This window comes from Sycon ciliatum, chromosome 10, assembly GCF_964019385.1.
Source record: "Sycon ciliatum chromosome 10, ocSycCili1.1, whole genome shotgun sequence".
NCBI classification, from domain to species: domain Eukaryota; kingdom Metazoa; phylum Porifera; class Calcarea; order Leucosolenida; family Sycettidae; genus Sycon; species Sycon ciliatum.
This window is the reverse complement of record NC_088652.1, coordinates 26,656,783-26,728,871: the sequence shown is the minus strand read 5'-3', so window position 1 is coordinate 26,728,871 and position 72,089 is coordinate 26,656,783. Positions and strand designations below refer to the sequence as shown.

General features: G+C 45.3%; 4 protein-coding genes across 4 annotated transcripts; all 4 read left to right on the top strand.

Annotated features, from left to right (window-relative positions):
• Positions 1-12,997: 12,997 nt before the first annotated feature.
• Positions 12,998-14,544, top strand: LOC135825838 (zinc finger protein 239-like). Its single transcript, XM_065338468.1, has one exon. The coding sequence runs from the start codon at positions 13,078-13,080 to the stop codon at positions 14,170-14,172; it is 1,095 nt and encodes a 364-aa protein (XP_065194540.1). The 5' UTR covers positions 12,998-13,077; the 3' UTR covers positions 14,173-14,544.
• Positions 14,545-24,667: 10,123 nt separating this feature from the next.
• LOC135826502 (zinc finger protein 16-like) lies at positions 24,668-26,266 on the top strand. Its single transcript, XM_065339109.1, has one exon. It carries the CDS (start codon positions 24,800-24,802, stop codon positions 26,207-26,209), a length of 1,410 nt encoding a protein of 469 aa, XP_065195181.1. The 5' UTR covers positions 24,668-24,799; the 3' UTR covers positions 26,210-26,266.
• Positions 26,267-42,359: 16,093 nt separating this feature from the next.
• On the top strand, positions 42,360-44,598 carry LOC135826776 (zinc finger protein 888-like). Its single transcript, XM_065339381.1, has 2 exons — positions 42,360-42,888; positions 43,375-44,598. The coding sequence occupies exons 1-2, from the start codon at positions 42,360-42,362 to the stop codon at positions 44,253-44,255; spliced, it is 1,410 nt and encodes a 469-aa protein (XP_065195453.1). The 3' UTR covers positions 44,256-44,598.
• A 15,306-nt stretch (positions 44,599-59,904) lies between these two features.
• LOC135826090 (zinc finger protein 664-like) lies at positions 59,905-61,355 on the top strand. The gene has a single exon (XM_065338727.1). It carries the CDS (start codon positions 60,086-60,088, stop codon positions 61,034-61,036), a length of 951 nt encoding a protein of 316 aa, XP_065194799.1. The 5' UTR covers positions 59,905-60,085; the 3' UTR covers positions 61,037-61,355.
• The last annotated feature ends 10,734 nt before the right edge of the window (positions 61,356-72,089 follow it).

Sequence of the window (72,089 nt, the reverse complement as noted above, 5' to 3'; positions counted from 1 at the left end):
TGCACTCCTATCATGATTTTATGTGGCATTTCCAACACCTCGTTCCGGATATATCAGATTCTTTCTTAAAAATTAGCTCTACAGAAATTGTCAACAGATATAACGTGTGGAGTTAGCAAGTGGACCATACCAATGCTTAGAACTGGGCAGAGTGTAATAGATCATGTACCGTATACCCTGCACTACCTCAAAGGTCAAAAAGAATGGTTCCACCAATTTTATATTATACATACGTTGTAACGCTGCGTGTCATGCACGTAGCTAATTGCAAATGCAATCATCAGACAACTAATGCTATTGTCGCGGGATAGCTTGTTCTTAGTGTGGGAGATACGCATGGGCATGTGTGAGTTATCAATGCAGGGCATGCATGGGAAGAGCGAGTGATAAGAAATATATCACTGGATGGGCATGCGAAGTAGGCGCGAACTATGCATGGAGCGTGCAGAGGCGGAGAAACCACCAGGCAGGGCAAGGGTAAGCCATGGGGGCACTGGGCAGGGGTGTGATGTGTGGCGGAGGAAGCCCACTGTGGTGTACACATTCAACAGCCGCGGGTATTCAGAGGATTTTGCGGTGATAATGGTAGCACGCGGTGGCTATGCCACGGCAGAGTAGGTGGAGAGGTAGAACTTGTTTTGGTGTCTGCACTTTGATACCAGCTCTGATCTCTTTTTGAGCAGAGTGTGAGGCGTCTTGAAGGTGATGATGCGCAACCTTTCTGCTAAACACAAGCAGCACCTTTTGGATATGTTGCTGTAGGACTTGGCCCGATCAATGACTGCCCGTTTGATTCTGTATTCCTCACCTTGGTCAACCAGCGCCCATGTGTGCTTGGATAGCTTGGTCTTGGTACGGTACTTTTCATGCCGCATGCTGGTTAGGTGGTTGCCATAGCTCACCTTGAAGTGCGTCTCGCCCAGGCCGATGTATTGCCTTTCCTCGCCGGTACTTGGGGTTGTGACGGAAGCCTGGTACACCGCTTCCCCCTCCAAGCATCCGCGCACAAAGGGCATGATGGCTTGGCTCGGCAGTTGCACCCTGCCGCAGATCTCTCTTCACCAGGCGTTAGTACCTTTTGGTTATGTCCCTTCATCAGGTAGGACATGTTGGGCATGCAGGAGTAGCTCAACTTCAATGTCTTTCTGTCTAAGATCTTGTGTAGTGGCGACGCGGCAGGGAAATCCGCTGGCAGATACTGCGCTATCATAGCACAGCCCTGTATGCTTGTTCCGCGTTGGTGAATGCCTCCTCGTCGCAGGAGATGTCGGACACCCGCCTATTAATCATTGCAGGTAGATTCCGGATTATAGTGGGCGGGTGATTCGACTTGGTGTGTATGTAGCTGGGTGCGTCATTCGGTTTGCGGTATGGGTAGTAGCGGCCGCTGGCTCCACTGTCCTCTGGTTGGTACTGATGGTTACTCGTAGGCCAACGTCTTCGTGATTGCCTTGCGGATGGAGTCTCAGTCGTGTCCTGTAGTAGTCCTGAGCACGGCCAGTCCCGGCGCTACCTCTTTTATCATTTATCACAAGAGCCGATAAAAACAATACACCTACTCTTAGTAGGCACTCTGTTGTAACATTCTAACAGCAAAGTGTCTTTGATTGCATAACCTCTTGTCAGGTGTTGCAGAGTCAGGATGAAGCTTGAGTGATCCCATGTCTCGCGCTAAGGTGAAGAGAAATATGGAAATAGAGAGACTGTTTTAAAAGTGTGTTTGTGTGTGTGTGGGGGGGGGGGGTGTGAGTATGTATGTGTTTGTTTCCGCGCGAGAGCTCTTGATGTCGAACGATCAAAATGTGTCAGTTAAATGTAAGGAATAAAGAGAACAAATTCTGCAGTCATCGCCACACTACAACGAATCATTGAATGTATATTTTCATTGTTCAGCATGGGTACTCTTCAGTCACGACTTTCCACTGATGAATGTGACAATAAAATTAATTCTGGTAAACTTTCATGACTTCGTTGTAGTGTGGCGATGACAGCAGAATTTGTTCTCTTTATTGCTATTATTAAATGTAAGGGCCTAGAAATAGACATAAACCTAAAATCGTGACAAATTATCAGAGTGTTCATGTACTTATTCGGTAAACACAGCTGCTACTGATTACAATACTTACCTTCTAACACGAGTTGTTCCTGCTCTTTGGATTATTGGTATTGAAATCGGATACTTTGCCCTGTATGGCAGGAGAACTGGGCTTGGAAGAATTACTCAGTGAATCATGGATGATTGTTGCAGGACTTCGGAGAGGAGTGTCGACTCTGATGCACTCTCACCACTGCCACCATTAGTGATATTGACCAGCAGAAGGTCAACTGCGTGTCCTCCACCGCCAAATATACCATATTATGGCACATGTTATGGAGCTCATCACCACGCCAACGCTGAAAGCGGCAATCCAGAGACGACCTCAGAAGGCTCTTTAGCGAATTATGGACTTCAGCATTCCTCATTCACCTCTTGGAACACACCAATATCTACCTCCTGTGTTCTTCAAGATCTTTCTTGGCTGGACATTGCAGCAGAAAAATTCAGAATCCCTCGTCAAGAGTTCCAGAGGAACAAAGATACACGCGCCAATGAACCTTCAACGGCAGCTGACGAAAACCCAAGCCTGCATCTCATGACATCATCAATGGACATTGACCAAAGATCGCACAACAACAGTCGCCAAGCTGTTAACTATCCCGTCTCCGTTCCAGATCACTACACAGGCCACGGGCACGTTGGGTATGACTCCGAGGATGGCGATTACTCAAGCAAATATACCGATGTTGATGATCACAATATCGGACATATTCCAATGGATCTTAGGGTATCTAGTTTATCTGAGGATCCCAAAGTCACAATTGTCGAACGCACAACATTCAGCATATTTCCGGTTCGAGTTCTGAGGAAGATATTCAACTTCAAGCTGACCATCTTCAACCCGAAACTTCTCTTTGCAAAGGAAATCGGGCCTTCGCTTGATCGCCAGCATGATATGCTTGATCGCGCACTTTCACATCCAGTAGAAAAGCCGTATAAATGTAAGTTTTGCGATAAAACATTTCCAACTCACTACTGTCTAACATATCATAAACATGCGCTCCGAGAAAAAAAAATTTTTTTTAAGTCTAAAGAGTGCGATAAAGTCTTCAATAGGCGATCTCAGCTTTTCCGTCATGTTCGAGTTCACTCAGGAGACAAACCCTTCACGTGCAAGTTCTGCGCTAAATCATTCAGTGATAAATCCAATCATACTACTCATGAACGGTACCATACCGGGGAGAAGCGGTTTACCTGTGATCACTGTGATCAAGGTTTTCAACACAGTTCCCAACTTAGAATTCATTTACGCATCCATACTGGGGAGAGACCATACAAGTGCAAAGAATGTGACAAGGCCTTCAGACAACCTTCACATCTCACAAATCATCAACGCGTCCATACAGGAGAGAAACCTTTCAAATGTAACGTTTGTGATGATGCGTTCAGAACTGTATCAAATCTCGCAGGTCATCAACGCATCCATACTGGAGAGAAACCGTTCAAGTGTAAAATATGTGAAAAGTCTTTCTCTCGGAAATCTTACCTAACAGTACATGCAGGAATCCACCTCTGAGAGGAACAATAAAAGTCTGTCAATGGTAAAAAAAACACTTGTAAGACTATCAAAATGTTAACATAAACAAAAGGCTTCTTTACCAAATTATGGAAAATGTTCATTATACATGTACTTGTAGGCCCTTTTTGAAATGCAAGTAGCCAAATCTGAACACCACGCAAAGGCCACTGCTTACATGCTGACTTCCATATTTGTAGCATCACAATCATTTTCATTATCATTGTTTTAGAGTTGATATATTGTACAGTATCTAGCCATATTAATCAATGCACTTCGTACATGTATTTCAATATCTGCTATTACTAATAAGATACTCTGTTGCGCTTAACATGTGGCTCATGTTTTATAAAATCTGTACTTTTTCGCGCATCTTTACTCATCTGCACGCATGCCGGGTATAGATATTTTCCTGAGAAAGCACGCTGTGCTGTTTTGAAGTAGGCACATGATGCTAAATATGTGAGATAGTTAATTCCTGTATGTAGATGTCTACCTCTGGTCCCATTTGTATAGACCCGTTCAAGTCCCCGTCAAAACATTTAAAATCCAACCTGATACAATCAATCATGCTCATCCATACTCTACCACTAATCACTCTACCACTACAAGTCATCCAAGCAGCGACTGCTCAACATTTGCCTCAGACTTAGAAACTCTCACTTCCTGTGAATCCACCAAATCTTGTGGGATGCAAGGAACGTACATGACGTTTAGGGTTTAAATGTGGTGTTTTTACATCGTTCGGCACTCAGGATATTCATGATACAAGTACACGACGACGAAGGTTGACCCTTCGTTCAGTGGCTTCTCAACTTTGGTTACGTAGTCTTGTTACCTTTTTGCGTTTCCTTCTGTGGTGGTATTTCACCTGTACCATGATATTATGTGGTATTTCTAACACATCAGGATATGCATTCCGCTTATATCAGATTCTTTCTTAAAATTTAGCTCCACCGAAATTGTCAACAGTTATAACGTGTCGAGGTAGCAAGAGGACCACGCCAATGCTTAGAACTGGGCACAGTGTAATAGATCATGTAACATATAATCAGCACTGCCTATATTATCATAATACTCATAAAAAGGACACACTTCAGGCTCATTACCAACATCTTGAAAGTTTTTGTCCTCACAGGTATACCATCAAGCCTTCTCGTCAGATGAAATACAGGCAAGGGAAAGGAACAGGAACAGTGGATTAAATACAGTACGAAGGTGGTAAACCAGCGCAAAAAAGAAAATAGCTAAAGTAAACAGCGAAAATTGCAATAATGACACAAAGATGCAAGTGCGAGAAAACTCAATAAGCGTGACATGTAGTGCGACAACAAGAGACAACCACTGGACATACATGTAACTAACGAGGTTTTGACGGCCTACCTAACAGCCTAAGTATTTCGCCTGACGAGAAGTCTTGAAAGTATACTTGTGAAGACAAAAACTTTCAAGATGTTTGTAATGAGCATGAAGTGTGTCCTTTTTATGAGTATTATCGCATTTTTGTCTCAGAGGAAACTGTTTACCTATATTATCACTTATCACAGGAGAAGATAATAAACCATGCATCTATTCATAGCAGACACTTTGTTGTAATATTCGAACAGCAAAGTGTCTTTGATTGCATCACCTCTTGTCAGGTGTTGCAGAGTCAGCATGAAGCTTGGGTGATCCCATGTCTCGCGCTAAGGTGAAGAGAAATATGGAAATAGATAGATTGTGCATATGTGTTTGCGTTTGTGTTGGGGTGTGAGTGTGTATGTGTGTGTTTCCGCGCGTGAGCTCATGATGTGAAACTATCATACTGTGTCAGTCAAATGTAGCTCAAACTAGGAGTCAAAGGTATCCTGGAAGAAGTAGCATCTTCCGCGGTATTAGTGAGAGGTTTGTTGCAGAACTTGACATTTTACTGACCCGTCACTGCCATCCGAAGCACAGGAGGAGCACGTCGCTCTTTCCACTCGGCAAACCCGAAAGCATCACCCCTGTTCAACACATAGTATTTCACGGAATCTACCCCTCATCCATTTAGCTTGATTGGGCTGAGGAATATTGTCCCTGAAGAGCAGCACTATAATTATAGTACTCTCCAGTCACAAACATCACCAGGGATACAAACTTACAGGGACGCACCATTTACAGCCCCACAAGCACACACGTCGTTAGGCCCCAGACAGCAGTTTAAGTCAGAGTCGCTCGTGGAGGTGCGCTAAACAGACGCTGAGATCCTGTAGCTATTCACAACGCCGACATCTCCAACAAACACATATCCTGTAAGTAGCGACTTCGGACCGATCAGGAATCAAAGGTTTCAGTTAAGTAATGGACTCAGCATCCACCGTTGTCTTCAGATCAGCATTTTAAGCTTCTTTCGGAAATAATAGTTGCTTCGTGTAGTATTGGCTTTGTTCACTTATTACAAATAAAATGTATAATTTAAAATAGCAATGCACAAAACTAATTGTGCACTCATAACCATGTACGAAACAATGAAAATGAAACAATTCCAGAACGTTTTCTCGTGACTATGTTCAGCATACAATGTAACTGATCATTACCCCAAAAGAACTTGTTTGCGCTCAGGTTGAGTAATGAGACAAATGCACATCCATTTCGTAGTAAGCAAACGTAACAGTTGAACTTTATGATTTAGCTCACTTCCTCAGACTATACTATTTTATAATGTGAATGCAGAGTGCGCCCTTTCCATCCAGTGGCCCTCCATCACTGCAGAAGAGAAAGACGCCTACATCCCACCGCTTTGGAGGCCTTTACAATTTTTCACATGGCCTGGTAACTGATATACGCACCAAGAACGAAACCTTGAAAACTAATAATAATACTAATAATAACATCGGTACAAAGACAACTAATTGCACAGTAAGCTTTTCATTATGTCGACATGTATGTGTAAAATGTTGTACGATTATCGCAAGGCACACAACGAAAGGGAAAGTGAGGGTTCGTTCAGAACTGTTTTCTTGTTACAATAATCAGTGAATCTACGTAACAATGGAATGGTGACTACTTGAAACTAATCTTATATGGACAGATAAAAGTCAAAGAAAGGGAAAAAGAGGGAAACAAAAAGGTGATAATCGTACAACGTTTTACACATACATGTCGACATAATATGAAATGCTTACGGTGCAATTAGCTGTCTTTGTAGCTATATTAAAACTCCTGTCTCCGAAACGCTTGTTCACTAATAATACTACAGAAAATGTATTGACTACGGATGCACCTGCGAATTAGGACATGTGTCAAAAGGTATTGAACGTTTTCGTTCCCTTCTTCTCAAAATACTACAGGGAATGATGAAAATATGCTAAGAGACTACAGCTATAAAGAAAAGAATTTCCGAGATACATCACTCCAATAATTTGTAGAAATGACAAGGAAACAAAACAGATGTAGTCAATAGTCAAGAAAACAGCATGCATAATCCAATCAGTGACAAAAACGTAGTGACATGAAAAAGAGAGAAAATATCAAGAGATTATGGGATGTATTTCGCACCTTCATGACGGACAGTGCCAAACAACTGCAAAGACAACACATTCTCCTTCTGAACACAAAGCTCAGGTCCTAACTAACATATGTAAAAAAGCTTCCAACAACGCAAGGACATTTTCTCTCTTTTTCTTACCACTACGTTTTGTCGTTGTCCTTGAAATGAAAATGTAATTATTGATCAGTAGTTGTAACCCTCTTGCTGAACAGTTGCTTTCTGTTTCGTAATTTTTTTCATATCTCTATATCTGATATTTGGGTTGGCATAATTTCTCCCCGGTCAGATTGTTCCGACCGGAAAGGGTGGTGGAAGGTGTTTACATCTAGATCCGTTCAAGCAGCATGCATGCCAGACATATTTTACTAGTGGTATTTGTACATAGTGGACAAATCAATATATTCATTGGGTTGAAATCTTCGGAGGAAAATTGGTTCCTCCCCACAACAGAGCTCGCGCTTTCCGCCGACTGACTTGATACCTGGCTAAAGAGTGGTGATATTTTGCAGGCTAGCTTGATTCGAAGTTTCGGTTGACTTCTTGTGTGCTCTTGGTGGCAATCATGAGTCGATTAAATTCAAGTCAGTAGGCGTTTTGAGCAAGCCCCGGTGTGAGGAACAAAAACTTTCCATATGAAGTAATCGCCGAAGTTGCTAACAGTTATCCCCTGTTGGTATCTTCGTTACTTCTGTCTTCACCACAATGTGCTTCACCAACTATAGAAAGGAAATACATAAGCTGTAGTTTTGATTTTCATGTTTTTAGTGCGCACGCAACACACTCTTTTGTCTTTTCATTGCGTGAACAACTGTAACTTGATAAAAGAACAATGATATTCAATGCATATCAGTGCCGAAAGCTGAGGTTAATGTTGAAGATCATGACATTGTCACATCTCGTAAACCCTTCCTATAATATCTCCTTCGAGGCTAAAGAACCTCCATAAAACTGTGACTCAATTCGTATATATTTGTAGCAACAAAGACTCTCTGTTGCACTTTCTCAAGTCTGGTGCGTGCAATGCATATTTCACATTTTTCGATTCCAAATGATGTGTGAAGGTCAAGACGAAATTTGAGAGATAGTTCATGGTGGGGAATTCTATATGTGTGTGTAAGTGTGTGTGTGTCTGCGCGCGTTACATGAAAAGAATTATACACATTGTGTGAGGTAAAGGGACAGTGCTAGAAATAGATGTGAACTATGTTGACGTGTCGACTTGGCACACCGTACATCTACTTACTAAGGGGACACCAGCTGCTACTAATTACAAATATATTGGTTACGACAAGGGAGAGTTGCCTTTCTATTTGATTTGTTGATATTGAATTCGAATACCTTGCCGAATTTGGAAGAAGAATTAATTTGAAAAGGTGGTGAAAATTGGTCAAGTAAGTGAATCATGGACGATAGGGACTGCACTTCGGAGGGGTGTGTCGACTATGATGCACAAACACGATCGCCACCATTAGTGATATGGACAAGCAGAAGGGCAGTTCCACCGCCAGCTACATTACCTTACAATGCACTTTACACAGCTCTATACCCCGCAAACCACGATAGTGGTGAACAAATAGCGACCGCAGAGGTATCCGATAGTTCTATCGAGGGTTCCTCATTCAGATCTTGGAACACACAAACGTCTTCCTTCGGTGTACTTCATGATTCTCGGCTGAACAGCGTTGCTGACAACGTCAAAGACCCCCGACCAGAAATCCAGAGGGCGAAAGATACAAAGCCCAGTGAGGCTCCAACCACAGCTGTCTTAAACCCATGTTTGGATCCCATGACATTGGCAATGGACGACGATCACTGTACGCGAGACAACAGTAAAGCAACTGTAAACTATTCCGTTCCCGTTTCCGATCACTACACAGGCAGTGGGAACGTAACGTTAAACACGGAGTATAGCAATTTCTCAAGCAATGCAGGCAATGTTAACGTTAACGGAGGCCACAGTGTACATATTACCGGATATGTGCCAGTGTCTTCCCAAGTGACTAGCTTACCTGAGGATCCCAAGAATCACAATCGTGAAAGGATCAACAATCATCACACCTCTGAGCCGTTTTCTGAGGCAGTTTGTCAACTTCAAACTAACCATCGTCAACCAGAAACGTCACTCTGCGAGGAAACCGGGAAGTCACCTGATCGCCAGCATGATCCACTAGATCGTGGACATTCACATCCTGGAGAAAAAACGGATAAACGTAAGCATTGCGATAAATTCTTATCTACTCAGTCTTGCGTCACATCTCATGAATGTCCACATCCTGAAGAGAAATCGCTCGATTGTAACTTGTGTGATAAAACGTTCAATAGGCGATGTGATCTTACCCGTCATGGACGAGTTCACTCTGGAGAGAACCCGTTTCGGTGTAAATACTGCGCCAAGCCGTTCTGTGACAAATCCGATCGAAATGTTCATGAACGTATACATACCGGGGAGAAGCCGTTCAGGTGTGGTTACTGTGATGAAATGTTTCCCCGTAATACCCAACTTAGAGTTCATGTACGTAGCCATACTGGAGAGAGACCATATAAGTGTAAATCGTGCGAGAAGTCATTCACTACGAAATCAAAGCTCACCGTGCATCGACGCATCCATACTGGACAGAGACCACACAAGTGTAACTTGTGTGACAAGTCATTCACGACGAAATCAAACCTCACAGTGCATCAACGTATCCATACTGGTGAGAAACCATACAAGTGTAAAGTATGTGGCAAAGACTTCCGAGCAATGTCAACTCTCACAAATCATCAACGAACCCACACTTCTGAGAGAACCTGATCAAGTGTCAGCTATCGTGACAAGTCTTTCAATGTGAAAAACAACATGGAAGACCATGCAAATACATACACTGTAAAACAGAAAGATTGTTTTCAAGATTGTTGAAAGTGCTACTCATAGGCCCGTTTCGAACCGCAAGTAGAATAAAATCAATGTCGCTTAAAGCCCGATCCGTTATCCATGCAAAGGTCTCTACTTACATGCTAACTTCAACATTATGTTCCGTCCAAACCATTATCATTGCCATTATACTCCGAGTGATATCCACTATTTCATTTCTTGTTTTCCATTGCACTTCTTACAGAAAAGGAACGTGTTTCCATATTTACCTTAACACTCAATTGTGCATAACGTTATAGTACTTTTTTGTTGAATAAAATTATTAATTAGTCATGCTATATAACCGAAACCTACTGATGGAGCACGCATGCCTGGTACGGATCTTTTCGCTGGATTTCGCTGGAAGAGGTCCACTACTGTTTTCATGTTCGCACATGATGCTAAAATCTTATTCATGTATGAACTCTTGGTCCCATGTGTCATCCTGTATAGTAACGATCTACTTCTTATCAAAACTATTCGAATACTATCTCACTGTCCATTTGTTTGCTGAAAATGTGTAAACGGGAAATTTGACTGTCACCACCAGAACTCAAACTAGTGACCCATTCATATGGCCAGCGATGCTCCCTCTTGATAGCTGAGAACGTTAAACATATCTTACTCCACTGCATCAGAGTGAGGTTGATAGGTTGACCACTAGAGTCACAGTTAGGATGCACCGCCGGAGCTGGATGTGCCAAATGCCAAATGCAATAGAGAAGATGGTATTTGTGATGCTTATCATAGCGGGACAAAGCCAGGTTGTCGCAACTCAGGGTTTCTCGCTCTAGAATGAGTTTCATGATCATTAGTTTCCAAATTATGGTTACCTATAATGGGCATTCTCACTCTCTTAGTATTGACTCCCATTGATTTTCGCTATACCTAAGCAGTCAAATATTCCTGCATATTTCACTCCTTAGGGCTATATTGACTGCTTATATTTGACTGCTTAGGGGTTTCGCAGTTGAACGGTGCCTAGTGCAGCATTGTCGTTGCATGAGTAGGTGGTGGTGCAGCGGTTGTGCAGTCATAAAACCGGGATTCATGAGGTTATCGCTCTGGAATTTGAAATACGGACTGTTTGTCGTGATAAATCTAATAATGACTGAGCACGAGGTCAATATAGGAAATAAAAGCCTTGTGAAAGACCGAGGCATATAACAATCTTGTGGCAAGAAACTAGAATTTTTCCATTGCTATATTTGGAATAAGTTTGAGCTATTACGACACAAGAAATACAGGATATGATATGTTTTCCACGAGGAGCTGACCTTCCTTTCTGTATGATTGGGTGCATTTCATTCCCTGCGAGGACACTATTATTGACTATATTTGGACTCATAGCTGTGCGATAGGAATAATTTTCGTTACTCTAACTGCAATGTAAGGTAAAAGAGAATCTCTTCAACAGTCCTAAAAATTTAATCGGTGCGACACATTCCTGACCCGGCTTTTCCAAGACCATTGCTCACAGATCTAGGGCTGCACAACGCGCAGATCCTACTTCAGTGACTGGATCGTCTACACAGAGTCATAGTGCCTACTCCTCCACACCTTTCCGTGCACTGAAGTGTCACTGAAGCCGGGACAGAACAAGAACGCATCCATACTAGAGATATGCCTATATTGGAGATATGCCTTTTCAGTGTGCGGAATGTTCGAAATCTTTGGCCAAGCACTCCAACCTAATAGTCCAAGAAAGAATCCATCCTCTTAGAGAAACTCATCAGGTAACAGCGCTGGTGACAAATCCATCAAAGCGAAAACAGAATTTGAAGACCATGCAAATACTAACAGCCAAAGGTTTTTCCAGATGTTTTATTTAGGTCTCCATGCAAATTTCACTGCTTACATGCTGACGTCAACACATGTAACATCAATAACATTATCATAATCATTGTATTCCAGTTGATATCTACAGTTTCGTTCCTTGTTATTCATTGCACTTCTTACACAGTAGGAGTGTGTTTACAAATTAACTATGCAAAAAAAACAATTAATTAATTGCGATACGCTGGGCTGTTTGGGATTTCACACGTGATGCAAATATTTTAGTTCCTTTGTTACTCTATGTAACTTTGATCCCATTATTAATTTTAACATTGTATAGTCTCGTTCTAGTCCTTGTGAATCTTGTCACATTATACCAGGCTCTTCAAAGACCCTACATAATTATTATTATTATTATTATCATTATATTCACATGAGGTGAAAACGCTTCGATACAACGATGTCCCATTCAATATCTAACGCCAAGGTGTCTCACATTGACACCATCCCACGTCAGGAGTTGAAGAGTCAGCATGAAGTGTAAGTCTCAGCTTTCGTGATACCAACACAAGCTCTAAGGTGAAGAGAACATAACAAGGATAACGTGTATGTGTGTGTGTGTGTGTGTGTGTGTGTGTGTGTGTGTGTGTGTGTGTGTGTGTGTGTGTGTGTGTGTGTGTGTGTGTGTGTGTGTGTGTGAGTGTGTGTGTGTGTGTGTGTCAGCCTGTGTATGTAAACCTGTATGCGTGTAGGTGCTTATGAGTATGCTCAGGATATGATAAGATTGCCATGTGTCAGTTGATTATAGAGTTCATAAATAGATGTTTGACGTGACGAATTAGCAGAATGTTCCTCGGGAAACACAAATGCTACTGATTATAAAACCTACATCCTAGGGCGAGTTCTTGCTATTTGAATTATTGGCACTGACGTCGGACACGTGTTGTGCTTGGAAGGAAAATTACAGTTTTGAGACTTTGTGTTGTACGTGAATCATGGATAATTGTGAATGGAATTCGGCGAGTAGCGTGGACTCTGATGTACTCTCATCACTGCCACCACTAGTCATATGGACCAGCAGAAGGTCTACTGCGTGTCCTCCACCGCCAAATATAGCAGCATCCTACGGCTCATCTTATGGAGCACATAACCACCCAAATGCTGAAAGCGGCAATCAAGCGACCTCTGAATTCTTCTACGGATATAATCCTCCTCTGCGTTCCTCATTCAGCTCTTGCAACACTCCAATATCTACCTCCGATGCCCTTCAAGATCATCGTTTCATGGAGGATGTGGCAGACAAGTTCAGGGAGCAACTACCAGAGTTCCAGAGTAACAACAAAACAAACGCTACTATTGTTTCGACAACAGCTATCGTAAACCCAAGCTCAAATCCCATGACACCGGCAGTGGACACTGACAAAAGATCGCAAGACAACGGTAACCAAACTGTTAACCATCCCGTCTCCGTTTCATATCACTACACAGGCCATGGGCACGTAGCGTATGACTCGGAAGGTGGCAATTACTCAAGCAAGTCTGCCGATGTGGACGTTCACATTATCGGACGTATTCCAGTATCTCTTCTTTCGTCCAGCTTATCTGAAGATCCCAAACATCACGATCGTAAAACGTTCAACAATATGCACACCTCTGAGTCGTTTTCGAAGGAAGTTTGTCAACTTCAAATTGACATTACTCAGCCTGAACCGTTGCTCAGCAAGGAAACAGATACGTCACTCGATCGCCAGAGTGACACACTGGATCGTGCGCATTCACAACCTGGAGAAAAGCCGCTTAAATGTAAGCAATGCGATAAATCATTTTCTGCTCAATCTTGTTTAATAACATCTGATGAATGTACACATCCAGAAGAAAAATTGTTAAAGTGTAAAGTGTGCGATAAAACCTTCAATAGGCGAGCTAAGCTTACCAGTCATGGACGTGTTCACTCAGGAGAGAAACCCTTTACGTGCAAGCACTGCGATAAGTCATTCAGTGACAAATCCAATCGTACTGCTCACGAACGTATCCATACAGGGGAGAAACGGTTTCAGTGTCATTACTGTGGTCAAGGTTTTTCCGCCAGTTCCAGCCTTAGATCTCATTTACGTACACATACTGGAGAGAAGCCATTTCAGTGTAAATTATGTGGCAAGGCATTTAGACAATTACCACATCTCACAAGTCATCAACGCATCCATTCTGGAGAGAAACCATTTCAGTGTAAATTATGTGGCAAGGCATTCAGACAATTACCACATCTCACAAGTCATCAACGCATCCATTCTGGAGAGAAACCATTTTCGTGTAATGTATGTGGAAAGTCATTCAATCGGAAATCCAGCAAAACAGCTCATGCACGAATCCATTCCTAACAGCAAGGGATCATGTGTGAACGATCGGGACAAGTCTTTCATTGCCAAACCACACTTTTCAAGACCTTGAAAATACAAACACCCTCTAAACAAAAGCTTTTCCAAAATGATCTTAAATCTGACTTCTAATACCGGTTTTAACCGGGGTAAATTCAATGCCAATGACAGACAGATCTGAACTCTACTCCTTGGTAACTGCTTACGTACACGCTGATTTCACCCATACTAATAACTACCATCACAAACAATATCTTGTATCATTGTCTTCCCGTTGATATTGTACTGTTTCATTCCATGTTGTCCTTTGCACGTCTCACACAGACGGAACGCATTTTCCATTGTTGATAAACCTGTCCTATTGAATGTCGCAAACAAGTATAATACTTCTAGAGCACGTACGCATTGCTCTGCTGTTTTCAAGGCCGCGTATAAAGCTATAATTATATTCGGTCTTGCTCCCATGTATAATATTGTTTTGTCTTGTTCTAGTCTTTGTCAAAACTCCTCAAATCTTGTAATACTATCTCAAAGTTCATGTGCTTAGTGGAAATGGACGAAAGGTAAAATTGACTTTCACCACCAGGACTCGAACCCTGACACTGATAATAAGCAGCAATGCTCTAACACTAAGCTATGGCTTACAGGTCATCCAAGCGGCGACCATTCAACACTTTCTTCTGACTTTCACCCTCAAGCTTCCTGTGAATTCGCACTGGCTGGTGGGACGGAGTTCTCACTCCAACCCACACACTTCCCGCACTATGTAGCACGAGGGAAGCCCCAACATACAAAGTATTCATTCGTTCGAGGGGAAGGTGACAAGGGGAAAGGCCTGACGAACAAAATTGACTGTCACCACCATGACTCGCAACAGGGAGCCTCTCTAAAGACGTGAGACAAATCTTACTCCACAGCATGAAATCAGTGTGAGGTTCAGCAATCGACTATTTGAGTCACAGGAAGTGATGCGCCTTCGCAGCCATTTTGACGCATTTATCACAACTACCAGAGAGCCAGATACTCGACCCGGCAGATCTGTCTTACACACAACAAAGTGTACCGTGTAGTCAGTTGAAACTCGGAGTACAGGAAAAAGATCCTGTCAAAAACGATCGTCAGTGCCTAGAGCGTGTTCGCACTGTACACATATCGCAGTTTTTAGCACAAAACTTGAAATATCATGAAATTCCCACGAAACCTGGCAAGTCCGACATGATTATCCCACCTGCGAGGTATTACCACAAATTAAGTTCTTCAAATACCAGCACAGGTGCCCAAATCAGAGGTGACTACCTTTCCCAAGAGGTGTTTTAATACAGTACGTGAGAACAATATTTATTTGAAGAAATCCAATTTGTCATCACCCATAGAGTTCACAATCATTATACAGCATGCTTGAAGATATCGTCTATTTCTGTTGAATAAAACTTATAATCTCACTGGTACCCGAATTTCCACACAGTGGCACAAGTCCGTCATTAATATCTCACCTGTGAGGGGTAAGCAAACTTTGCGCAGCTAATTTTCCATCCCATGTACCCAAATAGGACGTGATCATCCTTCCTCACATTTTGTTACCACAGTAGTGAGAACTGTATTTATGTGAACAGATCCAGCTTGTCATCACTCATAGAGCTTGCACTCATTATTCAGCAAGCTTGAAGATATCGTCTGTTGCTAACTTTGGCCGTGCTCTTGACTGTTCAATTGGTCAACCTAGAAGACGGTCGAGTTCCGTTAACAATTGAGCATGATGCGGACTGGACGTCTGAGAGCAGTTTGGATTCAGATGAATTATCAGTGTTGCCACCATTAGTGATAATAATATAATAGTTACAGTTCGCATGTCACTCATGGAAGGATCCATGGGCTTAACGCATCTGTCAACGAAATCCAGGCAGAAGAGCCGACAAAAGGCATCTCATTATTGTTAGAACGTATCGCAGTAAGAACAACTACGCAAGCGCAGCACATTTTTCCACAAGCATCAGCCATTCTTTCTTGTCTAGAGCCAGTTCAAAACAGTCAGAAATATCAATATTGGCGTGCTTTAGATCACTTTTAATATTGTCAATCCATCTGAGATGGGGTCGGCCACGTGGGCGCTTGATGTCCCGGGTATTAATTGCCATCTCCAGTGCTTGGTAGGACGCTGAGTTACGTCCTTCGCGAACAACATGGCCCAGCCAGAGCAGCCGACGTCTGCGACAGGTAGTGCTGACTGGGCCTTGTCGCGTTGAGGCGTACACCTTGGCATTCGACATGTGGTGAGGGTACACCACACCAAGCAGGTACCGCAATTTTCTGCGGTGCCATGCGTCCAGCCGATTACTGAGTTGCTGTGTCAGGGCCCACAGTCCGCAGTTATACAACAGGATAGGCAAAATGAGGGCAGAGAACATACAAAGTCTGGAGCTCAGTTTATGACGCTTCCACGAAATGGAGCCGAACGCTCTATTCGCAGCACCTATTCTTGCCTGAATATCCTCTGCGGACCCCAACAAAGAGCCAAGCAGCTTGACAGATCGCCAAGAGGAGTCGGCTTTAGTTACTGTAATATATTGTGTTTTCTGAATATTTAACATTAGGTTATCTTCTTTGAATTTTTCACTTGATTTCTCCACAATCTCCTCGACTTCTCGCCTCTCCGTGTCATGGATTGTTGTGTCGTCTGCATATTGGGTGGTTGGTGCTGGTAAAGATAAGTGCGATAGTATAGGATCAAGGTGGCGCATGGCTCCCTCAGCATACACATTGTACATGGTGGGAGACAGCGGATCCCCCTGCACTACTCCGATATTTGTAGCAAACGCTTTGCCTAAATGAGAACTGAGTTTCACTCTCACCGTCGTGTCCGAGATCAGAGTGGCAACGACATCAGTGGCAGCTCCAGAGTCTGAAAATCGCGCCAATGCCTTCTCACGGACAATGGTATCAAATGCTCCGCTGAAGTCTAATAGTGCGGCAGAGTATTTCCAGTCACCGAGTAGTGCACGTTCGCACATGACACGCGTATAGAAAACTCCGTCAGCCGTGGAGCGTCCGGGTGTAAAGCCTGCCTGACTTTCACGTACATATGAGGTGGTAGATTGTTGTGAACGCATGGTGATGATGCGGGTCAGCACCTTGCGAACAACTGATAGCAGCATGACCGGTCTGTAACTTTTCGGTGCACCCATAGGTTTTCCTCGTTTGTATACTGGCACCAGAAGGCCACATCTAAGGTCAGGTGGGCAATAGTGGAGTTCCTTAATGGAGTTGAATAGGGTAGTCAGCCATGGAGTAATGACAGTCGAAGCCGTACGTAGCAGTGCCGCACTGATCCCATCACACCCAACAGCGCCTCCGATTTTCTGGTGCATGATGGCCTTCCTAATCTCTTCAGAGGTAAATGGTTCGTCTTTCGCCTTACTGTTAGGCTGTGCCGGGAAAAGCGTTGGCTGGTCGCTCCGGTAAAACACTGATGCGAAATACTTGCTGAATTCCTCCAAATTCCAGGAAGCAGAAGTGATATGGACAAGTAAAAAGCCATTGCCATTGTCATGTTTCGTATCACCATGGTGTGCCAAGTGTCGCGCGTCACCACGCTGCGATCGATCATGGAAATAACATAGTGACTTCTGAAACGTCTTCTGTGGATTATCCACAACGGCATAGCTCGATATCTAGGCTGGACAATTCACAGCACGGCTATTCTCCAGTAGATTTCTTTCTGCTTCCTAAGCCAGTCGTCTTCGCTACACCACGTAGCGAAGTCCAGAGCAAGAACCAAAAAGATGCTGAAGCTTCAGCATCAGCTTCTTGCAACACTGACTTGGAGCCGTCAACGTCAACAGGCAGAATGCTAAAACGATATCTCCCCACATCTATTCCACAAGTCAGCTCTTCCCTAACTGGTCCAGACCACTACGCCGCTCCAGAAGGGACACGTGGCTCGCCTAATGACGAATCGTCCATCTATTCTGTTGACTTTGACATGAATCAACAGAGTATAGGTAATAGTAGCGATAATTCGGTATCTCCCCAATGCACTGGTGAACTTGTATCTGAAAAACCACACAAACCGACTGGAGGAAACTTGGTGAAATGTAAGCTGTGTGGAAGGGCATTCTCTAACCAGTCTAGTCTTACTAGATAATGAACGCACGCATCACAACCAGAAACGTTTCAAGTGCAAGAAGTTTGAAAAGTCATTCAGTTACAATTGGGGACTAAAACTTCATGAACGTACGCACTCTGGAGAGAAACCATACAAGTGTAAGGTTTACGCAAAGTCGTTCAGCCAAAGTTCCAATCTTTTGCGTCATCAACGTATCCACACTGGAGAGAAGCCATTCAAATGTGCACACTGTTGCAAGTCTTTCACGGAGTTAAAAAACCTTCAAGACCACCAGAGTACTCACACGGGACATAGGCGGCATGTATGTAATGGTTGTGCCTGGGAATTTTATTCTGCATCCAGTTTGAGACGTCATAAGAATAATGGAATTTGCAAACGATAACACCCTAATTCTTCTGCATCTCTCATTTTCTCTACTATTCTCAAATCCTTATCCTCTTTTGTAACTGCTCCTAATCGCTTTCTTATAGCCATATGCTGGTATCTGTTTTGTTATAGATTAGAGCTCTTCGTTATCCGTCTTATCCGAACTTTATTTTCAAATTTTTAATAGGATTGCGTTGCCTCTTTTCGCGTATATAAATAATAATAATAATAATAACAGCTCGCATGTACTCCATGGGTAAGATCACCCATGGGGCTAACGCATCTGTCGGCAAAAAAGCTAGAGAAAACGAGAAACACATGACATACAAACTGCTAGAGAGAATAGTGTACGACCGCTTGTACGACCATATCTCCCCTGTTCTTCACCCCGCACAATCTGGCTTCCGCCGTAAGGACAACACATCCCTGCAATTGTCCCGCATAATCCAAGACCTCTGCTCCCTAAAAGACCAGCGGCAGGTTTCCTGCATCTGTTTCTTCGACCTCTCCAAGGCCTTCGACACCGTGTGGCACAAGGGCCTGATCGCCAAACTTCGTGCCCATGGTGTCTCCGGCTCCCTACTCGCCTGGATAACTAGCTACCTCTTGGACCGACATCAATGCGTCACAGTAAATGGAACCTTATCTGACCCCGAGTCTGTGACATCCGGAGTGCCCCAGGGCTCCATTTTAGGTCCCCTGCTCTTCCTCACATACGTTAATGACCTCCCCTATTCAATTCCCAATATTTCTTTGTTTGCAGATGATACCACTGTCCTTGCTTCCTCCCCATCTCACGCCACCCTGTACCCCAAAGTTCAGACCTGTATCAACGACATTGTTCACTGGATGAGCACTTGGTACCTTAAGCCAAATGTGACCAAAACCGAGCTCCTCCTTTTTCCCCCTCCCACAGATCCAGTGCCCATCTTCCACTTTCCCGATGATCCCGGTCACCCTATCTCTGTAGCGCCCCACCATAAACACCTTGGCATTGTCATAGATTCCGCCCTCTCCTGGTCTCACCATGCTGATCATGTGTCGTCCAAAGTATGCCGATCTGTCGGCATAATGTCAAGTCTCTTGTCCCATTTGCCCCAAAATTGCCGGATTAATTTTTATAAATCATACATTCTTCCCCTCTTCACGTACGGCTTCCCTGCCTGGTCCACCATTAACAAAACCCACATAGGTAAATTAGAAGTTCTCCATCGCCGTATACTGCGCATCATATTTCGTACTGATCGTTATATCACAAATCTAGACTTGTATGCTGCTGCATCCACTACCACTCTGCAACATTACCTTGATGCTTCCAAGTGCACCCTGGCACATTCAATTTTTCTTGACAAGCACCCTGCTCATTTACAGTCCCTTAATTGGTTCAATTCAGGTGGCACCACCCGAAGCTGCGTTCGTCTCCCCCTAGCTAGGTCCACCATATTCGTAAATTCCCCTTTCTTTTCCTCCTACTCCACGTGGCTCCAACTGCCTCCCAGCGTTAGACAAGCTCCAGATATGCCCAAATTCCGTACCCTCGTCAGACAGCACTTCAGTATCTCCCAGTAAACAAAGTCACAGTCACCACTTCCGCTGCATAGCTCGCTGAGCATCCCATTGCTTTTTAAGTTGCTAATCCCTTCCCACTTTGTGTACGTGCTCTTCATTTTCTTTTTTTTCTCTTCTTCCGTGGTTGGTCTCACCCTCTCCTCAATTCAATTGGCTGTCTTGACATGCCACGAGTTGCAGAAATAAATAAATAAATAAATACACACCTTCTTCCTTCTGTTATTGCAGGGAGAAACTACCTCGATTCCACCATGAGCCTAGGCATGAGGAATATAATATTAAGTACAGAATGTTATTTACCAAAAGGATATTCAAGTAAGCGCAGATATTTTTTTAGCATGATAAGTTAGTACATTGATTCACAATGCCGAGCCAAGCTTCCCTGTCCTGGGAAATAGCTTCCGCTTCGGCAATGGAAACGTTTATTGTCTTTAAGTCATTCTTGATGTTGTCGATCCATCTGGTGACGGGGCGTCCCCTGGGCTTCTTGATGTCTTTGGTGTCGATTGAAAGTCTTAGAGCTTTGTAGGATGTCGAGTCACTGCCTTCTCTGATAACATGGCCGAACCATAACAAGCGCCGTTCCCTGCATGTTCTGCGTATTGTTCAAGTTAAAAACATAATTGCTGCACTGAACAGTCTTTGAGTATGCTTTATTTCCTCGTTCTCTCCTGTAGTCGTCTTCTTGTTTTCTTGCATTATCGTTGGCTTTCGTCCACACTGTTTCTGGAATTAAATTCTGGTCCTCATGTGTCCATGACTTATGAAATTGTGCACAATTGACCTAGGCTTCTGTACATTTGCGATTTGTGCTAAGCGCTGAAATTTTCCGAGTGAATTTACATTGGAATTGTTTTCGTAAAATGTATTTATTATATATCGCATTAGACTGTCTTCACAGCCATTTTAGCTTCCTCCTTATTGGACTGTTTTCACATCCATTGTAGCTTCCTCCGTATAAGACTGTTTTCACAGCCATTTCAGCTCATTTTCTCTCGGTACTAAGCTGTTGACCTTGCACTTGTGTTTATTTTGCCTGTACAAGAGGCTTGGAACCTTTTTAATTTTTTTTTTATTATACATCGTGATAATTGATGAAAATGTAAGACACAATATTTAAGGTGGCAGACTACCCAAACATTCGCTGAAAATCGAATTTGTAAATTCAAATTGAGTGCTATGTCAGTTAAAAGAGCATGAATAGCTTCAAATTCTCTGAAAATTGTGTCCCGATCTGACCAGCCGTTCAAGAGTTATGGCCAAAATGTGCCCTTGCAAGGAAAGATTTTTTTTGTTGCACACTGTGTTTGAATGTGAGCAGACCGTGCGCAACTTGTCGTATCATGGAAACACGCGAAAGTGTGCAGAATTTTGCTCCAAGTCCAAACAATCACGTTAAAAAATCACGTATTGGCCTGCATGGCGGCGGGCGAAGCCGCCCGCCGTGCAGCAGAACCTTTGCCAGCACCCTCGTGACGTTGCAGATATGTGGCTTGATTATTGTAGTTGACGTTGATTTAGTGACTTTGGCAAGTTTGAGTCGTGTTAAGAAGTCAGGTACGATTCAGTACTAGGCAGTAGTGAAACGTGACTTACGTGAGTGGTAGTCTATGCCGGTTTCTGAGGGCATCCTGGATTTGGTGTGCAGCGCTGTGGAAATGGCTTGCTGTGGACATCCCAGCACTGGATGTTGTATCAAAGGTAGGACCTCGTAGCACGTGCTAAACCTAAAAAAATCAAAAATTGACTTGGGTCTGTGGGAGTCCTACCCCACCAACCATGGCTGCTTCTGGACTTGTTTTAGGTTTGGGTCCCGTGCACGGACAGAATGGGGACGAAAATGTGAAAAAAAATGTAAATGCATTTGTTTGGCTCCTGGGTGGCTCGCACACTGTGGCACTTTGCCGGAAATTTGAGTTTTCCGGCCCGGAAAACCTGACAGGGAGGCGCAAGAACTTGTAAATCATGTCCTGAGGGCCGGGAAACTGGCAGCAGTGTGTGGTCAAACTGGCACTCAAATCCATTGAGAAACACCAACGTTACGGTCAATTGAATGCCATATGAAATTTATGGGTAGGCCCATTACCCTTACCCTTAAGGTAATGAGTCGTGTTCAGTTGTTTTTCGTCTACAATGCTCAGATGTTAGCTTTTAATTTTAAACAGCTGAGAGAAAAATGATTGTGCAATAACAACATCTCATATATTGTCCTCTGCTTGTCTGAATGCAGTATGTAAAGACTGCTCCAGAGTGCCTAAATATTCACGCGCGGGTTCGCAGCAAATGCCACCTAAATACGCTACATTCTATTTACGTACAATATACTGCGAGAAATCGGAAACGGTATTTCATTGGTAACATAATGAGGAGTCAATGGTTGACAATGGAGGTACGAGTTCTGCCCGCATCACTTCCAAGTTAGTAGATGGTCCCATTCAAAAGTAATCTAAATCCGCAGGCTGGCCCCTTTTCCCCTTCCAACCAGTCTCACCCAGTACCCGTAAATGTTAATTTCTCCCCCACTTCCTACCCACAGGGACTCACAATTCGCAGTGGACATATTATTATTTGTAGTTTGAGGCATAAAACACATATTATTGAAGAGCTCATGGAGCAGGATACACTAGACAACTTGGCAGTTACAGACACGTGGCTCGACAACAGTATCTCCGACGCTGTGATATCAATACAATGCATGACATTGTTTCGAAGAGATAGAGCATGCCAACGAAACTGCTTCTGCCTAACCACCTGCAACCCGTGCAGAAAGGGTGGAGGTGTATGCATATACGTGGGGAACACAGTGAGTGCTTCTGCAGAAACGAACTATACAAACCCCCTCCTGGAATTATCTTGGGTGAGGATCCAAATCGGCCGCCGTGATAATATCCTCGTCGAATGTCTTTACTGCCCCCCCCCCCCCACATCTGAATCCGTAGCCTATTGGGATCTGCTTGCCGAAACTATTGAATAAGCTGATGCAGAACAAGTAATGATTGAGGAGACTTGAACACGGACTTCATGGATCATACCAAACTTCAGTTGCACCATCTTCGAACGAGTTATCGTATGACACTCTTCAGGAATCTGCGTTGTCCAGCTTGCCCTAGAGAACGAAGGAGAACAAAGGAAGTAATATAGCAATCAAGGTAGGGTAAGCATGCGATACGTTTCACATTTCAAGTTGTGATTTACTACCAAAATGCGTGCACAAAACAAGGGTATGAGAAAACGCGTGGCATATGTGTTGGTCTAGCATCAACACAAAGAGAGAGTATGAATGAGAATTATTTATAAGAAGACAAATGGACCAAAGAGCTACAAGTGACGCTATAATTATTCTCTAGGACCACCAGTTACTTTACAATCAGCTCATGCATAACCATTGCACGACACTGACCAACGGTACTGACAGTCTACACCTAACTGACAACCTGCTCTAGCACATCTTCAATGCGCACTACAATAGCCTTCCAGTTTGGAAGGATCTAAGCTATAGAAATATCGTAAGGAGGGGGAAGGTGAGGAGCTGACTGTAAAGTAACTGGTGTGGTTAGTGGATAATTATAGCGTAACCTGCAGCTCTTTGGTCCTTTTTTTCTTCTCATAAATTAATCATTGTCTGCCCACCCGAATCTAAATGAATATTAACAAAAGAAAAAGCTGTTAGAAATATCATCATGATACAAGTGCAAAAAAACCACTAGAGGATACGCAAAAAGGTAAGACGATAACGTAACTAAATGTGAGAAGGCACTGAACGAAGTGTCAACCTACGAATACAACCTCAGTGCAACATCGCGCTCTTTCTGCTTACACAAAACAAACTTATGAATACGTATACAAACTGCCTCAAGGACTTTCAACTGTTGGACATAACGCGCACGACACAGTACAGAAAAATGAGAGTCATCATACACACCAAGACAGTCAGGACGAGATAACAAGTGTAGATACACAGCTGACTTCTTACGTTCAACACCAAAACAAAAACAGAGCTGCATAGCCAGTGACTAGAAATGGTGAAGTCTAGTCTAGACACTAATGCTGTTTTATGACGTAAGGGGTGTAAAACCACCAACTACACTTCCACAACTCTACATCTCATAGTATTACATCTCTTCATACCTCATCTCTTCACACCTCATATCTTCATACCTCATCTCTTCATACCTCATCTCTTCACACCTCATATCTTCATACCTCACCTCTTCATACCTTCTCACTTTTCTTCATACCTCATATTAATCCTATTATCATTTGTATGTGATTGAGCATATGCGCGTGATTTCACAAGATTATAATATTGCTTAAAGTAAAATGTCAGTGCCAGAAATAGATGTGAACTGTGTTGATGTGCAGAGTTTGCACATTGTTCTTTCAATTACTAAAGAGACACACCAGCTGATACTATTTTATAAAAAAAATTGACTACAACTAGGGAGTGTTGTCTTCCTATTTGAACTGACTTCTTGCTATTTCCAAGCATTTTATTTGTTGTTTTAATTAGGATACCTTGTAGTGCTAGTAAGGAGAATTACGGTTGTGAGAATTGTTCGAAGTAGGTAAATCATGGACGACTGTGACTGGACTTCGGAGGAGAGCAACGACTCTGACCCACTCTCACCTCTGCCGCCATTAGTGATATGGACAAGCAGAAGGTCAACCGCGTGTTCTCCACGGCCAACTCCACCATCTTATAGTACTCGTTATCCAGCCCTTCACCACGTATACCCCAATAGCGGTAATGAAGTAGCCATATCAAAAGTCCCCTGTTCCCAGCAATTTCTTCAAAGCACCTCATTCAACCCTTGGAAAGCACGAACATCTTGCTCCGGTGTTCTTCAAGATCATGGTCTCATGGACATGGTGGAAGATAACTTCAGGGACACTCGATCAGAAATCCAGAGGAACAAGGATATAAAGACCAGTGTTGCTTCAACCACAACTATGGGAAACCCATGTTTGGATTCCTTGACATCGGCAATGGACAAGGATCAAATTTCGCAAGGTAAAAGCACACCAAGTCTCAACTGCTATCCCGAATCCGTTTCAGATCACTACACCGACTACGAGGAAGTAGGGTTTCACACTGAATATGGCAAGAACTACAGCAAATCTGCCGATATGAACGTTCACACAGGTCTTGTGCACAACTTCGAACATTATCCAGTATCTTCTCCAGTGGCTAGCCTACCCGCGGATTCCGATCATCACGATCTTGAAATAAACAACACTCATCACACGTCTGAACCTTTTTCTGAGAAAGTTTGTCAACTTCAATCTGACCTTCTCCAACCAGAAAAAACACTCTGCGAAGAAACCGAAACGTCACTTGATCAGCAGCCCGATAGGCTTGATCGCGAACATTCACATCCTGGAGAAAAGCAATATAAATGTAAGTATTGCGATACATCTGTTTCTACTCCGTCTTGCCTAATTCCTCATGAATGTACACATCCGGAAGAGAAATCGTTCAAGTGTACAGTGTGTGACAAAATGTTCACTACGCAACATAATCTTACCCGACATGCACGACTTCACTCAGTAGGCAAAGCGTTTCTGTGCAAGTACTGCGCAAAGCCATTCGGTGACAAATACGGCCTACATGTTCATGAACGTATCCATACCGGGGAGAAGCCGTTCAGGTGTGGGTATTGTGATAAAATGTTTCGCCGTAATACCGATCTTAGAAATCATGAACGTAGCCATACTGGAAAGAGACCATATAGTTGTAAATCGTGCGAGAAGTCATTCAAGACGCAATCACATCTCACCGTGCATCAACGCATCCATACTGGAGAGCGACCACACAAGTGTAACTTGTGTGACAAGTCATTCACGACGAAATCAAATCTCACAGTGCATCAACGCATCCATACTGGAGAGAGACCATACAAGTGTAAAGTATGTGGCAAAGACTTCCGAGCAATGTCAACTCTCGCAAATCATCAACGAATCCACACTCCTGAGAGAACCTGATCAAGTGTCAGCTATGGTGACAAGTCTTTCAATGTGAAAAACAACATGGAAGACCATGCAAATACAAACACCGTAAAAGAGAAAGATTGTTTTCAAAATTGTTGAAAGTGCTACTCATAGGCCCGTTTCCAACCGCAAGTCGAATAAAATCAATGTCCTTTAAAGCCCGATCCGTTATCCATGCAAAGGTCTTACTTACATGCTAACTTCAACATAATTATGTAACGTGCAAACCATTATCATTGCCATTATACTCCAAGTGATATCCACTATTTCATTCCTTGTTTTCCATTGCACTTCTTACAGAAAAGGAACGTGTTTCCATTCATACCCTGCCACTCAATTGCGCTAAACGTTACTGTATGTTTTTTTGGATACATCAGTCATGCTATATAGCCGAAACCTACTGCTGGAGCACGCATGACTGGTACAGATCCTTTCGTTCGAAGAGGTACTCTACTGTTTTCATGTTCGCACATGATGCTAAAATTTTATTCATGTATGAACTCTTGGTCCCATGTGTCATCCTGTATAGTAACGATCTACTTCTTATCAAAACTATTCGAATACTATATCACTGTCCATTTGTTGGGTGAAAATGTGTAAACGAGAACTTTGACTGTCACCACCAGAACTCAAACTAGGGACCCATTCATATGGCCAGCGATGCTCCCTCTTGATAGCTGAGAACGTAAAACATATCTTACTCCACTGCATCAGACCAGTGTGAGGTTGATAGGTTGACTACTAGAGTCACAGTTAGGATGCACTGCCAGTGCTGGATGTGCCAAATGCCAAATGCAATAGAGAAGATGGTATTTGTGATGCTTATCATAGCAGGACAAAGCCAGGTCGTCGCAACTCAGGGTTTCTCGCACTAGAATGAGTTTCATGATCATTAGTGTGCAAATTATGGACACCTATAATTGGCATTATCACTCTCTTAGTATTGACTTCCATTGATTTTCGCTATACCTAAGCAGTCAAATATTCCTGCATATTTCACTCCTTAGGGCTATATTGACTGCTTATATTTGACTGCTTAGGGGTTCTTACGGACAGAGGAAGACCTTAAAAACCCCAAAAAGCAGACAGAGGTACATACCGCAGCTAAGCGCTTGAATAATGGCCGAGCTTCGGGACCAGATGGGATACCTGCTGAACTTATCAAATATGGAACACCAGCACTGTTCTCGAACATTGCCACCACATTCAACAATTATGCCAAAGACAAATCACTCAAGCTAGGCGATGGGCTACTGATCCCGATACCAAAGCCGGGAAAGAAAAGAGGTCCTCCTGGAAATGTAAGGCCAGTTACCCTGGTGAACACCCTACGGAAACTTCTTTCATTCGTCATCCTGACGCGGATCAAGCCAGCTATCAACGGGTACTTGTCACTGAACTCGAGCGGGTTCCGGTCAGGGAGAAGTACTGGAGACGTGGTATATAGCTATCGGTGGTTATCAGCAAGATGCCAACGGGTTGCGTCGGAGATCTCAATCTTAGGCATTGATATGTCAAAGGCATTTGACACTATATCGAGGGTCAGGCTGATCGATATACTGTCATCAGTCATTGATCATGATGAGCCGCACATCATCCGGTCCCTTCTGACAGACACCACAATAAAAGTAAAGGTGAATATCATTCTCAGCCAACCATTAGTCACACATAATGGAACCCCGCAAGGTGATTCTCTTTCGCTAGTCCTGTTTACTGTCTACCTCGAGGCTGCATTGAGGTTGATTCGAGAGCGACTCTCACCGCGACCAGCATTGGATAATCAGCTTCAATTGCCCAATGAAACAGCGTATGCGGATGACGTAGACTTCATCAGCACCAGCCTACAATATTTGCACGACAATCAACCCATACTATCATCCTCGTTAGCGGAATACAATCTAAAAATTAATGAAGCCAAAACCGAATATACTACAATTAAAGGAGAAAAGGACAGAGTAGACGAGCGATGGCGGAACAAGGTCAAACTGGGATCGATGCTTGGAGTGGAGGAAGATATCAGTCGGAGAAAACGTCTAGCAACATGTGCCTTACATCAGCTGTGGGTGATATGGCTAAGAGGTAACCATGCCCGTGAACCCCTTCGGATTAGGTTATACAGCAGCTTTATTCTCCCAATACTTCTTTATAACTGCGGAACATGGAGCCTGACAGAGACTCAAGAAAAGAAACTTGACTCGTTCCACCGCCAGCAGTTACGAGCAGTCATAGGGGTCAAATATCCCCGTATAATACGCAATGAAGCACTGTACAAGCGCACTGGCTCCAAGCCACTCAGCAGAATCATCCAGTCTGCTAGGTGGAGAATGCTTGGCCACATGCTTCAACTAGACACCTCATCCCCGGTCCAGCAGGCTATGTCAGCATACTTTCAACCAGGAACCTCAGGGTTCCGAGGCTGCCCAAGAACAACCTACCGCGATCTATCAACAACGACCTGAAAATTCCAGATCCACAAACTCCCTCACATCACACGAGGATCTAGTTGCGCTGAGGCAGCTCGCCCAGGATCGTCGAAAGTGGAAGGAACTTATGTGTGCTGTGTGTAGTGGCTGAAGTTATACAATTACACTAGATACTCTAACAATAATATCGGATACAATTACACTAGATACTCTAGATACTCTAAAAATGTATCACTAATTATGATAAGAATTACCACGTCAAATGCTGCAGAGACCTATCCAGAGTCGGCAATATGCTGGCCCTGGCCTAGAGATCTGCAACTGCAATCGGTTTCTACTTTGCAATATTAACGGATTAGTCCCCTTTGTCGATTGATGGATCAATCGGAACCAACGCATTCGTCACTCCGATTAGTAACTTCGGCTCTGCTCTGTTTTGTTTTGAACTGTATACATGTATGTTTAACTCATTGGATTTCTTTGTATTCTGTATCTCGTTATCGTTATCTTTTCCTCTAGCCCTCTCCCTTAGGATGAGCTTACATTTTTATGGCAGCTTAAGCGAAGGCTATATACCTGCTTTATGCAGGTTGATGCCAACGCGAACAAGCAAAATAATAATATTAATAATAATCTTCACTAGTCTGAGGGAAAGAGACAAACGGGAAAAGTCTGGAGAAAAAATTGACTGTCACCACCAGGACTCGAACCAGGGACCCTCGCTTGTAGCTAGCGATGCTCTAACCACTGAGCTATGGTGTAGTAATAATAATAATAATAATAATTTTACAAGAAGTCGGAGGCGGATAATACTTATTAACGAAGGTACGTGTTGGGTCGTAAGTATCCACGCAAACACACATCCAGTCAAAATAAGGCACTTGTCAAAGTATCCGAACGTTTTCGGTCCCTTCTTCAGTGTGAAGAAGGATGTTCTACCTACCCTTAGTAAAAGTAACCTTATCTGTTTCTTTCAATGCCGACATTGTGAAGATCGGTATGTAGGTAGAACCCTTCAGCACCTGAGCGCGCGCATTCGTCAACATGTGCCGTTAAGTTTTGTTCCGCTTGATGCGCGTGAGTGTCGTCCTCGCCGTGGTCGTCCTCCAAAATGTGCTGTCCAGTCCATCGGTGGATCTTCCTCTTCCTGTGAAGATATCACTGCAATTCCGTCCTCCTCCGCGTGATAGCGCAGGGTCCAGCTGAGAACAGCGTGAAAGATGGTGAAAGACCGACACGTAAACCACCGAAATTGACAAAGGATCTGTCTGCGTCGGGAAGGGTTACGCGAAGCCAAGTAAAAATACGGACTGGTGAGGACGCACGTACAACGACAACGGAAATGACAACAACAGTCAATATTCGAAAACGAGGTAGACCGCGAAAACGAACCTCAATATCGAACACCGGACAAGATGGAGTAAGAAGATCAATAGAAATCCGCAATGGAGGAGACGTAGCTGAAAGGACACTGGGCATCGCGCGCACAACGGCTAGTGTCAGAAAACGTGGAAGGCCGCGGAAAAGCAAAGAGACGGATAGTGGTGATGCCGCGAAGCTTTGTATATCCGTAAGTTAGATCCTGAACTTTGCGTACAGAAAGAAAATGTGTTGTCGCTACAATTGTCGCTACAATTAATTATGCTGTTATAAAATGTTCTATTGTTGTACACAGTACCCTCAGTTCCGATACTATTCACTGATGAGCGGAACACGAAAATCGATTTTGAATAACATAAAAATCCTTAAAAATTCCATGAACTCGTTGTTGTCTGGCCATGTCTGCATCGATTATACTCCTAATTGCACTAATAATAATATTAACTGGTTTAAGGGAAAGAGACAAACGGGAAATTATTATTATTATTATTGCAAATAACGCTGAGTAATTACACGAATGCATAAAAACCAGCATTTGCTTCCGGGAAGGATTCACAAACATAAGACAAAAACACCATCAATGTAACTGCACATACGAAAAGCAGCTTCTATTGTCAAGTTCGAGTGGCAATGTCAGAAAGACGGTAGACTGTTCGTGCACGATGTTCACCCTGCAGGGGATAAGTCAAGGACGCGGCTCGGCAGAGGAAGGTGAGTGCCGCGGGGTGCCATTCCACCGTGACTTATCCCCTGCCAACTGCCGCAGCTGATTAAGGCCTCTAAGCGTGCCCAGGCGAATGCCGAGTCGGGCTAGGCAGTCCTGAGAAAGAGCTGAGAGGAGAGTTGTCCTGGGTCGGCCCAGTCGACCGCGCAGGCTCGCGGTGGCTGAAAACTCTAACACGCGCTGTGGGGGAGAGCTCTTCTGCATTCTCAGTACGTGACCAAGGAATTCCCAACGCCGTTGGTCAATCTCGAGCGAAATTGGTGCTGAGCCGCAGATGTCGTACAGATGCGGGAAAAGTCTGAAGAAAAAACTGACTGTCACCACCACGACTCGAACCAGGGAACCTCGCTTGTAGCCAGCGATGCTCTAACCACTGAGCTATGGTGTAGTCGTCATCCCAGCAGAGACCGTTCAACGTTTTCTTCAGACTTCGTAACTCACGCTTTTTTTCAAATTTGAGTGCGGATGCAGATTTTCTCGCTCTGCGGTTTTCTTAGCTTATGTCCCAAGTATGTCTAGCAGTACCTCCAGGAGTTGCTGCATCAACCTTAGTAAGGATCTTGCGTCAGAGGACCATGCCTTCTTCGTCAAGCTGCTTCTCGGAGCAGGGGTTCGGAGCACGGACATCCGAGTTATTGATACTCAGGGCAGGAGAGGTACGTGTAAAGTAACTCTTGCCTCGACAGCTGCCCGTGACACGTTGCTCTACCGCTCCATCACCGTAGGCCGGTACAAACTGCGAGTTTGGCACAAAGGGCAGACCCCCACGTGCTGGAAATGTAGCACCCCCGGCCAATGCGTTGGGAGTTCGCACTCCCTGCACGAGTGCTCGAACAGAGGCGACTGCCCCCACATCTTCATCCACACCCGCGTTCCCGATGAGTAGAGGCAAAGCTGGTCACCCATCACCCGATGACCAAGGCTTCAAGCTGGCTCGTGGGAAACACACGTTCCCAGCGCGTGTTATTACTCCGGTTAGAAAGCAGGGAGTCCAGGTGACTGAGAGTGAGGAGAGCAAAGCCATTCGTCAACTCGTCACAAGGCTTCGGATGAGTATGCCACAGCGAAAGCTCGGGAGCAGGCGAAGGGACAGCTTGTAAGTTGTTAGAGGTTGCGCGCCTTGCATTGTTTGTCTCATTGGCTTAACTTTATTCCGCATTTGTCTGTATCTATCTGCATCAACATTTTAGCCCCTACTATGACTCTCCCTCTCAATCCTCATGCACCACCTTTTATACCCCATGCATCTACGCCGACTCAGTCTGGCATAAAAATAGCCACGCTCAATGCATGTAGTTTAAGATACAAACTGCCAGAGATTGCCAGCCTCATCCGCACGCGTCAGTACGACATCTTGGGTCTATCAGAGACATGGCTAGATCCCGAGATTACAGACGGAGAGCTCAGTATTGACGGGTACAATCTGATTCGAAAAGACCGCACTCAACGCTTGGGTGGCGGAGTCTGCTTCTACTACCGTCAAGATCTCCCAGTTCGATCCCGCCGAGATCTGCATTCTGAGTCTACAGAAACAGTCTGGGTAGAACTAAATGGAAAACCAGGTCGACACCTGGTTGGTTGCGTGTACCGGCCACCGGGGAGCCAGTGTCTTACTGGGCAGATTTGGAAGCAGATATTGTACGAGCAGCTGTGCAGTCTTCTTCCGTGACCCTAGTTGGAGACTTTAATTAATGTAAATATGGACCCAGCCCATCCGGCACCCCAGCACAAACACCTCACCGACCTCTGTGCTGCGTTTGGCCTCCAGAACATCGTCATGCAGCCGACCCGTGAAACTCCACAGTGCCCTGAAGGCACGATGATCGATCTCATATTGACCAACCCGGCGCTAGTGTCCCTAGCAACGGTTGTGCCCACTGATATTAGTGACCACAGCGCTGTGGAAGCATTTATTCAGCTTGCCGTTGACGGTCCACCCGCGTCATCCACGACGTCGCGGTTGACCAGGAATATACGTGGCGTTGACATTAACTCTTTTCGGCAAGATATCCTTGAGGCTTCTCTACATGATTTTTCGGATCACAATGATGTAAATCACATGTGGAAAGAGTGGCACACTAAGTTCCTGTACGTTTTGGACAAGCATGCCCCGCTGCACAACTCTAAGCCTTCCCGGAGGGCGATACCTCCCTGGTCTGACAGAGAGCTGCACCAGCTCGAACAGCGTAAACGGCGGCTGCACAGCCGTTGGCGGAAGGATAGGACAAACGGCACACTGTATGCAGAGTTTAAACAAGCACGTAGCACTGCTCGGAACGCGTATCGGCGCAAGCGAAACGAGTACTTTTCCCGTCAGTGCGAAGAAAATGTGGCCAACCCTAGGAAGTCTTGGGCCATTCTAAATGCAGTCACTGGGCGTTCACGTCGCCGCCAAGATCCTAGTTGTAGCATCAGCGAGGTGGCCGACACGTTCCACTCCATTGTCACCGATCCCAACCGTCCTGAACAACTCTGTACCCCGCACGGTCCCGCTGGACCCGTCTCCTTGACCGAACTTGATCCTGTGACTCCTGCTGACGTCCGACGTCTCCTTGAGAAGTTGGATGCGCGGAAAGCCACAGGTAGTGACGGCATACCGGGCTCTCTGCTACAGCAGTGTGCTGACTTGCTTGCATATTCTCTTGCTGTGCTGTTCTGCACCTCGCTGAGGACTGGAACCATTCCATCCGCATTTAAATTGGCGTCTGTCGTGCCACTGTACAAAGCCGGTGACCCATCAGTCCCCACCAACTATAGACCTGTATCCCTTCTCCCAATAGTGTCCAAGTTGCTGGAGAGGGTAGTGCAACACCAGTTAGTTCGTCATTTGGACTTGACCCAGGCATTACCCGAAACACAATTTGCCTTCCGCAAGAAATGTTCCACGGAAGACGCCCTCTGTGTGCTGACTGATAATCTGCAGAAGGCGAGAGACAGTGGCAAGACCACAGGGCTGTGCTTATTAGACATGTCGAAGGCTTTTGATAAAGTGCACCACGACAAGTTAATTCAAGACCTCCTTGCGGTTGGAATTTCTGGAAAAGCCCTTAGTTGGTTCGTCGACTACTTGTCCGGCCGCAAGCAGCAGATCCTCATCTCGCCTTCAACCAGCCCTGCTCTGGCTTGCACCTGCGGAGTGCCCCAAGGCTCTGTTCTGTTCTCGGCCCTGTCCTCTTCAGTATATACACACGCGATGTCCCTTTGGTTTCCTCGCCTGTGCCAAGTGTACAATTTGCAGATGACATAGCCCTGTACGACTCCCAGGCCTCAGCGGCGGAAGCGTCCAGAACCCTCACCACAGCGGCAACTGCTCTGGCCGGTTGGCTGAAGTCCCAAGTCCCGAGGCCTTATCTTGAACGCCACCAAGAGCCAGGTTCTGACTATCTCTCCCCAGCAGCATGTGCAGGAAGTAACAGTCAAAAGCGGCGACTGTCTCCTCCCCTCAGCGTCTTCTGCGCGCTACCTCGGCGTTCACCTTGACAATCGCCTAGATTGGGACACCCATGTAAACTATGTGGTCACCAAGGTTGCCAAGAAAATTGGCGCCTTGTGGCGGGCACGCCGAAGCCTATCAAGACGCTCTCGTCAGGTGTATGTGAAGGCGGTCATAATGCCCGACCTGCTTTATGGCTCCTGCTGTTTTTCAGCCGCAATGCGAGAGGGTCAACTGAAACGACTGCAAACCACGCAAAACAGAGCCATCCGCTGTATCGATGGCAACCCGCCCCGGACAGCCATGCAGCCGCTGCTCACTGCTCACTCCCTGTACCGTGTCAGCGAGCTCTACAGGCAGAAAATATTGATCACCATCTGGCGGTGCATCCACGCCCGCACCAGCCCTGTGCTCGCCCAGCTTCTGACCCCGGCACAAGGCACCCCTACCCGCCATCAGCAGTCAAATGGCCTACTAAGCCAGGCAAACCGTAGCCGCCGCGGTCAGCGGAGATTTTCTGTTGCTGGTGCTCTGCTGTGGAACGCTCTCCCTGGTGAGGTCCGCACAATTACCCGGCTACCTGAGTTTAAGCATGCATGTGTTCCATACACCTGTAGGGAGTAGTTCGAGTTGCTGCTGATTGCTCTGCTCTCCCTCCCCGTGCAGTTCAGTAACCCGCACGTAGTATCACAGATACATCGTATTCTCTCTCTCTCCCCCCCCCCGTTTACCCGCAGTTATTAGTATCCTATTCTCTTACGTTGTGCTTCCATAGCTTTTACTATGTTCTTCCATAGCCACTTCTAGGCTAAGCCTTCGCCGTCATTTTATTGGGTCGTCATCCCGTTTGAATGTGCGAAGTGAAATAAAAACCAACCAACCAACCAACCAACACTTCCTGTGAATCCACACAGGCGGGTGGGACGCAGCCCTCACTGTAACCCACACACTTCACGTACAAACTAGCACGCGGGGAGCCCCAAGTCATAAAATATTAACTGGTTTGAGGGAAAGAGACAAACGGGAAAAGTCTGAAGAAAAAACTGACTGTCACCACCAGGACTCGAACCAGGGACCCTCGCTTGTAGCCAGCGATGCTCTAACCACTGAGCTATGGTGTAGTCGTCATCCCAGCAGAGACCGTTCAACGTTTTCTTCAGACTTCGTAACTCACACTTCCTGTGAATCCACACAGGCGGGTGGGACGCAACCCTCACTGTAACCCACACACTTCACGTACAAACTAGCACGCGGGGAGCCCCAAGTCATAAAATATTAACTGGTTTGAGGGAAAGAGACAAACGGGAAAAGTCTGAAGAAAAAACTGACTGTCAATAATAATAATAATAATAATTAGGGGTTGCGCAGTGGACCGTATGCGTGTTAAAACAAAATGGCGTCACGATTTATTGAAAGTTGTATAGTTGGTGGTACGAATGTTCAAACCCATTTGAACTTCATACTGTTCGTCTTCTTTTTGACATGCTCTCTTTCCATCGTCCTTAGCTTTTGTTTGTTGAGAGCTGTTTTGGCTTTCTCCTATACCTCTGGGGGATGCCAAGTGATGGTTTTGAGAGGCTGGTGATAGCTGTGAGCGAGAGTTTTCCGATCCGCGTCGTCCTCGCTATAGCGATGAAAATACTAGTTACTGCGCACCTGGCAGATATCACAACACGTCGGAGCGTCCAGGAGCAAAGGAATCTTGGGTTTTCACTGGAATCTAGTTCCTCCAGCATCGTGTAGCCCACCGTCGGTGAATGGCGGTCCAGAAAGGTCGAACCTGGTCTTCTGCAGCATCTCGCAGTCCTGCGAGGCAAACTGAATACGCCTGTCATGTATTCTACAAATAAAAATCACGAAGTAGTGGACTTTATAGTGATGAGTCTATCCTGTATGCTGCAAAAGACGCAGGAAATGTCACTGGTGTGCGTACACTGGACGCCAATAACATCCCAGTCTTCTCCTGCAGGATCTGTTTGACATTGACATACCGGTATGCAGTGGGTCGACATTGGCCTGGTTTGGCAGCTATCTGCCTGGGTGGATGTAGCAGGTTTGCATTGGCGCGTCGTCCAGTCCGACATTTTCTTGTAACTGTGGAGTACCGGCAGGGTTTGAGAGGTTGCTCGTGCTGTGAACACATCTCTACTGCCTGCCTCGTCCTGGAAGTGCCGTCTCGCCGCTTCCTTGCTCTACAGTCACGCCGTTATTTCGCTTTGTTTCGTGGTGCAGCTCAAAACCTGCCCAAACAACTGTGAGCTCGCAACATGGTATGGACAAATTGCACCACTATGCTGGTTAACTAAAACCGGGATAGTCGAGTAAGCGAGTTCACTCCCTGGGCCATGGCAAGATCTGTTCAGCGCGGGCTATTCCAACCTCCAAGTGCATAGTCACCGATCGATCCATGCGATGGTGGTTGACCTACAAAGAGCCAAGGTCTACGAGTGCTACTATTGGATGCTGTCTACATGCAGTCAACAAAATCAAAGTACCTCAGTATGCCCCAGAATAGGGCATGTGCATCTATAGCATGACACAACAGGGGTTCTGGCGGCACCTGTCAAACAAGCAGTAGCGACTAGTGCCAGCTACCTATTGGAGGCTAGCCGCTACAGTCTGTCACTGAAGATAATTATTATGTTTACTGTTTAGACTGAGCACAATCAATGATGCCCAATCAATCTGCCCAATGTGTGTTCTGTTCCACCTAATTATAATGTCCCATCGCATCAACCCTACTACACGCACATGTCGTCACTCTAGCATGACTTGTGTTATTATTGTTTATTTTGATTCGCACGATAAATAGAGCACAATAAACGTTAACTTGACCGAAGGATAAAGGCGACTGCAGATAGAGGAACACATCGAGGTACAGGTACCGGCATCAATACAGTATCAGAGAGAAACAAACAAAAATGAGAGGTACGCAGAAAAAACTCTCGTAAGCCCAAGGGGAAGTGGTTGATGAGGGATGAATGCACTCTCCACGCTCATCTACACTGTTCGTGGAAATGCACGCATACGTACAATAATATACAACATAGCAATAGCAGGCACAGAACCGAACAATTTCATGTTCACACATGCAAGCACAGACCTGAACATTAGTACCAAAAGCCGATACAGACAATATCCCCATACACACAGACACACACACACACACACAATGTCCCATGTATGCGCCCGTGGCGAGAAAAGCACGCAAATCTACAAATGCACTGGATGTGAATCCACAGATTTTCTCTTATAACAACGATAGCGGATTTGATTCTGAATGAAACACACACACACAATACAATCATTGAATGCCCATCCGCAGATGATGGCAGGTCATGAAAGAACAGGCAGTGTTCCAGTAATGGGGAACAGAACTTCGAGTGGCGAGTGAGGTATACACACACACACACACACACACACACACACACACACACACACACGTGCGTGCGCGGGCACACACTAAAGTATTCAGAAATAGAATCGACATTGTAGTATTCATTGGTTGGGGAATGGAAAGGAAAATAAAACATTGCTGTAGGTTATTGTTGTAAGGACACTGGGAGCACAACAGAAAGGTAAGCAACTTGCTTTGAAGCAAAGAAAGTTATTATTCCACGGATCTCAGAAGGAAGGAACGTTCCAGAATGCTGCGCTGGCAACAGGCGGCCTGCATGTGCGCGGCCCCTGCAGTCGGTCCAGCTGCCGGCCTTGCAGTGCTGAAAGGAATGTGCAGTACAGCATGTCACATAGTATCGCAGCCTGGACAAATAGGCGCTGGGAAGTCCTAGCTATGTGCTCACCTACACCACGATGCACCAATCTTCTTAACTACTTTGGCACCAACTTTGTCCACTTGAGACTCCCATGGGCTGAGCCAGTTCTTGAGGGCTGCACTAAGGTGGACGGCAATGACCGCTGATGGCAAGGCAATCCACGACACACAGTCACTAGGGCATCGTCAACATGGCGCTGAGGCTGGATCGATAAAATCAACCTTTAGGCTGCCGCGGGGTTGACAACGAGGCCGCTGTCTCGAAGCTAGTCAGTCAGCCTGGTCACCGCCATTGACGAACCAGTCGCCACCACCAGCAGTGGCGGTAGGTTGTGACAAGTGTGGTGCAATATTGTCAGCAAATTCAGTACTCAGGATAAGATGAGTGACAAAGGGAACGTTGTGTTTGATAATATTGAAGTGAACAGGGATGATCACAAACCCTGCGCGTACTCCACCGTGAGTTACAAGAAAATTCCGGACTGAACGACGAGCAAACGCCAACCTGCTACATCCAACCAGGCAGATACTATTACGATAGCTGCCAAACCAGGTCAATGCTGACCTACTGCATAATGTCAATGTCAAACAGATCCTGCAGGAGAAGACTGGGGTGTTGGCGTCCAGTCACTGAGTGTACAGACACCAGTCACATTTCCTGTGTCTTTTGCAGCATACAGGCTGAGACTCATCACTGTAGAGTCCACTACTGCATGAGTTTTATTTGTACAATACATGGCAGGCGTACACGGTGTGCCTCGCAGGACTGCGAGATGCTGCAGAAGACCAGGTTCGACCTTTCTGGACCGCCATTCACCGACGGTGGGCTACACGATGTTGGAGGAACTAGATTCCAGTGAAAACCCAAGATTCCTTTGCTCCTGGACGCTCCGACGTGTTGTGATATCTGCCAGGTGCGCAGTAACTAGTATTTTCATCGCTATAGCGAGGACGACGCCGATCGGAAAACTCTCGCTCACAGCCATCACCAGCCTCTCAAAACCATCACTTGGCATCCCCCAGAGGTACAGGAGAAAGCCAAAACAGCTCACAACAAACAAAAGCTAAGTACGATGGAAAGAGAGCATGTCAAAAAGAAGACGAACAGTATGAAGTTCAAATGGTTTTGAACACTCGTACCACCAACTATACCACTTTCAATAAATCGTGACGCCATTTTGTTTTAACATGAATATCGCGGGTTGAACGGTGCCTAGTGCAGCATTGTCACTGCATGAGTAGGCGATGGTGCAACGGTTGTGCAATCATAAAACCGGGATTCATGAGGTTATCGTTCTGGAATTTGAAATACGGACTGTTTGTCGTGATAAATCTAATATTGACTGAGTACGAGGTCAATATAGGAAATAAAAGCTGTAAAAAACCGAGGCATATAATAACCATTTGGCAAGGAACTAGACTTTTTCCATTGCTATACTTGGAATACATTAGAGCTCGTACGACACAAGAATTACAGGATATGATATATTTTCAACGGAGAGCTGACCTTCCCTTCTGTATGATTGGGTGCATTTCATTCCCTGCGAGGACACTGTTATTGACTATATTTGGACTCATAGCTGTGCGATAGGAATACATTTCGTTACTCTAACTGCAATGTAAGGTAAAAGAGGATCTCTTCAACAGTCCTTAAAATTGATTCGGTGAGACCCATTCCTGACTGGCATTTCCAAGACAAGTGTTCACAGATCTAGGGCTGCACAACACGCAAATCCTACTTCAGTGACTGGATCGTCTACACAGAGTCATAGTGCCTACTCCTCCACACCTTTCAGTGCACTGAAGTGTCACTGAAGCCGGGACAGAACAAGAACGCATCCATACTGGAGATATGCCTATACGGGGGATATGCCTTTTCAGTGTTCGGTATGTTCGAAATCTTTGGCCAAGCACTCCAACCTAATAGTCCAAGAAAGAATCCATCCCTTAGAGAAACTGATCAGGTGACAGCGCTGGTGACAAATCCATCAAAGCGAAAACAGAATTTGAAGACCATGCCAATACTTACGGCCAAAGGTTTGTTTTTCCAGATGTTTAATTTAGGTCTCCATGCAAATTTCACTGCTTACATGCTGACGTCAACACATGTAAAATCAATAACATTATCATTGTATTGCAGTTGATATCTACAGTTTAATTTATGTTTTCCATTGCAGTTCTTACACAAAAGGAATGTATTTCCAAATTAACAAGAAGAAACACTTTTATTGCGCGGAACGTCCCTTGGCGGTTCATGTTTTGTATAGAAAAAACAGTTCTTTTTCTATGTCGCTCTCTTCTAGAAGATACACTGTGTGGCTTGGGATTTCACACATGATTCAAAATACGTGAGTTCCTTTGTTTCTGTATGTAACTTTGATCCCATATGTGGTATTGTACAGTCCCGTTCTAGTCCATGTCAAATAACCCAAAATTTCTAATAATAAGATAATTATGATGAAGAAAGGAAAAGGACAAAATGTAACGAGTTATGACACACTGTCCACCAACGTAACCAGATCCCTCTTATACAGTCAGCGAGTGCGACAAAATGGTACAAAACTGACAAGGAGTACTGAGACATTTGTGTCATAATTTTATGTAAGCACATTTGCTTTGCTCCTACAAGAGGCTTGTTTACTGAGACATTCGGGGTCCTGACACCTAGCTCCAATACTTCTCCAAGGTGCAAACCAACACCCTTCCAACTTGGAAAGCTCAGGTTCGGAAAGTTCCACGAGGGGAAGGACAGCGTTTATTACATAAACTTGAGCCGCCCAAGTTGGGTGGGCTGTTGCTTTGCGTCGTCGAGTTGTAGCGAAGCCGGTCCGTCCAATAGTCTTACTAGTTTCGTCATCATCCAGTAACTTTCGGTATTCTTAGTTGCCGTGATACGTAGCTCGTGCTCTTCTTCGTTGCGCTTTCCTTCCCCTCTTAGAACTTTCCGAACCTGAGCCTTCCAAGTTGGAAGGTTGTTGGTTTGCACGTTGGAGAAGTGTTGGAGCTAGGTGTCAGGTCGCCGAATGTCTCAGTACTCCTTGTCAGTTTTGTGCCATTTTGTCGCACTCGCTGCCTGTATAAGATCTGGTTACGTTGGTGGACAGTGTGTCATAACTCGTAACATTTTGTCCTTTTCCTTTCTTCATCATAACTATATTGGCTCACCATCCGATTTCAAATAAAATAATTATTGCTTTTGATCCTTGAAGGGTGGTGGCGTTGCAACGGATGCGGAGAAAAACCGTTAACCTTTTCTATTGCCTTTGTGCTCCGTCCATTCAACACCACAAACAAAAACAGAGCTGCATAGCCAGTGGCTGAAAATGGGGATGTCTAGTCTAGACACTAATGCTGTTCTCTGACGTAAGGGGTGAAAGGCCACCAACTACACTTTCACAACTCTACATCTCATCGTATCACATCTCTTCACACCCCATCTCTTCATACCTCATCTCTTCATACCTCATCTCCTCATACCTCATCCCTTCATACCTCATCTCTTCACACCTCATCTCTTCATACCTCATCTGTTCATACCTCATCTCTTCATGCCTCATGTCTTCACACCTCATAGCTTCATGCCGCATCTCCCCACATACCGTATTATCTCTAATATAAGCACGGTCCTTTATTTTTTCAATGTACCTCCGCCCCGTGCTATTATTGGAGACGTTCCTTTATTGGAGACTGTTCCATTATTATTTCAACCTCATTTCAGAGGCATGTTGCCATGCCAAATTTATATGTCAGACACACACATTTCAGGGTTTTTTCGCCGGTACAGATAATGAATTTACACAGTGTGCTTATAATGGAGACTGAGCACTTTATTTTTTGAATGCCGCCCCAAGGTGTTCTATTATTGGAGACGTGCTATTATTGGAGACTGTGCTTATATTAGAGATAATACGGTACTTGTCCGTAGTCGGCCTAGACTCACACCATCGCCTCATCCTATCCCTTTCCTCATCGGCATGACATAATATATGTTTCAAATTGTGTGATTCGAAGTCAGAATTGGAGGTGAAGACTACATAAGAGAGATGGGTGTGGGTTGGGTTTTTGTATTTTAGAAAAGCGATCCTGTCAGCCTTTCTATTATCCTTTGTTTGTGATTATGGGTATGGGCGTGATTTCACAAGATTATAATATTGTGTAAAGTATAACTTAAGTGCCAGAAATAGATGTGAGCTGTGTTGATGTGCAGACTTTGCGCATTGTTCTTCCAATTACTAAAGAGGAACACCAGCTGTTTACTAATTACAAAACTATTGAATACAAGTGTTGTCTTCCTATTTGAACTGACTTCTTGTTACTTCCAAGCATTTTATTTGTTGTTTTGATTAGAAAACCTTGCAGTGCTAGGAAGAAGAATTACGGTTGTGAGAATTGTTGGAAGTAGGTAAATCATGAACGACTGTGACTGGACTTCGGAGGAGAGTGACGACTCTGATGCACTCTCACCACTGCAGCCATTAGTAATATGGTCAAGCAGAAGGTCAACCGCGTGTCCTCCACCGCCAACTGCACCATCTTATAGTACACCGTACTCAGCTCTTCACCACGTATACCTCAATAGTGGTAATCAAGTAGCCACATCAGAATTCTCCTCTTCCCATTTTTGTCTTCAGAATACCGCATTCAGCCCTTGGAAATCACGAACATCTTGCGCCGGTGTTCCTCAAGATCATGGACCCAAGGACATGGTGACAGATAAAATCAGGGACCCTCGACCAGAAATCCAGAGGAACAAGGATACAAAGACCAGTGATGCTTCAAATACAGCTGTCGAAAACCCATGTTTGGATTCCTTGACATCGGCAATGGACAAGGATCAAATTTCGCAAGGTAACAGTACCCCAACCGTTAACTGCTATCGTGAACCCGTTTCAGATCAGTACACAGGCTACGAGGAAGTAGCGTTTCACACTGAATATGGCAAGAACTACAGCAAATCTGCCGATATGAACGTTCACGCAGGGCATGTACAAAACTTCTAGGGGTCAAACGGGTGTACCTTTAACTAACGAACGGGTAATTTTCTTAACGAGCGGGTTAACGAGTACCCTTTAACAGCCATGTTTAATTTTTGCGCAGTTTTCACATAAATAATGACATTAATTTTTCTGTTCTCAGGTTGAATTTTGACATCACATTATGATTCCCAAATTGATCTGTGCCTGATAGTTGCAGAGGTAGATCTACTAGGTTCACAAATGCAACAGCAATGCAGACATCCAGCGTGGAGTTGTAAATAATTGACTCCCGCCTGGAATGCGCAATCCCAGCAGTGTCGTTCCGTACTGACTGGATCATCGAAATCCAAACGGGTACCCTTTTACTAACGGTACCTGAGATTAACGGTCGGGTACCCGGGTACCCGGAACACCCCTTTGACCCGTAAAAACTTCGGACATTTTCCAGTATCTTCTCCAGTGGCTAGTCTACCCGCGGATTCCGATCATCACGATCTTGAAATAAACAACACTCATCACACGTCTGAACCTTTTTCTGAGAAAGTTTGTCAACTTCAATCTGACCTTCTCCAACCAGAAAATACACTCTGCGAAAAAGCCGGAAAGTCCCTTGATCGCCAGCCCGATAGGCTTGATCGCGAACTTTCACATCTTGGAGAAAAGCAATATAGATGTAAGCATTGCGATAAATCTGTTTCTACTCCGTCTTGCCTAAGTTCTCATGAATGTACACATCCAGAAGAGAAATCGTTAAAGTGTAAAGAGTGTGACAAAATGTTCACCACGCGACATAATCTTACCCGACATGCACGACTTCACTCAGTAGGCAAAGCGTTTCCGTGCAAGTACTGCGCAAAGCTATTCGGTGACAAATACGGCCTACATGTTCATGAACGTATCCATACCGGGGAGAAGCCGTTCAGGTGTGGTTACTGTGATCAAATGTTTCGCCATAATACCGATCTTAGAGTTCATGAACGTAGCCATACTGGAGAGAGACCATATAAGTGTAAATCGTGCGATAAGTCATTCACGGTGAAAGAAAATCTCACGGTACATCAGCGCATCCATACTGGAGAAAGACCATACAAGTGTAAATCATGCGAGAAGTCATTCACGAAAAAATCAGATCTCACCCGGCATCGACGCATCCATACTGGAGAGAGACCATACAAGTGTAACTTGTGTAACAAGTCATTCAAGACGAAATCAAATCTCACCGTGCATCAACGCATCCATACTGGAGAGAAACCATACAAGTGTAAAAAATGTGGCATGGCATTTCGGGAAATGTCAACTCTCAAATATCATCAACGAATCCATACTTGAGAGTAACCATTTTCGTGTAAGGACTGTGGAAAGTCTTTCACTAAGAAATCCAGCCTAATACGTCATGAGTGGATCCATCCCTGAGAGAACCTGATCATGTGCAATCGATTGTGACGAGATTTCAATGCGAAAAAGAAACATGGAAGACCATAGAAATACAAAACACAGAAAACAGCAATATCGTTTCAAGATGATGGGAAATGCTTTGAACCTATCAAAGAGCGTTTAAAACATTATTCCTTGTTTATGCTTCAAACGCTTCAAACTCTCTAACTCGTTTTCTTATAGGCATTTTTTGGTAACTGTTCAGTTTTAGTTATTGCTCTGCGTGCACCGTCTTATCCTGAATTATCTGCAAACACATGTACTATGATTCTGTTTGCGCTTTTTATATATCGTTCAACGTAATACATATTTGTTGAAATATACAATTTTTCCTAGTGTAGTATCCCTGCCCGACCAATACGGAAGCAGTACGGAACTAATACGGAGCTTTGCCTGATGTATATTTAGTGTATCTCCGTATGTAAGCGTACGTCGTCTGCTGCATAAAAGCGGCTGCGCATTTCTGTTTTGATGAAGAGAAGATTAGATTAGATTGGTTTGCAATGAAAGCTAACTCGAAGAATAAGGATTCAGCCTCTAGGTGAGCACCGGAGAGAAAGTTATTTATTTTGCCGCTTCTTCTTTCAATAACGATTATATCTCAGGTGTGTACCTGAAAGTAGAATAAAAGTAATTATTGTTGATTTCACCGCGCCTACCACTCGGCTACCCATTACATTGGTGGCAGCGGTGTAGTTTAAAATAAAACGACGTGATTCGACCCCAGACCCCCATGGCTCAACCCGCTGCAGCTCCCTGCGACGAATCAAGATGAGAATCATGTTTCTTGCCGTCCTGGGCTTGGCCCTACTTATTAGCTTGCAGCACAGTCAGGGTGCTAGCGTGGATCACCCTTCCCTCCGCATGGCATCCACTGGAGACTCCGATGGCGATTCCAGGCGACCCGCTACCTACATGTTAACTACTGGTGGTGATGGCGAAGCTGATGAGGACGACAACAGGCAGGCTGCTGCCCAAGACAAGGAGGGTATTCCCCAAGACCAGCAGCGTTTGATTTTCGCCGGCACGCAGTCGGAAGCAGGAGCCCACTCTTCATTTGGTACTTCGTCTCCGTGGTGGGATGCAGATTTTCGTCAACACTCTTCCTCGCTAGACCATCACTCTGTACGTCGCGCAAAGCGATGCTATCGACAATGTGAAGACCACGATTCGAGACGAGGAGGGAGGTCATTTGTCTGACGCCGAGCTAGCCGCTCTGAGTGACCGGCTCAACCAAGATGAAGGTAAAACCTGGCTTGCTCTCCGCCATAGCTCCAGCCGCCGCCGTGGTTACTAACGCTGATTCCAGGTATGGCATTTTCTTTCCTGTCTTCCTTCAGTCTCCCTGTTCTCTTCAGTCTTCCTTTATGCGAGTGTGTGAATCCAGTTTAGTTTGGTAGGCGTCTGATCATGGTGAGCCACGGCTTACCCAGCTAACGTGGGACAATGTGTGTGACAACGCCCCTTATAGTTATAGTGTATTCAGTTCGGTTTTTGAACTGCGATGTTCCTGGCGGGTTGTGCCAGCGTTGTGCAGCAAGTGTGCTGTGGCTTCAGGTCCTATTTGGAGGACAGTTCTTTCCCCTTTTGACCCCGTGAGGTCGTGTGAACCTGGTGTGCTTCTACTTTATGATTTGTTATCAGTTCATTTCTTCTGTCTACTCTAAACGTTATCATTTCCGATATAATTTGCCATCTTCCGGTTGACGCTGTGTTCGTAACTCTTCACTAATTTTTTGGAAAATCACGAGGGCGTGATTATCTGTAGGAAGGGAGGGTGTAGTATCCCTGCCCGACCAATACGGAAGCAGTACGGAACTAATACGGAGCTTTGCCTGATGTATATTTAGTGTATCTCCGTATGTAAGCGTACGTCGTCTGCTGCATAAAAGCGGCTGCGCATTTCTGTTTTGATGAAGAGAAGATTAGATTAGATTGGTTTGCAATGAAAGCTAACTCGAAGAATAAGGATTCAGCCTCTAGTTGAGCACCGGAGAGAAAGTTATTTATTTTGCCGCTTCTTCTTTCAATAACGATTATATCTCAGGTGTGTACCTGAAAGTAGAATAAAAGTAATTATTGTTGATTTCACCGCGCCTACCACTCGGCTACCCATTACACTAGTACTTTCCTGTTGTCGTCTTCTTTTTTCTTGCATTATCGTTGTCAACCAAACACGCTCGGTGGTGTGCTAGTAATTTCCTTCTGGTCATATTCATTCAGTCAATGGGTTAGGAGAATGTACAGAATGGAGTTGGACGTCTGTAGAATTGCGACCTATGCTAAGCGCTGAAATCTTCGTAGTGCGTTCAATCGGTTTCGTAAACTGTACTTTTTATTATTTTATAAAAGCTATAAAGAGAACAAATTCTGCTGTCATCGCCACACTACAACAAAGTCATGAAGGTTTACCAAAATCGATTTTCTTGTCACAATCATCAGTGGAAAGCCGTGACTGAAGAGTAACCATGCTGAATCAATGATTAATATACATTCAATAATGTGTTACGAGAACAAAACAAAGTGCTAAAATAGAATGAGGGAAGGTGAGACAATAGAAGTGAAGTGAGAGCTAAGTGCAACAGGGGTGAGGAACTAATTACAACGCTAGAACTGTGTATTGAGACAAACAATCATGCTGTGCACCTACGAAAACAATCTTAACGCAACTACATGTTTCTTCTGCTTACAAAGATCAGGCTTATGCAAACGAATACAAACAGCCTCAAGTACTTTCAACTGACTAGCGTACCGTGCACGACAAAGAACAGAAAAACTAAAATCATCATACACCTGCAGACACTTAGGGCGAGACAACAGATGAAGAAAAACGGCAGACTTCTTACGATCGCAATCACCATCCGATTCCTCGTCTCCACCAACCGCAACCTCGTCCTCTGTCTCATCTTCCAACTCGTCCTCAGTGTCGTCCCCCGTGTCATTCTCCTCATCCACACCGATCGGTCCCAGGCTCGCTTCATGTTGCTTAACCTCTGTTCGTTGACTCCTCCTTTGATCTTGATGGTAATTTGTTACCATTGTTGTTGTTGTTGTTGTTGTTGTTATTGTTGTTGTTCCTGTAGTTGTTAAATCTTCTGTTCCCAGTGTCTTCGCCGGTGCTTGACATCCAGTACTGTAATAATTCATTGAATAATTAGCCGTTGATCGTCTAGGTCTTTGAATGTTGATCGTGTTGTTTTCTCTGTTGAATTTCGTTCCCTTCAGCTTTCTTTCTCCTTGTTCCTGTTCAGTGCTTACCTCTTCCATATTCACCTGTGCCACCGACCCCACAGACCCAGCCCCAGCACTCACTTCACTTCTATTGTCTCACCTTCCCTCATTCTATTTTAGCACTTTGTTTTGTTCTCGTAACACATTATTGAATGTATATTAATCATTGATTCAGCATGGTTACTCTTCAGTCACGGCTTTCCACTGATGATTGTGACAAGAAAATCGATTTTGGTAAACCTTCATGACTTTGTTGTAGTGTGGCGATGACAGCAGAATTTGTTCTCTTTATAGCTATTATAAAATTGTTGTCTCCACGTCGATTATTTATTATTTTAATTTTTTATTATAATATTATCGCGATAATTGATGGAATATATGGTAGTTTAGTAGGTGTGTTGCGGTGATGTTTTGACCTGACATGCGAGCCGATAATTCTTAGATGTGTTCATTTCTTGCTCTACTTTCGTTGTGTTTGCATGTGTGTGTGCGCTTGTCCGTTTGTGTGTATGATTTTCGCTGTGAATGTCGGTTTATTGTTCCATTGTAGCCGGATACTATGACGTCTTTCAAAGTAGAGCTGCTGTTAGCTCATCGTAGAGCTGCAATGCTAATGGATGTAATATAGCTCAAGGCAGAGCCGCAGAAAATGGCCAGATAACACCAGTTGTGAGAGTGTTTGCTCAAAGTAGAGATGCTAATAGCTAAACGTAGAGCTGCTGTAAGCTCAAAGTAGAGCTGCTGTTAGCTCAAATTAGAGCTGCTGTTAGCTCAAAGTAGAGCTGCTGTTAGCTCATCGTAGAGCTGTAATGCTAATGGATGTAATATAGCTCGAGGCAGAGCCGCAGAAAAGGCCAGATAACACCAGTTGTGAGTGTGTTTGGTCAAACTAGAGATGCTAATAGCTAAACGTAGAGCTGCTGTAAGCTCAAATAAGGGCTTCTGTTAGCTCAAAGTAGAGCTGCTGTTAGCTCGTCGTAGAGCTGCAATGCTAATGGATGTAATATAGCTCAAGGCAGAGCCGCAGGAAATGGCCAGATTACACCAGTTGTGAGAGTGTTTGCTCAAAGTAGAGATGCTAATAGCTAAACGTAGAGCTGCAGTAAGCTCAAATTAGAGCTGCTGGTAGCTCAAAGTAGAGCTGCTGTTAGCTCGTCGTAGAACTGCAATGCTAATCTTTACTTATAAAAGAGAGGCACCTGTGACGTGTGTCTGTGTGTGTGTGTGTCACGCTCCTTATAAAGAAGAGGCACCTGTGACGTGTGTTTTTGTGTCACGCTGAAGCGCTGCGGAGCAGCGCTGCCCTGAGCACGCGAAGCGTGCGAACAGTGTAGCACAGTGTAGCTAGCGCCAGTAGCGGCCGCAGAAGCACTGAGCACGCGAAGCGTGCGAACGAAGCGTGCGAATGTTGTAGCTAGCTGATCCGCGGAAGCAGCCACAGAACTTCAAGCACTGAGCGCGCGAAGCGTGTAGCCACCACCACGTGCTGAGCACGCGAAGCGTGCGAACAGTGTAGGCTATAGGTGGTAGCAGACACGATCAGTACGAGTAGCAGTAGCAGCCGCGCACAGAAGCACTGAGCACGCGAAGCGTGCGAATCATGTAGCCACCTAGCCTATAGCCATAGCCCATAGGTAGCACTAGCAGCCGCACGTGCGCTGCGGACCACGTGAACCGTTCTCTGCAAATAGAAACATCTGCAACAAAAGGAAACAAAAGATCTGCACTGACTGCACTCTGCATCTGATCTGCAGTGAAGAGCGCATCGCACTTTTGTTCCTAAGACTAAGAGGCTAAGTAATAGTTTATGAATTTTTTGAGCCGCTTCATCCGCCACCAGGTGGTGGACAACCCTGACCAGCCTCCCGAAGGCGTAACAGACGTCCCTCCTTCTCCTTCCAACGATGAAGAACCTCCCTCACCAGGACTTCAGCGGTCTGGCCACCACCACGTGCTGAGCACGTGTGCTGTTCACGTACTTGCTTCACCCGCATGCCACATTCGGCCAGGCAACGCTGGCCGGTGGTGCTGCTAGTGGATGTAATATAGCTCAAGGCAGAGCCGCGGGAAATGGCTAGATAACACCAGTTGTGAAAGTGGACCCAATCAGTTCCTACCATTATTATCATGATGGTCTGAATACGTTGAATAGGGAGGGATGGGGGCAAAAGAAACACTGCAGAAGGACGATCTGTTGTCTGGAAGAACACAACTAGTCCATCGGCCAAGTCTCAAAATCGAAAGTGGTGATGCACTGAGCTTCCAACTAAACGCGACCATACCCAGCACGTAGAGAATATATCAGAGAACACTATTCCGTTTGTTGGACGTGCCGAATTCAGTCCAGGGCGTCGATACGAAGCGTTCTTCGTCGCCGAGTTTTTTACTTTGCGCTCCATTTGAGAGTGCGCAGAGTTCTGATCGAGAGTTTTTTGAGCAGATTTTCAAATTTTTGAGGCTGTCAGCTGACAGCTGTCAACCCTAAATGGCACTTAGTATGTGACAGGCAATAGGTTTTGGTGCCTCCGTATGCCTTCTAATAAGTTCTATCTTCCTTCGTTTCACTTTGCTGCTTCGCCCACCACCTCAGGAGATGACAGCGTACCTGCACTAGTCAGCTCTCGCTAACTCTGTCTCTCTTTCTCCGTCTTAGCGCTCGTCATTCGTGTCCTTCTGCTGGGGCGAGCTTGATACTGTTGTGTCGTAGTTTTTAGGCAATAGTGGCTGTTGTTCGCGTGACGATCAGGATTTATGGAGAAAGACGACGACTCGCCAAGTTCCCATGCAGCCACAGACGGCGTAGCAATTCTTACCGCCAACCCTTCGAGCAACGGAACCGGCCTGAGTTGAAAATCGTGTCTGTGTAATTGTGCCACGATACGGATGAAACACACAGGCTCACATGTGACGAGATGAAGATAATCTCAACAGGCTGACGGAAATCCAACAGGCTCATGGGAACGCTGCAGTTATGGTCGGAGACGCGGAGTTATTTAGTCACTGGTAAATGTTGCATCGAGTGCTGTGTGCTCTAACACAATTGTAAAAATCATGAAAAAGCGAAAATAATGCAATGGTGGGGCTGAGTGGTGTTCTGTGGAGGAGACGTCGCTGTCTCAGTATTCAACGCCGGACCCTGTATTTCAAGTCTGTGGTCATGCTCGATCATAAGTTCCTGTATGGCTCCACTGCCTTCTCAGCATTGTTGGCGGGTAAGCACCTGGATCGTCCCCAAGTACTGCGGCTCTGGTGGCTTGAGGGATGTACGGGTGCTCGCCGTGCACCCCTGCCGACAATCTGCTAGTGAAGCTTGGTACCTACTGTGTCCGGGAGATTTTCATCCAGAAGCTGATCTTCCTAGGCTGGAGCTGCTGCTACTCCTGTGCTAGCCCTCAACCACTGGCGCTCCTACTCGGCTCCAGTGTGGGCCATTAACCACCCTGCCCGATGTCGCACTGTTGCTATTCCACACCGTCAGCATTAAACTCTGAGGTCAGACCTTGATCCCTCCCACCATATGCTATCTGTCTGTCTGCCTCTCTCTCACACACAGATGTGCGCGTATACACACAAACACACATGCACACACACACACACATGCACACACAGTGACACAAACATACACATAGCCAACTTCTCTGTGTTTGGTGATCATCATCTGTTTTCTGATGTGCAAGCTCACCTCTGATGCCGATTACTTCCTTGCTTAGACCCGGTCTGCTATTAGACCAGTCTGCTCTCCCTTCACTCGCTTGTAAATCCTACTTGGAGCAGTAAGGTTGTGTCACTGCTCCTACTGATGTCATTGTTGTGAAAGCAATATCATCGCCATTGGTGGTAATTTTCCACCGTGCATGAATTTAACAATCATCATCTATGTGTCACGGCCTAACCATCCTCGTAACTCCCCTCATCGTGACTAGTGCTGTACCGTTGAAACCTACTTTGCTTCAGTGTATATTCGCTCCAAAGCTCTTGTTTTGTTGCATAGTGATCTGACGCAGTGTGCTATAGCCTGTCGGGTAATTTGGATAAGATTAGTACAGTCGGCATCGCCTATCGAGTGACCAGGTACATGTATAAGGATACTAGTACATGTATACCGGCTTAACGATATCGGAACACAAATAGCACTATGTGTGCAATATTCCTTTCTAAGCTCGCGCTGTGCGGTGCAGATAGGTCATGTGTCGTTGCCAACTTGCCGCATGTGCATGTGCAGCAGGAAGGCACCACATGTCGACTACTACTTATACTGTACAGCATTGTGTGCTTACATGCATCTACGGCCTTGTATTCGATATTTCTGAAGACTGTATTATTGTACCACAAGGAGCGTAACGATTCCACAAAAGGCGATCGTTCAAAGCAGGTAACAACAAAGAGCAAACTAAACTCAAAACCAAAACCAAAACAACAACTGCACCAGCAAGCTCTTTCCTTGCACTAACTACAAATACATCAAAAACCAAGCAGCAAAATGCAAATCCGCACGCATGTTTGCCGGAACTGAACCTCCGTAGCGCAGCTGATCATCGCGGCTGCACGGGACGACCTTCCCGCCACAGTAGGGCAAAGAACAATGCATGGAACTAGCAATGAATGCATGCAGCACACCAGCAAGCTGTCCCTACGCAGACGTCTAGTCTAGCATGAGCAAGGATGAATGGCATGAGAAACATGATATGACACATTGACTCATATGATGCATGCAATGTATACAACATACCCCCCACCTTGAACGAACCAGGGGAGAGTGAAACTACACCAAGGAAGATACTAGTATGTAGCACACAGCACATAGAGGAATAAGTGCCTAATGGTCTAGAAAGCAGCGAGAAAAATGAGGTGACGAAAGTGTACTGTGTTACTAACTAACGTCTGTTCCATTAGTGTCTTACTGCAACTCATCCAAGTCGAGGGCTGACGACTGAGATACCGCAGTGGCTGCTTCAGCTGTCGGGATATCGAGCGGCACTAGGTATCGAACACCACGCCGATATTTCTTGCCGTTGACCTGGATGTCCACGACGCGAACAATGCCGTCCTTGCCAGGGAACGTGGCCTTCACGCGTCCTAGCGGCCACTTGTAGCGTGGCAACGCATCGTCCATGACGAGGAAGACGTCTCCAATCTCGACCGTGCCCGATTGGCGGCGCCACTTAGTCATGATGTTCATAGCAGAGACCATTTCTCTTAGCCACCGCTTCCAAACATCTCTGAGGAGCTGCTGAATAACTTTTCAGCGATGGTATGGGTGAACTGGCGTCGACTCTGAGTCTGCCGCCATCTCCAGAGCTGTTGCGATGTTGACATGACCCACGACGAAGTTTGCAGCTCCTCGTCGGTCAGGCTAGCCTTGTACAGGACTGACTGGAGTGCCTTTTTCAAGGCCCCGACCACCCTCTCAAATGCTCCGCCGAAGTGCGGCCGAGCTCTTCCCCGCGGTGGTACAGGAGGCAGCGGCCATGGAGGTTTCCGTGGCGGCGGCAGAGGTGGCGGTGATCGCGGTGGATTAAACTGCCATCTGATGCCTTGAATCGCCAACCCAGCTGTGATGTTGGCATGATCCAAATCCCTCAGCGCTTCCCGCAGTTCACGATCGGTAGCAACGAAGTTACTGCCGTTGTCAGAGAGGATCAGTGTTGGTCGACCTCGGCGATGGCACAACCTTGCCAAAGCCATCTCCATGCCCTCGACATCCAGAGAACGCACTACCTCCAGGTGGCACGCACGGGTCTGCAGACATGAGAACGCGGCTATATAGCGCTTCTCTTGCGATCGTCCGCGTCCCATCTTGACCAGGAAAGGCCCAGCGTAGTCTACTCCAGTGTGAGCGAACGGTCCGCTTGTCCGGATGTTTGGCACGTTCCCCATATTGGGCTCAGCGGCACGTCTCCACAGCTTCTGGCAACGGACACAGCTGTGACGGTAGGATTTAACGACCTGGCGACCCTTGATGATCCTATACCGATCGGCCAGGTTAGAGAGCAGATGGTTTGTGCCTGCTCCGTGTTGACAGCGTACATCCTCATGCCCAACAATTAGCTGAGTGACGCGATGATTGGCGGGCAGTATCACAGGGGACCGGAACTGGTCAGACAGGTGGTGTGAAGTCCGGAGCCGTCCACCAACTCGGAGCAGCGGTGGACCGTCAGTGTCCAGGAACGGCTGTAGCTTCGTTAGTGGTGCACTGGGTGGAAGAGGCTTCTTGTCCTTCAGCGTTGACACTACCTCTCCGTAGCACTGCCTCTGCGCATAGCTTATCCAGAGCCGCTCGGCGCCTTGGAGTTCTGTGACCGTCAATTCGGGAACCGAAACAGCCTTAGCACTCTTGAGAGATACTTGCACGGTAGCACCTGCGTTGCTGTCACACTGCTGAGGTCGGCCTCTGGTGTTATCAAGGAACCGTTTACACCAGGCTGTGACCCGCAGAAGATTGCTCCAGGACGAGACGTTGTCTGGGTGCAGGCGGCATGTCGTCTGCTCTGCCTGGATCTGGCTAGTGAGAGTCATCGGGTGCGGCCGCTGAAGCAGTGCCGGAAGAACCTGGGGCACTATGATGTCTTTGTTCGGCCATCGCTCCGGACGCTCTTGCAAGAACTCTGGGCCACTCCACCATTTGCCGTCATCCTGCAAGTGCGAGGCCGCAACTCCACGACTTGGTAGATCAGCCGGGTTCAATCGGCCGCTGACGTGCTCTTGCCTTCTGCTGCCGCTGCTGCTACGCTCTTGCCTTCTGCTGCCGCTGCTGCTGCTGCGCTGTTGCCTTCTCCTGCCGCTGCTGCTGCGCTCTTGCCTTCTGCTGCCGCTGCTGCTGCGCTCTTGCCTTCTGCTGCCGCTGCTGCTGCGCTTTTGCCTTCTGCTGCCGCTGCTGCTGCGCTCTTGCCTTCTGCTGCCGCTGCTGCTGCGCTCTTGCCTTCTGCTGCCGCTGCGCTCTTGCCTTCTGCTGCCGCTGGACCTACTAAACCTGGCTAGTCTGGGTTCCACGCGAGTTCGAGGCGCAGGTGAAGGTGCAAGAGGCGCATATGACACACGTTGAAGTTGAACTCCTGCCGTTCCAGGCGCTCCTACTCCATCAAGTGCAGGCTGATCAAAACTACAACTAGTTTGTTCTGCTGCCGAGATCGACATTCGGCTGTCCAATCTTCTGACAACACCTCCTGGACCACCACAAGTAGCACTCGTCCTCCGCGATCGCGGTGCAGGCGTTGGTCGTCTCGGCACTGCCACTGGTACTGGCACGGGACTCAGCTCTGCCGTAGATGTACGTCCATGACGCTCACTCAATCCACGCGCGATCCAGGCTGCATGCAGCGCTTCCATAGAAGCGGTCTCCTCTGCGATCAGGAGTTTTAGTTCCTCTGCTCGCCTATTCAATTTCGCTAAACTCAATTCGAGCTCCTCTTTATCTGACTCCTCAAACCCATATCGAGCCGAGTGCCAGCCTTTAGTCTTTCTTCCACTACGCCTCGGTCCGATCGCCCGCGACTCACTCATCCTTGTGAGGTTATAAAATGAACCGCGACTAGATCCGGCTCGAAGGACCACTATGTATTCGATATTTCTGAAGACTGTATTATTGTACCACAAGGAGCGTAACGATTCCACAAAAGGCGATCGTTCAAAGCAGGTAACAACAAAGAGCAAACTAAACTCAAAACCAAAACCAAAACAACAACTGCACCAGCAAGCTCTTTCCTTGCACTAACTACAAATACATCAAAAACCAAGCAGCAAAATGCAAATCCGCACGCATGTTTGCCGGAACTGAACCTCCGTAGCGCAGCTGATCATCGCGGCTGCACGGGACGACCTTCCCGCCACAGTAGGGCAAAGAACAATGCATGGAACTAGCAATGAATGCATGCAGCACACCAGCAAGCTGTCCCTACGCAGACGTCTAGTCTAGCATGAGCAAGGATGAATGGCATGAGAAACATGATATGACACATTGACTCATATGATGCATGCAATGTATACAACAGGCCTTGTGGATGCAATAGACCATTTGACAAAATAAAGTAGGGGGGCGTAAGGGGGCAAGGCATGGTCTATAGGGGGGCCCCATCGTGCATGAGATCGCGCGTGGACCGACCGTGCACACTGCACAGTGCAAGTACAGCGTGTACGTGGTGTACTGCACGGAGATTTCGTGTGCTTGTTGCCTGCCGGTGGCCGTGGGTACGGTGTTTCTTGTTTTTGTTTTGAAATGGTTTGGTTGTAGTTCAGTCGGTAGTTTTCCTTCGCCTCACGATGCCATCGCACGACCACTGCTCTGTGTTTGGCTGCTCAAATCGCCGATCAGATCAACGAGATCTGTCTTTTCATAAGTATCCCAAAGATCTCGACCTAAGGGCGAGATGGGTGCAGGCATGTAAGCGCGAAGAGGGAGCGCATTTCACGATCTCATCCAGCACTGTTGTTTGCAGTGAACATTTCAGGGAAAAAGACTTCCATCCAGATCTACCCGGGCTGCCTGCATTAGCTTCTGGGAAGCCGCATCGTCGTTTGAAGCAGGAAAGCATCCCCAGTGTTTTCTCCTTTCGGCGACCACCAGCCGAGAGACCCTCTCCTGCGGATCGTCGAAGTGCTCCACTTGTTCGTCATTCTTTACTAAAGAGGCTCGATGTCGAGCCAAAAGCCAAGAAGCCGCGGCGAGGAGAAAGTGAGAGTGAGTTTGAGTATCGTGTCGGAGGCTGCCGAAACTGAAATCCAAAATCTAAGCACCAGTAACACAGCAAACACATGAGAGCAGAGCCCACCATCTCCACCAGCAACACAGCCCTCACACACACAGCAAAATCCAGCACAGCACTATCATTTTTGGCGTCATCTGTGAACACAAGTCGCAAGCTGTACTTGGTAGACTTTTTCTGGGTTGCCCAGCACTTGGCTTCGATAAAAATCTCGGCCTCCACACAGCACACACTAACATCGTGAATGTATCCACCAAAATACAGCTCGTGTCCCCGATCTAGCGGCTTCCTGATGATGAGTACATGGCTCTCACTGGTGCGAACTTGCTTTCCAGTAAGCAGCAAAGGCGACAAGATCGTGGATGCTGGTACACGAGCAAGTTTCGATCTGTCTTGGGTCCAGCCAGAGTCAGGAAATACTGGTGCTGGAGTGCGCGTGGCGACGGGAGCTGCATCACGGGTCGACCGCTTGCTTCTTGGTGCTTCGGGATTGGATTTGTAGAATAACGCCCTGGATGTAGAACAAATGTCACGCGCAGTTCGTGAGTGAGTGTAGGTAAAAAACATCAGTCGACGAAGCCCCGTATGAACGACCTCGTAAGTAGCTCCGCTTTCCGTCCTGTCAACAAACCACCCTGCTTTCGTAGATAATCTCTCAGCTGCTTTATAGTCCAAGAAGGCTGAGGAACCTCTTCTACCAGCTCTCCGACACTACTCGCACCGACTCTGCCGTCCTCACCCTCCATGACCGTGTGACTCGACTGTGCACCAGCTCTGTCTACTCGAAAAAAACAAAACCAGCAAGAAAGTGTGTACTTTGTCTGCTTGACCCAGCGCTGCTGCATGCGCGCTGCTGCAGCGCTGGGTCACCTGACGCCCCCCTACGCGTACGCTTGCCCCCTTTCGGCCCCCCTACTATTATTTGCGCAAATGGTCTATTGAGTCTCACATACATGTACATGAAATATTGCGTGTAGTGCGGCATCAGGTGTTAACATACAGTGCCTAAATCAGTCTTCGGACGGGCCAGGAGATGTTGAATAAATAAATAAATAAAATAAATAAATCTTTTTCTCGCAATAATGACCGTATTCACCACAAGTGTGTTTATGTCCAGAGCCAACTCAAGTCCTGTATTATTTATGACCATGACAACAAGACTTCCGGGCTGAAATTCTTCTATGACAGGCATGAATACTTGCCTTACAATTGTTCGTGATTGTACGAAGTACATATTCGTTGTTGGATCAATTTTGCACCATTTACATTGCAGTGCCACTAGTGGTATCACCTGCATGCGTATTGAGTCAAACAAAGTTACCTCTGTCTAATTATGCTTATCGTGGCTATCAAGAGCTTCGATGCAAATTCCCAGCTGACGAATGGTGTCCAGCTTGTGTTCAGCTCAGCTGGCACTCACAACTCATAATAATTGCGTTCTAGACGCCAGATGAGATGTTTCAGCTACAATGTAGACACAACGTCCGTGTTCAAGAAAGCCGTCACTTCATCTTCTGTCCATCCTCAATAGCACGTTCAAGCAAATACGTCTGAAACACAGTAGCGACAATCCGACAGCGGCGACACGCCGTCTTCTCCGAATGAGCTTCTACCGTTCTAATTCAGATTCCCCCAAAAATGTCAAAATAAATAATAGATTTCCACCAAGCTCGCTAGAATCTTGCGAACCGTCAACATGCAGGCATTTCAAGTGTTCGAGCGTGCGTAGATTCTGCTCAGCGGCTCAAGAACATTCGCCAAGCGAAAAAAAGTCGATGAGAAAGATGTAATGGTGGACGAAATTACGAAAATCGGAAGAAGGTATTCGACCCAGTTCGACTATCCTGGACTGGATTGGCAACGTCCAACAATCGGATTCGTATTCTATGGGGTCTCATGAGCTAGTGTGCCAAAGGGCGTTTAGTTGGAGCTTCAGTGCATCACCTTCGCCGAAAGAGGCCCTTTCTGAGATTTGGCCGATGGACTAAACAGGGCAAGCAAGATTTGTTTTTTTTCATCAAAACGAGTTGGGTGCCATAAATTTGTGATTATGCAGCAAAACATAGCGCATGACGTCATTCTTGAAGGCAGTATAGAGCCATGCAGTGCAGCTAGTGAGCTAGTTCGGACGAGTACTAGCACAGCCAGCACCCCAAATTTGGTGTCGATGGGATCTTTCAAAGAAGATACTGTGTCCTAACTGCCCTTTCTGACAAATGGAGAGATGAATCCGTTGTTATATGTTTTGAGCTAACCAGGCTTTAATGGTGTTGGGGCGGCGGTTCAATCCTGTGACCTGTGACAATCGCTTATGCCCAGAGATGCCCTACAGCTAAGCACTCTACCACTAGTGGTCATCCGATCAGTGACCGTTCAATATTTTCCGCAGACTTAGAAACTCACGCCTCCTGTGAATCCACACAAGCTCGTGGGATGCAAGGAGCGTACAAGACGTTTTCTGTTTTAATGGTGCTGTTTGTACATAGCGCGGAACTCACGATATTCATTTCGTTTACTTTATATCTTTCTTAACACTTAGCTCCACCGACATGGTCAACAGTTATACCGTGACGAATTAGCAAGAGCACCACATCTATGTTTAGAACAGGGCGTACTTTAATCGATTGTGTAACATATGCCTGGTACTACATAGACCATATCACAGGAGACCATGTAAACCATGAATCTATTCATAGCAGACACTTTGTGTTCTTCGATTCTAACAACAAAGTGTCTCAGATTGCATCACCTCTTGTCACGTGTTGCAGACTCCACACGAAGCTTGGCTGATCCCATGTCAAGCGTTTAGGTGAAGAAAAATATGGAAATAGAGATAGTGTGTGTGTGTGTTTGTGTGTGTGGAGGGGGGGGGATGGGTGTTTGTTTGTGTGAGTGTGCATGTGTGTGTTTCCGGGCGTGAGCGCATGATGTGAAAATATCATGATGTGTCACTTAAATGTAAGGATGGACTCGGATGAAGAAGCAAGGATTAATTTATAGAAAAGAAAAAAGACCAAGGAAGTACTAGTAACGCTATAACGTCGGTAAACGTCGGTAAACGTCGGTCAACGTCGGTAAACGTCGGTCAACGTCTGTCAACGTCGGTAAATGTCGTGCAAATTTATCGCATGAGCTGATTGTTAAGACATTGGTCGTGTTAGTGATAATTATAGAGCAGCTCGTTAATGTATTGGCCTAGAAATAGACATCAAAGTGACAAATTATCTCAAAGTGTTCATGTACATATTCGGGACACACAGTTGCTACTGATTACAATACTAACCTCCTAGTATGAGTTGTTTCTGCTCCATCGATTATTGGTATTGAATTCGGATACATTGCCCTACATGGCAAGAGAATTGAGTTTGGAAGAATTGTTGAAGTAAGTGGATCATGGATGATTGTGACTGGACTTCGGAGGGGAGTGCCGACTCTGATGCACTCTCACCACTTCCACCATTGGTTATATGGACCAGCAGAAGGTCAACTGGGTATCCCCCACAGCGAAATATACCATTTTACGGTACGATTTACACGGCTCATCACCACGCAAACCCCAATAGCGGTAACCCAGAGACGACCTCAGAAGGCTCCTTTGCGAATAATGCACTTCAGCATTCCTTATTCACCTCTTGGAACACACCAACATCTACCTCCAGAGTGCTCCAAGATCATCCTTGGCTGGACACTGCAGCAGACAACTTCAGGCCACCTCAACCGGAGTTCCAGAGAAACAAAGATACACGCGCTAATGATCCTTCAACAGCAACTGACGATAACCCATGCTCTAATCCCATGACATCAGCAATGGACAATGGCCAAAGATCGCAAAGCAACCGTAACCAAACTGCTAACCATCCCGTTTCTGTTTCAGATCACTACACAGACCATGCACACGTTGGGTATGAGTCGGAAGATGGCGAATACTCAGGCAAATCTGCCGACCTGGAGGTTCACAATATCGAACATGTTCCAGTGGATCTTAGGATGTCTAGCTTATCGCACAAAAATCAGCATGTCTCCGAGTCTAGTTCTGAGGCAGATTTTCAACTTCAAGCTGACTTCCCTCAACCTGAAACTTCGCTTTACAAGGAAACTGGGCCATTGCTTGAACGCCAGCATGATATGCTTGATGGCAGACATTCACGTCCCGTAGAAAAGCCGTATGAATGTAAGTTTTGCGATAAATCATTTTCTACTCAGTCCAGTCTAACATCTCATGAACGTACGCACCGAGAAGAGAAACCTTTCAAGTGTAAAGTGTGCGATAAAGTCTTCGATTGGCGATCTCTTCTTGTCCGTCATGTTCGAGTTCACTCAGGAGACAAACCCTTCACGTGCAAGTTCTGCGCTAAATCATTCAGTGATAAATCCAATCATACTACTCATGAACGGTACCATACCGGGGAGAAGCGATTTACCTGTGATCACTGTGATCAAGGTTTTCAACACAGTTCCCAACTTAGAATTCATTCACGCATTCACACTGGAGAGAGACCATACAAGTGCAAAGAGTGTGACAAGGCATTCAGATACCATTCACATCTCACCGTGCATCAACGCATCCATGCTGGGGATAGACCATACAAGTGTAAAGAATGTGGCAAAGAATTCACACAACGATCACATCTCACAGTTCATCAACGCATCCATGCCGGAGAGAAACCTTTCAAGTGTACCGTTTGTGACAAAGCGTTTGGGACTCCATCAAATCTTTCAAAACATAAACGCATCCATACTGCATGAAAACCCTTCAAATGTAACGTTTGTGGCGAATCATTCAGGAATACTTCACATCTTGCAAGTCATCAACGCATCCATTCTGGCACGACGCCATTTTCGTGTAAAGTATGTGGAAAGCCTTTCTCTCGGAAATCCAATCTAACGGTACACGAAGGAATCCATCCCTGAGAGAAACTTATCAGCGACTGTGACAAGTATTTCAATCGTACAAAACAACACCTGGAAGACCATGCAAACTACTAACACCGTTGAACAAAAGGTTTCTTTCCCAGATTAAGAAAAATGTTCATTATAAGTGCGTTTTGAAATGCAAGTAGCCCAATCTGAACTCCATGCAAAAATCAATTCTTACATGCTGACTACCATATATGAAACATCACAAACATTATCATAATCATTGTTTTAGAGTTGATATATTGTTCGGTTTCTAGCCATCTTACTCAATGCACTTCGTACACGTGTTTCCATATCTACCATTCACAAAAAAAAACAGTTGAGCTGATCATGTGGCTCGTGTTTTATAAAATCTGTATTTTTTCGCGCATCTTTACTCTTCTGCACGCATGCCGAGGTATAGATCTTTTCCTCAGAAGAGACGCTGTGCTGTTTTGAAGTTGGCACATGATGCTAAATATGTGAGATAGTTTATTCCTGTATGAAGATGTCTACCTCTGGTCTCATTTGTATAGACCCGTTCAAGTCCCCGTCAAAACGTTAAAAATCTTCTAATAAAAAGATTACCTAAATGTTCCGATGATTTGCTGGAGGGAAATGTGGAAAGGGGGAAATGACTGTGACCACCAGGACTCCAACCTGATACAATCGATGCCCAGCCATACTCTACCACTAATCACTCTACCACTACTAGTCGTCCAAGCACCGACTGCTCAACATTTTCCTCAGACTTACATGTAGCAACTCTCGCTTCCTATGAATGCACAAAATCTAGTGGCGTTCAAGACGTTTAGGATTTAAATGTGGTGTTTTTACATCGTGAGAAACTCAGGATATTCATGATACAAGTGCACGACCACGAAGGTTGACACTTCGTTCAGTGGCGTGTCAACTTTGGTTACGTAATCTTGTTGCCCTAGTGTTTTATTGCACTCCTATCATGATTTTATGTGGCATTTCTAACACCTCATTCCGGATATATCAGATTCTTTCTTAAAAATTAGCTCTACAGAAATTGTCAACAGTAATAACGTGTGGAGTTAGCAAGTGGACCATACCAATGCTTAGAACTGGGCAGAGTGTAATAGATCATGTACCGTATACCCGGCACTACCTCAAAGGTCAAAAAGAATGGTTCCACCAATTATTATACATACGTTGTAACGCTGCGTTTCATGCACGTAGCTAAATGCTAAGGCAATCATCAGACAACTAATGCTATTGTCGCGGGATAGCTTGTTCTTAGTGTGGGGGATACGCATGGGTATGTGTGAGTTATCAATGCAGGGCATGCATGGGAAGAGCGAGTGATAAGAAATATATCACTGGATGGGCATGCGAAGTAGGCGCGAACTATGCATTGAGCGTGCAGAGGCGGAGAAACCACCAGGCAGGGCAAGGGTAAGCCATGGGGGCACTGGGAAGGGGTGTGATGTGTGGCGGAGGAAGCCCACTGTGGTGTCCACATTCAACAGCCGCGGGTATTCAGAGGATTTGGCGGTGATAATGGTAGCACGCGGTGGCTATGTCACGGCAGAGTAGGTGGAGAGGTAGAACTTGTTTTGGTGTCTGCACTTTGATACCAACTCTGATCTCTTTTTGAGCAGAGTGTGAGGCATCTTGAAGGTGATGATGCGCAACGTTTCTGCTAAACACAAGCAGCACCTTTTGGATATGTTGCTGTAGGACTTGGCCCGATCTATGACTGCCCGTTTGATTCTGTATTCCTCACCTTGGTCAACCAGCGCCCATGTGTGCTTGGATAGCTCGGTCTTGGTACGGTACTTTTCATGCCGCATGCTGGTTAGGTGGTTGCCATAGCTCACCTTGAAGGGCGCCTCGCACAGGCCGATGTATTGCCTTTCCTCGCCGGTACTTGGGGTTGTGACGGAAGCCTGGTACACCGCTTCCCCCTCCAAGCATCCGCCGCCCAAAGGGCATGATGGCTTGGCTCGGCAGTTGCACCCTGCCGCAGATCTCTCTTAACCAGGCGTTAGTACCTTTTGGTTATGTCCCTTCATCAGGTAGGACATGTTGGGCATGCAGGAGTAGCTCAACTTCAATGTCTTTCTGTCTAAGATCTTGTGTAGTGGCGACGCGGCAGGGAAATCCGCTGGCACATGCTGCGCTATCATAGCACAGCCCTGTATGCTTGTGCCGCGTTGGTGAATGCCTCCTCGTCGCACGAGATGTCGGACACCCGGCTATTGATCATTTCAGGTAGATTCCGGAGTATATTGGGCGGGTGATTCGACTTGGTGTGTATGTAGCTGGGTGCGTCATTCGGTTTGCGGTATGGGTAGTAGCGGCCGCTGGCTAGATCAAAGGTGACGTCGAGGAAGTCCACTGTCCTCTGGTTGGTACTGATGGTTACTCTTAGGCCAACGTCTTTGAGTAGCTTCGTGATTGCCTTGCGGATGGAATCTCCCTCGTGTCCTGTAGTAGTCCTGAGTACGGCCAGTCCCGGCGCTACCTCTTTTATCATTTATCACAAGAGCCGATATAAACCATGCATCTACTCTTAGCAGACACTTTGTTGTAATATTCTAACAGCAAAGTGTCTTTGATTGCATAACCCCTTGTCAGGTGCTGCAGAGTCAGGATGAAGCTTGAGTGATCCCATGTCTCGCGCTAAGGTGAAGAGAAATATGGAAATAGAGAGACTGTTTTAAAAGTGTGTTTGTGGAAGGGGGGGTGTGAGTATGTATGTGTTTGTTTCCGCGCGAGAGCTCTTGATGGCGAACGATCAAAATGTGTCAGTTAAATGTAAGGAATAAAGAGAACAAATTCAGCAGTCATCGCCACACTACAACGAATCATTGAATGTATATTTAATCATTGTTCAGCATGGTTACTCTTCAGTCACGACTTTCCACTGATGAATGTGACAAGAAAATTAATTCTGGCAAACTTTCATGACTTCGTTGTAGCTTGGCGATGACTGCAGAATTTGTTCTCTTTATTGCTATTATTAAATGTTAGGGCCTAGAAATAGATATCAACCTAAAATTGTGAAAAATTAGCAGAGTGTTCATGTACTTATTCGGTAAACACAGCTGCTACTGATTTCAATACTTACCTTCTAACACGAATTGTTCCTGCTCTTTGGATTATTGGTATTGAAATCGGATACTTTGCCCTGTATGGCAGGAGAACTGGGCTTGGAAGAATTACTCATTGAATCATGGATGATTGTTGCAGGACTTCGGAGGGGAGTGTCGACTCTGATGCACTCTCACCACTGCCACCATTAGTGATATGGCCCAGCAGAAGTTCAAATGCGTGTCCTCCACCGCCAAATATACCATATTATGGTACATGTTATGGAGCTCATCACCACGCCAACGCTGATAGCGGTAATCCAAAGACGACCTCAGAAGGCTCTTTTGCGAATTATGGACTTCAGCATTCCTCAATCACCTCTTGGAACACACCAATATCTACCTCCTGTGTTCTTCAAGATCATCCTAGGCTGGACATTGCAGCAGACAACTTCAGGCACCCGAGACCAGAGTTCCAGAGAAACAAAGATACACGCGCTAATGATCCTTCAACAGCAACTGACGATAACCCATGCTCTAATCCCATGACATCAGCAACGGACAATGGCCAAAAATCGCAAGACAACAGTAACCGAACTGCTAACCATCCCGTTACTGTTTCAGATCACTACACAGGCCGCGCCCACGTTGGGTATGAGTCGGAAGATGGCGATCACTCAGGCAAATCTGCCGACCTGGACGTTCACTATATCGAACATGTTCCAGTGGATCTTATGATGTCTAGCTTACCGCACAACAAAGAGAAAATCTCAGAGTCTAGGTCTGAGGAAGATATTCAACTTCAAGCTGACTTTCCTCAGCCCGAAACTTCGCTTTGCAAGGAAACTGGGCCATCGCTTGATCGCCAGAATGATATGCTTGATCGCAGTCATTCACCTCCCGTAGAAAAGCCGCATAAATGTAAGTTTTGCGAAAAATCATTTTCTTCTCGATCCAGTCTAACAAGTCTTTTTTTTTACAATGATCACAGCTCACAGGCAAAGACAAAAAATTGCATAGTGGGAGCATAGTGATGGTGAGGCCTTTTGCCCTCAGCAGACCTGAGGTCTCGACGTCAAGGGGACATAAAACGCACCAAAAAAAAGAAGAAAAATGAAAGGAGTGACAGGTACAGGATACGAAATGTTAGGAGGAGAGACAGTACATTAGAAGGAGGGGAATGATAAGACAGACAGTGCTAGGAGGAGAAGGAGAGAAAAGAAGAACAGACGGTATTGGGAATAGTATTTGGAGCGGAATTTGGAAGTCATGGGGTGAGGCAGATATGATGCTGATAATCAGAGATGGTCATGTGCCCACGACCAGTCGTTGGTCTTCAAATAGCGGTTGGCTGCAACTTTGAAGTGTTGCAAGTTCTTGGTGCAGAAAGGACCAGAGAAGACTCCGGCGGGCAGCTGGTTCCAGACGGGGACAACTGCGTGAGGGTAGGCTCGACACAGGTTGTTTCGGGAACGGACTGGAAGTTCATTGGCCAGTTGGTGTGCGTGAGTATTACATCTCTGGAATGTACTACGGGTGGAGTGGACTGTTCGGTGTTGGGGCTGCTGGGGTGGCAGCATCCTCTGTAGAAGGGGATGCGCATCCGGACAATGCATCTTGTACAGGAGGCAAAGTGCTGCAACCATCCGACGAAAAGCAAGACTCGGCAGCCAACACATTGGGGCGATGGCACGGATGGCCCGGGCTTGCACACGGTCGAGTCTTGCGAGATGGGATGGGGCCGCTCCCATCCAGACAATAGGGCAGTACTCCATCACTGGGCGCACAAAAGCATTGTAGGCTTGGGTGCGACTGGGCACGTCATGAACGTACGCACCGAGAAGGGAAACCTTTCAAGTGTAAAGTGTGCGATAAAATCTTCGATTGGCGATCTCATCTTGTCCGTCATGTTCGAGTTCACTCAGGAGACAAACCCTTCACGTGCAAGTTCTGCGCTAAATCATTCAGTGATAAATCCTATCATACTGCTCATGAACGGTACCATACCGGGGAGAAACGGTTTAGCTGTGATCACTGAGATAAAGGTTTTTACACCAGTTCCCAACTTAGAATTCATGTACGCATCCACACTGGACACAGACCATACAAGTGTAAAAAATGTGGCAAAGAATTCACAAAACGATCAAATCTCACAGGTCATCAACGCGTCCATACAGGAGAGAAACCTTTCAAGTGTAACGATTGTCACGAACGGTTCAGAACTAAATCAAATCTTGCACGTCATCAAAGTATCCATACTGGAGAGAAACCGTTCAAGTGTAAAATATGTGGTAAAGTTTTCACTAGGAAATACAATCTAACAGTGCATGAAAGAATCCGACTCTGAGAGGAACAATAAAAGCCGGTCAATGGTAAAAGAAAACCCACTTGGAAGACTATCAACATGTTAAATTAACGTTAACCAAAAGGCTTCTTTTCCAGGTTATGGAAAATGTTCATTATACATGTAGGCCCTTTTGGAAATGCAAGTAGCCAAATCTGAACGCCACGAAAAGGCCACTGCTTACATGCTGACTTCCATATTTGTACATCACAAACATTATCATTATCATTGGTTTAGAGTTGATATATTGTACAGTTTCTAGCCATATTACTCAATGCACTTCGTACACGTATTTCCATATCCACCATTCACAGAAAAACTCAGTTGCGCTTAACATATGGCCAAGGATCTGCTAAAACCACCCTTTGGTGCTATTTTGCCGAAAATGAGTTTTTGGCGGGAAGTTGGTCCCTGGCCATTGCCCAAACATATGGTGAAGTATTAGGCTCAAATTGTATATATTCATTGAAATATGACCCATCTTATGCAAGCTTTTGGTGAATAAAAATGCCGAAAATAATTGATATTCACACTATAATTCGTATCTGAGGCTTCATACACCTGTCATACACCTGTCTATGTACAGAGAAAAAACTATTTTGCACAGTTATCCAGTATTCTACTATGCATGTTCTGAACAAATAATTAGGACATTGGGTCTGCTTGGTCTGGTGCTGGGAAGGTGATATCTCTGCTCTCTGCGTGGCAGTGCTGACGAATCTGTTGGTGCAAGTACTTTGCAAGTTGCAGTGAGATTCCAGCCGTCTTGAGCGTCACTGGCAGATGATCAGATGCCAGGCAGTAATACACTTTTGATAAAGGTCACGGGCCACGTTAGCTTCTTCAATATGAGCTTTGAGTGCGTCAGTGTGCTTATAAGCGAGTTTCTGCCATGCTTGCCCTTACGATCTGAGACTGCAGATCTGAACATACACCGCACACATATTTTGATTATTATCACATCACTGCACTCGCTGCTCCATATTTTCAGGAATGTTGTGTATGCTGCTGTTCCTCCAGCCTTGATATATTCAGTATGCACATGCTTCTTGGTAGTAGCACATGGCACTGGCAGGTAAGTAATAGTTGGAGCAGGCCTCTGGGGGCAGCAGGCTGGGGAAGTCCATTGATGTCACCAAAGGCAAAGTTGCAGGCAGTGCATTCCAGGGCAAAGTACCCTCACAATCACATGCGTGCTGAGGGGGAGGGACAGCATGCTCATACTCATAGACATCCGCCTTAATTTTGTTTTAGCTTCCACTCCTTTACATAATGTGCGTACATGAAAACAGTCTGGCACACTTCGTCACCATCCACTTCATAGCAATAAGTGGATCGGAAGTTCGGAACCTTTCTCCGCGCTGCATCCGGTGTGCAATGCTTCCATGGAGAGAAGACTAACTGCACCGCGTCGTCTTTATCTCAACAAATCGAGCTTTCCAGCGACGTAACCAGTAACAGTACAGCTCCTCGTTCGTCATTGCGAGCGCTGTGTTGCGTGCAGTGAGTAGAGTATCCGGTGACACGTTCTTGAAACAGTTGACATCGGCACAACTGCAGCCCTTGTCCACTCGCGCCTGTACCTCTTCAACAGTACTGGGCGCCGCCTGGGCACGGGATTTCTTAGGTTGGCCCTGTCCTCCGGCGGCGAGGGCTTGTGCTGGCTGTAGCGCTGGCGCCTCGTCCAAATTCTCCTCCGCATCGATCGCAAGCGCGATCGGCAGGGTCACGAGCGGAGAGGCGTCGGTCGATTCGTCATCGCTCTGGTCGTCAGAATCTTGATCTGACCACCCGAAGAACGATCTATCGTCATTTGGCAGTGCTGACGACTCCGCTGCCGAGAATCCGACAACAATTTGTGCGAACGAGCGCCTTCGTCCTCCTTCCGCCATGACTGTCACCTGCGATGATGAGAAAATCGAGACGTGCTGACGTTTTCATCATTTTCTCCGAAAAATTACACAGCACCGAAGGGTGGTTTTAGCAGATCGCGGGCCATATGGCTCATGTTTTATTATAAAATCTGTACTTTTCCGCCTATCTTTACTCTTCTGCACGCATGCTGGGTATGGATCCTTCCCCTAGAAGAGACGCTGTGCTGTTTTGATGTAGGCACATGATGCTCAATATTTGAGATTGTTTATTCCTATAATATTATGTAGATGTCTACCTCTGGTCTCATTTGTATAGACCCGTTCAAGTCCCCGTCAAAATGTTTAAAATCTTCTAATAAAAAGATTATCTCAATGTTCATTTGCTGGAGGGAAATGTGGAAAGGGGGAAATGATTGTGACCACCAGGACTCCAACCTGATACAATCGATTATGCCCAGCTATACTCTACCACTAATCACTCTACCACTACTAGTCATCCAAGCAGCGACTGATCAACATTTTCCTCAGACTTAGAAACTCTCGCTTCCTGTGAAACCACAAAACCACAACAAAACCACAAAATCTAGTGGGATGCAAGGAACGTACATGACGTTTAGGATTTAAATGTGTTGTTTTTACATCTTGCAAAACTCAGGTTTTTCATGATATAAGTGCACGACGACGAAGATTAACACTTCGTTCAGTGGTTTCTCAACTTTGATTATATAATCTTGTTACCTTTCTGCGATTCCTCTTGTTGGTTTAGTGCATTTGAATCATGATATTATGTGGCATTTCTAACACCTCAGGATTTACATTCCGCTTATATCAGATTCTTTCTACGAAATAATCTAGCTCCACCGAAAGTGTCAACAGTTATAACGTGTCGAGGTGGCAAGAAGACCATATCAATGCTTAGAACTGGGCATAGTGTACTAGATCATACATAACATATAATCAGCACTGCCTATATTATCATAATACTCATAAAAAGGACACACTTAAGGCTCATTACAAACATCTTGAAAGTTTTTGTCTTCACACGTATACTTTCAAGCCTTCTCGTCAGGTGAAATTAAGGCAAGGGAAAGGAACAGGAACAGTGGATTAAAAACAGTAAGAAGGTGATAAAACAGCGAAAAAAAAGATAGCTAAAGTAAACAGCGAAAGTTGCAATAATGACACAAAGATGCAGGTGCGAGAAAACTCAATACGCGTGACATGCAGTGCGACAACAAGAGACAACCACTGGACATACATGTAAATAACGAGGTTTTGACGACCTACCTAACAGCCTAAGTATTTCACCTGACGAGAAGGCTTGAAAGTATACTTGTGAAGACAAAAAATTTCAAGATGTTTGCAATGAGCCTGAAGTGTGTCCTTTTTATGAGTATTAACGCATTTTTGTCTCAGAGGAAACTGCTTATCTATATTAAGACTTATCACAGGAGACGATAATAAACCATGCATCTATTCATAGCAGACACTTTGTTGTCATCTTCGAACAGCAAAGTGTCTTTGATTGCATCACCTTTTGTCAGGTGTTGCAGAGTCAGCATGAAGCTTGGGTGATCTCATGTCTCGCGCTAAGGTGAAAATAATTATGGAAATAGATAGATTGTGCATGTGTGTTTGCGTTTGTGTTGGGGTTTGAGTGTGTATGTGTGTGTGTAAACTAATAATAATACTAATAATAATATAGCTTCAAAGACAACTAATTGCACAGTAAGCATTTCATTATGTCGATATGTATGTGTAAAATGTTGTACGATTATCGCAAGGCACACAACGAAAGGGAAAGCGAGGTTTTGTTCAGAACTGTTTTCTTGTTACAATCATCAGTGAACCTACGGAACAATGGAATGGAGACTACTTGAAACTAATCTTTTATGGACAGATAAAAGTGAAAGAAGTGGAAAAAGAGCGAAACAAAAAGGTGATAATCGTACAACGTTTTACACATCCATGTCGGCATATATGAAATGTTTACGGTGCAATTAGTTGTCTTTGTAGCTAAATTAAAACCCCTGTCTCCGAAACGCTTGTTCACTAATAATACTACAAAAAAATGTATTGGCTACGAATGCACCTGCGAATTAGGACATGTGTCAAAAAGTATTGAACGTTTTCGTTCCCTTCTTCTCAAAATACTACAGGGAATGATGAAAATATGCTAAGAGACTACAGCTATAACTAAAGGAATTTCCGAGATACATCACTCCAATAATTTGTAGAAGTGACAAGGGAAAAAATAGATGTGAATAGTCAAGAAAACAGCATACATGATCCAATCAGTGACAAAAAACATATTGACAAGAAAAGAGAGAAAATATCAAGAGATTATGGGATCTATTTCGCATCTTCACGACGAACAGTGCCAAACAACTGCAAAGACAACACATTCTCCTTCTGAACACAAAGCTCAGGTCCTAACTAACATATGTACAAAGCTTCCAACATGGCAAGAACATATTCCCTCTTTTTATTACCACTACATTTTGGTCGTTGGCCTTGAAATGAAAATGTAATTTCTGATCAGTAGTTGTAACCCTCATGCTGAACAGAAATTATGCCAACCCAAATGGGTTGGCATAATTTCTCCCCGGTCAGATTGTTCCGATCGGAAAGGGTGGTGGAAGGTGTTTACATCTAGATACGTTCAAGCAGCATGCATGCCAGATATCTTTTACTAGTGGTGTTTGTGCATAGTGGACAAATCAATATATTCATTGGGTTGAAATCATCTGAGGAAAATCGGTTGCTCCCCACAACAGAGCTCGCGCTTTCCGCCGACTGACTTGATACCTGGCTAAAGAGTGGTGATATTTTGCAGGCTAGCTTGATTCGAAATTTCGGTTGACTTCTTGTGTACTCTTGGTGGCAATCATGAGTTGATAAAATCAAGTCAGTAGGCGAATAGAGCAAGCCCCGGTGTGAGGAACAAAAACTTTCCATATGAAGTAATCGCCGAAGTTGCTAACAGTAATTGCCTGTTGGTATCTTCGTTACTTCTGTCTTCACCACAACTTGCTTCACCAACTATAGCAAGGCCAATAACACGGGAAATACATTAGCTGTAGTTTTAATTTTCATGTTTTTAGTGCGCACGCAACACACTCTTTTGTCTTTTCATTGCGTGAACAACTGTAACATGATAAAAGAACAATGATATTCAATGCATATCAGTGCCGAAAGCGGAGGTTAATGTTGAAGATCATGACATTGTCACATCTTGTAAACCCTTCCTATAATATCTCCCTCTACGCTAAAGAACCTCCATAAAACTGTGTCTCAATTCATATATATTTTTAGCAACAAAGACTCTCTGTTGCACTTTCTCAAGTCTGGTGCGTGCCATGCATGTTTCACATTTTTCGATTCCAAATGAGGTGTGAAGGTAAAGACGAAATTTGAGAGATAGTTCATGGTGGGGAATTTTGTATGTGTGTGTAAGTGTGTGTATATCTGCGCGCGTTACATGACAAGAATTACTTCGAAGTATACACATTGTGTCAGGTAAAGGGACAGTGCTAGAAATAGATGTGAACTGTATTAACATGACGACTTGGCACACTGTACATCTACTTACTAAGGGGAACACCAGCTACTACTCATTACAA

Excerpts from the sequence above, each read along its gene's own strand:
- LOC135826090 (XM_065338727.1), top strand. The coding sequence starts at position 60,086 with ATGACATCAGCAATGGACAATGGCCAAAGATCGCAAAGCAACCGTAAC.
- LOC135826502 (XM_065339109.1), top strand. The coding sequence starts at position 24,800 with ATGGACGACTGTGACTGGACTTCGGAGGAGAGCAACGACTCTGACCCA.
- LOC135826776 (XM_065339381.1), top strand. The coding sequence starts at position 42,360 with ATGAACGACTGTGACTGGACTTCGGAGGAGAGTGACGACTCTGATGCA. Across the intron at positions 42,889-43,374 it reads AGCGTTTCACACTGAATATG|TATCTTCTCCAGTGGCTAGT; the intron begins GCAAGAACTACA and ends GACATTTTCCAG.
- LOC135825838 (XM_065338468.1), top strand. The coding sequence starts at position 13,078 with ATGGAGGATGTGGCAGACAAGTTCAGGGAGCAACTACCAGAGTTCCAG.